This window comes from Erpetoichthys calabaricus, chromosome 10 (assembly GCF_900747795.2).
Source record: "Erpetoichthys calabaricus chromosome 10, fErpCal1.3, whole genome shotgun sequence".
NCBI classification, from domain to species: domain Eukaryota; kingdom Metazoa; phylum Chordata; class Cladistia; order Polypteriformes; family Polypteridae; genus Erpetoichthys; species Erpetoichthys calabaricus.
In genome coordinates, this window is record NC_041403.2 from 81,704,747 (window position 1) to 81,776,835 (window position 72,089).

Below are 72,089 nucleotides of genomic sequence, written 5' to 3' on the forward strand. Positions count from 1 at the left end.
CCAATCTCCTAGTATTTAGCATGGGATGCTTAGCCCCTCCTAAGCCCATCTTCTGGTTTTTTTCTTATAGATGTTGTAATTAAGTTGGTTGCCAGCTCTCAAACCCATCCTTGAGAAGGTGTGATAAGATCGACATTCTGATACACCTTTTGGGCAAGTTTGACACCCTTCATCCAGGGTATCATCCTACTTTCCTTTGCTCATATAGGCTCTAAATGTTTTTTGCATTAATACTTTGTTATATTTTATATGCAATATTTCTCTGACAGCAAGTTCAACTTTTCAGTTGATTTAAACTGCAATGGCAATTGAAAAATGACTTTTTAAACAGCTGGAGTGCCAGATGTTGCTGAAGGTGACAAAGTCACTTATTGCTTTAGAGGTATAATGGTATTCTGTATATAAAATTAATTGAAAATAAGTCTTATTTATGGTAAATGTATGCCTATTTATCATCTTATTGCACTACCCCATAGACTGGAAGGTGACCTAGGGAAATGCAATATATACAGGATATTTGCATTTTTGTTTTCAAAAGTTTAGCATCTAAAAAAGATATTAAATAAAAATCAAGTGTTTTCCTTTATTTTATGCTTTAAAGAAGTAAATCACAATGATTCAATCTCTTATTAACACACATACTGCCAGACCTTTTAAGTGTAATCCTTCTTTCCCTTTCTTGACACAGTGTAAGCAAGGAAGGACTACACAAAAGTAAAATAAAAAGATCTCCCTCATAAATCCCAAATAAAAACTGTTAAAGCTGTCCAATCACTTTCCTAGACCAGCTACATGTGCGAATAAAAAGTCTCTCTCACCGTTATACAACGTTATACAAATGAAGGCGTTCAAGTAGTAACCATTTCCAAGAAATAAACAGGGTACATTTTGAATGAATGGTACCTGGTATCCATCGCAGTTAGGAGACCCGGGTTCACTTCCTGGGTCCACCCTGTGTGGAGTTTGCATGTTCTCCCCATGTTTGTGTGAGTTTCCTCCGGGTGCTCCAGTTTTCTCCCACAGTCCAAAGACATGCAGGTTAGGTGCATTGGCGATCCTAAATTGTCCCTAGTGTGTGCTTGGTGTATGTGTGTGTGTGTATATGTGTGTGTGCGCCCTGCCCAGGGTTTGTTTCCTGCCTTGCGCCCCGTGATGGCTAGGATTGGCTCCAGCAGACCCCCGTGACCCTGTAGTTAGGATATAGCGGGTTGGATAATGGATGGATGGTACCTGGTGTTGATTATTTATTTAATTTTGGCCTTTTTAATTCTAACACTACTGTTCTTTTTGTAATCTTCAAACCATTTTGCATTTCATTAACATTGATATGAACTGCCGTGAGGTTTCTATCTTCATGACAGAAGACTTCAAAAAATTTCTGTTGGACAAATTTGCTATTTCCTTTTCTGTATATTTTATTTCCTTTTCCTTTCCATTCTCTAATACACCTGGACTCTTCTTTAACAGTTTTCTTACTGATAAAATACTAAAAATCTCATGAGATTGATTTTTAAATTTTCAGTATTATTCTTCTCTATTTGTATTTCTAATCTCTTTTTTATCTTATTTTTTATTACTCTCAAGTGCTCTTATGTCTGTAGTTAGAATTAGAGTTGTTAGTCTGATGCAGTTACAGTATATACCAGTTATATACCTGCAACACGTATACAGAAATAAGCCTGCAAATCAACCCCACCGGTCCTCGACAATTTCCATTCATAAAAGTTCACCCCTTGTTGTTTTTTTAAAGTTTAAAGAATATGCCTTATATTTGTCTTACTCAAAATAAATCTAAGTTTTATATTTTGGTATGTGCTCTGCCACAATAAAGTGAAACGTTTATATTCTGATTACTACATCCTAATGATTTGATCACCTTTTCATCTTAAATACTCTCTTAGTTGTAAGAGATTAATAAATCTAGACAGTCATCTGATCTAGTTGGTGTTTTTGACACACTAGAAAAATATAATAATTTATTACATATGCTAACTCCTGTTATTTTGTTCTGTAATTCATATGATTTTTCTGTCTTATATTCAAGTAATTCAATCCATTCCTCCATTTTTATGACACCTCCTTCTATAACAGTGCTGTATTTTTATTTTTGATTTTAAGTCTGAATACCCTCACTTAAATAAGGCTTATTTCTCATTTAAAGAAGACTAATACTGAAATTATGTTTTATTTAGCTAGGTATCAGACTTAATGTGCTGTTGCTGGACTGAATAAGAAAAGCAATAAGTTGTAGGGTTATTTCTATGAGCTTGCTACTTTTACTTTATAAACTTAATTTCCTTTTACATTAGTGCATGTTTTACTTGATTTACGTACGCCAACAAGGTTAGAATGGTGGTGCTCTGAGTAACATTACTACATCCAGTGAAATGGAGTTTACCTGTTCTCCCAGTGTTTGTGTAGGTCGGTTTTGGGTAGCTTGTTTACTTCCTACATCCTGTATTGATTAGTAACTTTCACTTGTCCCGGTATAACTGAATATGGTTGTGTTCCAATGCTTGTTCCTGTCTTATCCTCAATGCTGCCAGCCTTGTCTCTGGTTTGCTATGACAATGGACTAAGTGGGGAGAGTTTGGAGAATGTATGTAAGTGATTAAAATTTGGAAGTCTCCACCATGACAGTCCTGTTTTAATCTACAGAAGTAAAAACTCTGGTTTAACTGAGAGTTAAAACACCTTTTTTAGTAGGCATAAGACGTAAAATACAGAGTGTATCTTCAATATTGCAAAGGGTTAGTTGTAACAGCAGGTTGGACAGCAGCAGGCAGCTTCTAGTCCACATCTGTGCATGAACATGCCTGTAGTAATTCTGACAGCTTGGAATATCAAGAAGCCAACAGGCTAGGCTCAAGGAGACATGGTGTGTCTGGTAACTGTTTAAGCTGATTTTGACACCAGTGGTCTTGACAGACTTCAGGGAGACTGCTTGTCTGCATCAGTACATCAGAATCGCTTCATTTTTTTGAAAGTGCATTGCATCTGAAAAAACTTTAATATGAACATAAAAGTAATTAATTATATTAAAAAATATATATGTTAAACACAACTATTGAGTGTATTTGAAAAGCTGTAGTTTGTTTTTTTTAATATCATTTCATCCAATAAGTCAGAAAGTAAACATCTTGATGACAGTGTATTATGTTCCTCTTTTGATGGTTGTCTGAGATAAATCCACTGCAGATATACACTGCCCACTTCTATCTATCTATCTATCTATCTATCTATCTATCTATCTATCTATCTATCTATCTATCTATCTATCTTCTAAAGAACATATCCAACTTAGGGGAATAGACCTTAACAGGAACACTGAGAACAACGTGAAAATTAGTAGCCTACTGGACAGGTCAACTTAAAATAGGTAATTAACTTAATTTGTACATCTTTGGGATGCTGGAGAAATACACAGATTCCTGAGGAATATTCATAGTAACACTCTGAAAACATGCAAACTTACATTCAATACCACATCTCCAAAAATGTGATTCAGTATTGCTAAGCATTGCATTGCTGTGCTGCCCCCAATTTATACATGTTGAGAGTATTGCATAAAACATCTTGGAAATAGGGATGATTATACTGATACACTTTCTAACACGTTAAAGGAAAAAAAAAAACTTAGATTTAATTTGTAAAGATCATGGCTCCCACTCTTAAAATGACTGTATTGACAAATTTGTGCAGGTCCTTACACACTTTTACAGACTTAACACTATGAAGAACTTGCTATGAAATAAGAATGTCCTCTTGCCTTGCCCTGTATTGCCAGCTAGGCTTCAGCCACACCATGAACTTGATCTGGAATGGGAGTTTAAAAAAAACATAAATGGATGGAAAGGCTTATTGATTTGTCATTATGAACATAACTGTATGTTGAGATTAAACCTGATGAAAACTCCTGACTTCACGTGTTCACCTTTGTACTGGAGGAAAAGTAGTAATGCATCTATACTTATTATGATTTTCACACAGTAGCACCCATAGCAGAATAAACACCAGCCATTCAGTTTGGGTTTCAATTTCAATTTATTTTAACATTAAACTAATAACTTTTTATTTGATAACATGTTGCCAAAAATGGTACAAAAGATGTCAGGATGAGTATGTTTCAGATAGGGTCATAATTTTAAAACAAATTGCATTGGGTGTGTGTCAAACAGGTGAAACCAGACCAAGAAAGTCAAAACTTATATGAAACTGTAATGCCTTAATTGTAGGTGGTTGTAACATGTAGGGTGAATGCTGGATATCAGGCTATGTTATAAGGAGATCTTAATTCCCTGGAACATTCCTCTGAATGGGGTGCAAACCTCCCACCTGGATCACTTCTTTAATAGGGAGTTGCCAATCTGGGGTTTGGTCCTTAAAGAGGTTGGGGCTGCCAGTGGGAGCTCCTGGCATGGAGTTGCACTCCATCAGAGAGTGTTTGAATGACCCAAAAGTGCTGCTTGGGAGGATGAGTTAAGTATCAGACGTGCTCCCTGGATGGCAAACTTGAAGTCGGGAGGAGTGTAAAAGCAAGGGCTCATCATCAAACCATGTTGCTACTTCATTTTTATGGCTTCTGAGTGTCACTCTGAACTCAAAGTCTGCTCAAGAGCTCTCTTAATAGAACTGAAATGGAATTAGTGATCAATCAGTCAAGTAACCTGTGCATAGCAAATTTGTTAAAGTTGGACTAATGGAGCAAAAAAAGAAAACAAAAACCATTCCAGGTCGATGACAAACTCTGACAGTTCAAAGGAATTGGTTAACTCTAATTGAGAACTCAGCATCAAATTTAAAATGTAAGCTTTTTGATAAATTAGTACCCATGCAGGATCATTTACTGCCTCATTCCCAATGCTGCTACAAAAAGGTCCAACTCCTTAGGACCTTAACCTGGATTAATGAGATTTTTCCTGATTGCATGGATGGTTGCTCTGCAAAAAACAGTTTTTGCACTAGTCTAACTGGATGAGTTTTCCAACGAGAACAATTACCATTTCTTCATGCTGTCTTCCCAGGAAGATTAAGTGACTTTCTTTAGAAGTCTCACACTGAGTTTAAAGTGCCAGTGCCCACTCCACTCTGACTGTATTTGTAGTCCTTCCAGCTCCAAAAGATTTGTCTGTTTAATATTTTTTATGCTGCGGTTGGCTGGCACCCTGCCTGGGGTTTGTTTCCTGCCTTGCGCCCTGTGTTGGCTGGGATTGGCTCCAGCAGACCCCTGTGACCCTGTAGTTAGGATATAGCGGGGTGGATAATGGATGGATGGAATATTTTTTATGATGTCTCTCATAAAAAATTACAGTAATTTACAAGTAATTTTATGAATGTATTATCGGTAAAAAAATTATGAGCACTTGCACCAGACTGGACAAGTGATTATGCTGACTTATAAACTCCAATTGACCAAAAAAGTTATCACAGTCAGCACTGATACTACTGTAGGAAAGAGAACAGTTAATCTCTCAGTTAATTAATCATCAGTTTTGTCTTGCTAGTAATTAATTAAAACAATCAACAAGACGCCCATAAAGGGGATGCCAAATTAATGCAGGTTGAGTGAGGGATCTCTGTTTCACTTTCCAGCGGGGATGCCAGAATATGATGAGATCTGTACAATTTATGAATGAAGTTAATAAATCAGCAAAAGTCTGCATTAAACACTTTACCTTTCTCTGTTGTGATTCAAATGTTCATTAGACATACTTTCATAAATTAAGTAAACACGTTTGTTGAAATAAACAATCGGGAGTGGTCTCCCCTAGACTTTCTCGTATACTCAGATATGGGGATGGATATTTGAGGAGTAAACCACAAGACAATGATTATATTTTTATATTATGTACATTAAAGAACCATCAACAACAAATCAAATCAAATTAATAATATATTGAACAAGTAAAGTTGAATAAATCGGACTTCAGCTGCATGAATAAAAAAGTACCACTTCCAGTTAGCGGAAATAGCTCAAAAGTTGATAGAAATCTACGTTTTGAACCTAATACTTGTGTGCAAAATTTGGTTGATCTAAGTAAAAGCGTATTCAAGTTATCATGTTTACATACACACACACACACACACACACACACACACACACACACACACACACACAAACAGACAGACACACAGACATACAGTTAGGTCCATAAATATTTGGACAGAGACAACTTTTTTCTAATTTTGGTTCTGTACATTACCACAATGAATTTTAAATTAAACAAATCAGATGCAGTTGAAGTGCAGACTTTAATTCAGTGGGGTAAACAAAACGATTGCATAAAAATGTGAGGCAACTAAAGCATTTTTTTAACACAATCCCTTCATTTCAGGGGCTCAAAAGTAATTGGACAAATTAAATAACTGGAAATAAAATGTTCATTTCTAATACTTGGTTGAAAACCCTTTGCTGGCAATGACAGCCTGAAGTCTTGAACTCATGGACATCACCAGATGCTGGGTTTCCTCCTTTTTAATGCTCTGCCAGGCCTTTACTGCAGCGGCTTTCAGTTGCTGTTTGTTTGTGGGCCTTTCTGTTCGAAGTTTAGTCTTCAACGAGTGAAATGCATGCTCAATTGGGTTAAGATCAGGTGACTGACTTGGCCATTCAAGAATTTTCCACTTCTTTGCTTTAATAAACTCCTGGGTTGCTTTGGCTGTATGTTTTGGGTCATTGTCCATCTGTATCATGAAACGCCACCCAATCAATTTGACTGCATTTAGCTGGATTTGAGCAGACAGTATGTCTCTGAACACCTCAGAATTCATTCGGCTGCTTCTGTCCTGTGTCACATCATCAATAAACACTAGTGTCCCAGTGCCACTGGCAGCCATGCACGCCCAAGCCATCACACTGCCTCCACCGTGTTTTACAGATGATTTGGTATGCTTTGGATAATGAGCTGTTCCACACCTTCTCCACATACTTTTTTCTTGCCATCATTCTGGTAGAGGTTGATCTTGGTTTCATCTGTCCAAAGAATGTTTTTCCAGAACTGTGCTGGCTTTTTTAGATGTTCTTTAGCAAAGTCCAATCTAGCCTTTCTATTCTTGAGGCTTATGAGTGGCTTGCACCTTGCAGTGCACCCTCTGTATTTACTTTCATGCAGCCTTCTCTTTATGGTAGAATTGAATATCGATACGCCTACCCCCTGGAGAGTGTTGTTCACTTGGTTGGCTGTTGCGAAGGGGTTTCTCTTCACTATGGAAATGATTCTGCGATCATCCACCACTGTTGTCTTCCGTGGACGTCCAGGTCTTTTTGCGTTGCTGAGTTCACCAGTGTTTGCTTTCTTTTTCAGGATGTACCAAACTGTAGATTTTGCAACTCATAATATTGTAGCAATTTCTCGGATGGGTTTTTTCTGTTTTCACAGCTTAAGGATGGCTTTCTTCACCTGCATGGAGAGCTCCTTTTACCGCATGTTGTCTGTTCACAGCAAAATCTTCCACATGCAAGCACCACACCTCAAATCAACTTTTATCTGCTTATTGATAATGACATAATGATGGACTTGCCCACACCTGCCCATGAAATAGCCTTTGAGTCAATTGTCCAATTACTTATGAGCACCTGAAATGAAGGGATTGTGTTAAAAAAATGCTTTAGTTGCCTGACATTTTTATGCAATCGTTTTGTTCACCCCACTGAATTAAAGCTGAAAGTCTGCACTTCAACTGCATCTGAGTCGTTTCATTTAAAATTCATTGTGGTGATGTACAGAACCAAAATTAGAAAAAAAAGTTGTCTCTGTCCAAATATTTATGGACCTAACTGTAATTCCAAAAATGGTATTTTCAGACACAGGGAGGTCTAAAATGCCGAGATTCATCAAAATTTTGAAATCAAATTTTTGGAAAATTACAATACTTTCCCTATGAGAAAGTAAATCAGATTCAGGTAGGTCTAAAATATAGAGATTCATCAAAATCTCGAGGTCAAATTTTTGGACGATTACAATACTTCCCAATACTTTGTATACAAGAAAGTAAAAAGAAATACAATTTATTTATAGTATAAGGATAATAGAAGATGGATTTTGAGTGTATATATACAGTATATATATATATATTTATTGTCACACACGTGCACATGGGAGGCAGCTAAAGGGCGTGAGTAAGGGCAATTCCGAGTCATACTGGGATGTGGCAGAGTGCGCTGACTTTTTTTGTCCCTTTCCTGTAGACCATTCATGGGAGATCCCACCTGGCCCTCTTAACGTCACTTCCAGGACCAAGCCTATGGAAGGAGACCTTGCCAGCTCCGGCCCCTGTGATGTCACATCCAGGCTCGAACCTATGGCTGAAGACCTTCATGAGCCCAACCCCTTTGACCTCACTTCCTGTCTTCCCCTTTAAAAGCCTCCACCTTTTCCCTATTCCCTCAGTTCTGTTTTGGACTCGGCTGTGTGCACATCAGTGCTGTATTCACTAGAATTACTTTTGCAGCCAGGAAATCAATTATACGGGCGGCTGCCCCAAACCTTTCTATGACTCTGAGTCGAGTTTCTGACTCTCTCTCTCTCAAGTTATGGCCAGGTTGAGCATAGTAAGCTTGATGAGAAAAGAGACAATCAGTCTTCTAAAAGGGTTTTTAATAGATATCATGCTAATGGTTTCTTTGGTTCACATAAGCCTATCCTTTTCGTTGATCATTGGTGCAAAGACTACTCATCCATATAGTCCTTTGGTTCGACTTGGGTGTCCAGCTGGTTTTTCTGGGTGAAATTTCTGTGATGTTACTTAATCTTACAGTATATCAATGATCTTATCAGATAAGGCATGGAGGATACATTCTGATGAGGGCCCTGCCATGGAAACTGTCACTTTGTAGGCAGGAATAAAAGGTGTCAATCTGTCCTACACTCTCTAAAAGATTTTAAATTAAACCAAATGAGGAACTGTAATAGAATTATCTTAAATAAAATGTAAGTATATATAAATATAACATTTTAAAATATAAAACATTTTCACATGAAAATAATCAATGTAAAATGTTCAAAAACAGTGTTTTGGAACAGGGTGAGTAAGAAGAACTATGAATATTTTTTAATTCCTAGTTTGTTTGTTTCAGTTGCTGACCAAATCTACTAAAGTTGTAGCCTCCTATGGCAGTAAACAACATGCCTAGAGTTTGGAGTCTAAAATTAATAACTGCAAAACTGAAAATGTTCCTTGGTGTCCATCATTATCATTGTTGATTATGAGTGAAGACAGTGGTAATGATAATGAACTTGATGTTAATGCAAATTTAAAAGCAATTGAGAATGTGGAGGCAGTTAGCCATGTCAGACTTCTCAGTTCAGCAGCCACAGTCCATCAACCGCCAGGCCCTAAAAAATCACAGTAAGCTGAAAAAATATGCTCCTGCACAGCCCAAGCTAGTAAAAGGTAGAGGACTTCATAGATGAATTCTAATAGAATTCATTCAATCAATAAAATTCCCAGTTCAATAACTAAGAATTTCTAAGAAACCTCAGTTTAATTTCCACATTAATTTCTCTCTTCTAGTTTGTGATTTAAACTTAGTTAAGGCAAATTAAAGTTAAAAAACCAATCCCCTCTTCCACAAACAGAATTATATTAAAAATGTTTGGCATCCTTATCAGGTATTGAAACTTTATTTACTGTAACCCATATCAGAGAAAACTTTCTAGCATCACCCCTGCTGCTGTAGCCCTTACCAATTATTAAACAAAAGTACAGTAGACAAATTACTAGTTATGAATATCCATTCAACAAAAAATAAGCTGGTTTCTGAAAAGTATTTTATTGGATTGGATAAGTTCAAGATCATGTAAAGAATGGCATGCATGGGCTAACGACCCAACCAGAATGGTTCGAGGACCCTTACCTGGCTGGGAAGCCAAATCAATTCTGGGTCAAGAATGAAGGCAGGATGTCCCCCACCTCAATCAAGAGATGGGAAGAAGGTGCCAATGATGCAGCGAAGATGTTGACATCCAAGAAGGGCTCAGATTGAGGACCCTTGTACAGCTGGGAGGTCATTATACCAGAAGGACAGAGAGAGATAAAACATATGTCCCCCGAGACACAAGATGGCAGCATCCCTGGTCTAAAGCACCCGTTTGGACACCTGTAGAGCATGCTGGGAACTTTAGTCTGGAATGGTGGCCCTGTTTAATTTTGTGGGTGCCACCAGGGCGTGCTACAGGGATCTGTGAACATTACTTTCAGGGACTTCCGTATGACCCCAGAAGTGCTTCCAACAGACCATGACTTAACATGAAAAGTACTCCTGGGACCTAGATAAAAGGAGACACTCCACCTCACCTCAGTGAGTCAGAGTTGGAAGACAGTGCATACTTTGAGGAAGAGGAACAGGACAGATAGGAGGAAGACTTTTATTATACTGTTGTGGCGCACTGTGTAAGATGATTCTAGAAGGACCTGTAAAGGTACTGGAAAGAATATAAATTATTGTTTTTGAACCCATGGCTGCTGTTGTTGTTTCAGTTGTATTGAGAGTATGGGGTGCAGCTATGCCCCCTGGAGGTCACAATCACCTATCTAGCTCATAATTATAAACGGATACAGTTAAAATGATACCAAATATTACCTGAAAATGTACTAGAATTTATGAAGATTGTACATACTGTGACTTACTTATCTATAGATTCTGCTAAAAGGTACTACTTTATTTTATGGTCATGGCGAAGGGATGGAGTATCCCAAAACACATATGCTATGTGAGATTGTAATCTAATGAATTTATTCATGAAAGCTGCTGCTCTTCATGTATGTCATAAGCTTTGTAAACAATTGGCTTTCATTATACTTTTGAATGACCTGACCAATGTAATTTAATAATTTTAAGGATTATTACTGGATCACAGACCCTCATGCTTTCCTCCTGCGTTACAGTTTTTTGGTACACAGTACTATTTATGCCATACCTATTTGTGTAATTGTTGATTTTTTGTTAGTTTATGGAGTCTACAAGGGGCAATGGATTCTAAATAATGCTGACCAACAGGGCATGTAAAAAAGGGGGGGTTTATAATGGAATTCTAATGGGATGAGAAATGAAAATTTTAGTGAGTAATTCAGTGCCACACAAAAATGTGATCCACGTATGATAACTACATTTAGCTTCCACTTTTGCGACATGTTTTAGAAATTTTGTGAAAGAAAAAAAAGCAAAAATCAAGAGAGGTGAGATCTTATGCTATAAGCCTGGTGAGCTCTTTTTCTCCCAACATCTCACACATGTTCAAACATCTATCCCAGTATGTAAATTGAAAACTTATATAGGATGCAGACTTTTATATTGAGAAATGGTAGTGTACACTGGAAGTACATCCACTTTAGATCTGGGTGAATGAAGGAAAAGGGTCAAGTCTCTTTCCTTCATGAGTAATTTTTTTTGTAATGAAATATTTCAAAAAATCTACTCTATATATATAAAATCCTAAGCATAAAAGTGCAACGAGAAGGTAAAAAAAAACTGTATATGTTTCCCATTGTATCACTGTTTAAGAGGGGGTTTCGGAGAAGCGACTGCATCTCCTTGTTGTGCATTCAGCCCGCCTCTTCACAATGCAAGTGGCAGAAATGCAAAGTGGCTGGTGAGCAAAGTGAGCAGGGGGAACCCCCTAGTACAGTATTAAAAGTGAAAAGAATGAAGTTTTTTTTTAATAAAAAGTTAAAAGGATCAACTCCTGCATGTTACAAAATTCATCCCACACCAGGGTAGTAGCCTATAAGAAAAAATGGAAACTAACGAAAGTGCCTGCGTAGAAGCGGCACCATTGAACTTCAAACTAAAAAGATGTAAAGGGAAAGGCCATATCACACATCACTGGCTGTCAGGCTCATTCATAGTGTTAGAATTGACCGAGCCATTAATCCTCAACACAGAAAGTTTTAAAAGGGTCAGGTTGTAGAAAAAAGATTTCCAAAAACTAGAAGACAGGGACTCAGTGGATTTCCAGCAATAGGCCATTGCCAGCTTTGCCACATGTGTAAAATTACTATTGGGTATCTGCAATTATAATCAAGTATAGTCAACCTGCTTCTTAAAATTAATTATGCAAATTTCAAACAAATTTTTTATTAAAATTGTGTCCAAATCATAGTGTTTGTTTTTCCTTCATATATAATATATTTGAAGAGTCACTTTCTGTGAGGTGAAACCAGGGGTTTTATGAGTCAGACCAACAAAGGGGTTATGAAATCTGCTTTTGTCATGTCCCACCTTGACTTTGAACATTTTTCTGAACTTCATCATATTTTACTTTTACAAATGTATTTAGTAAATAAAATGTTAGCACAATTTTCTTCATTATTTCAATTTCTGATACTTCACTTCCAAGGATTGCTTAACATGCAATGATAAGCCTAATTATGAAACATCAAGCAGCTCTATTTGATTTACTTTGAGATGACTCCTCTAACTAAATGATTCATTGTAAAGCAGAAATATTTTCAAATAAGTGTTTTAAATTATAAATGGCACCCCAGCTGTGGGAAATGTTTTACAGTTTCAGATCAGCTGTGGCCGTGATCTTCCAGAGGTATTCTGTTAGATCAGTTTATTTTTATAAAGAATTCTGAGTGAATTTGCATACTGAGACTCAGACTATTTCATTATGGTTAAAATGACATTAATATATTTCCATATTTAACAAAAAGAAATGCTCTATTTAAATGTAATTTTAAAAGATTATATAAATTATATAGCAATGTCAGTACCTCATAGGAAACAAGTGCCCATTAAACTGAAAAAAAACCCGACTTTTCTGCTTCAGGCATTATAAACCTCTACAGAAGTCTTTCAGTAAACAGGAAAATTGCAGCACATTGTGAGCTTTTACCTTTAAAGCGCATTTTAATATGAAAAACATGTCATTCTTTGACCCAAACATTGAAATAGTGTTATTATTGACAGTAAATAGTATTTGAAAGACTCATTCTAATGCTAAAATATTAGTGTGTGGTTTATTTGTGTCCTTTTAAAAGCAATTTTAAAAGAGCACCAACTGTACTGGATTACACTACATACTGTGCATCTTAATTTTAAACCATCCATTCATCCTTCCATTGTCATCGACTGCGCAAGGCAAGAACCAAACCGGAATGGGATAAAAGCTCATCACAGGGCAGAACCATGAAACCCAACCCTACCCACTTGTGAGGGGCCAGTCTGCAGTCAAACCTAACATCTGAGTCTTTGAAATGTGGGGAGAAAAACCAGAAGATCAGAAAAAAAAATCCACATGGACACAAACAGAATAACCACTTTTCAAACAGACAGCAAACAATTTAGGATTCAAACCTCAATAGGACGGACCTATGAGGCAGCAATGTTTTTTTTTATTGTCAATTATATTAGAAAAAGATTATTACATTGGCATATAGTGGACCTTTTCATACCCTACAATGTACACCACTTTTTATATAAAAATGCATATACTTCTTACATAGGATTTAGTAATAATACGTAATTTGGACTTTTTTCTGTCTAAACTATGGATCATACTACTTGCCATTAAAATGCTGGTGCTGGACAAAAGACTTTTCCATTCAGATGTGTTCAGTCAGGCATAAGCAAGAAAATCCCTGCTAAAGTGTAATTATGAATTAATATTCTGAAAGTGAAGGAGTAATATAGTATGTGCTGGCCACGCTCCAAGAAATGGAGAGGCTTTGCATGTATTAACTCTGAGGAAAGATAATCTGTTTTATGACTTTAATAAAATTTTATAAAGATGTAGCAAAATTTTTTAAAGCATGTCGCTCACTTTAATGGCGTAGGATGAAAAAGAAAGTTGCTTAAGAAGAGTTTACTTGAAGCATTGCATATTTGTAGAATGTACAACATTCAGTCCTAATAAACGTGCAATTGGTGTCTTTTAAACTGCCATGATGCATAACTCTCCACCACTCAGCTGCCCACTGCTTATGATAAATGATTTTCTTTCTGGATGTTTTTTTATTTCAAGGCCTCTTTACATCAAAACATAAAAACAAACAGAAGCAAAAAATGTTTTGGTGCTATTTGATTTCAGTCTAGTAGAAATTTCATTAGAAAACCTACTACAATAGTTGTCTGTAAATGCACTTATATGTTTATTTTTCTGGTTTGGAAAGAGAAGGTCCGTTATCTTTCACCCTCCGGCCTGCAAGCAGGCTAGCTGTGGCATTTCAGTATAATTCAAAAGTCACTGGCGGTGACCATCCAGTGTTTTTTTGCCCGGCAGTCCTTCTTCTCTCACTATATTTAGTCGATTATGAATATGCAGTAGCAGTGAAAGTAATTCAGCCAGACATCCCACTGTCCAGCCTAATAACATCAAAGTCATTAATAGAAAATACATAAAGTTCATTGTGACACTGGTCTTTGAACATCCCTCTGGTCTGATGACTTCTTTACCGATTATGGGTTTGAATGCAAAACAAAAGATTGTATCTGCAACCTGCGTTCAGACACTGGACTGGCGCAAATGCATTTTGTTTACATGTCGTCAAAACATATTGACGTAGCTAGATAACTCAGCGCAGGTAGGCAATGAAATACTTGCCATGTAGGAAAGGATGTAGCACAATATAGCCATTTTTCACTATTCTTGATTATTATTATTAGGAGTAAATTATAACTACCATGAAGAAGAAATCTAACACTTCCAAATTTTGGAAGAAGATATTGTAAACAATAAAAATATTTAAATATAAAAAAATCACTGAACTTTGTATTACATTTATGTTGGTATTTTAAAATAAATTTGCAGTTGTCAGTGGAAAAATAATTAAGCCAGGCTTTTTATTTCACAAATATTTAAAAAAAATAGAACATTTTCTTTGTAGTGCACCTGAAACAAGCTGTAAAAAAGATAAGAATGAAAGGTTAAAGCAGTCATTCACTGCAAGGGTCACGCATTTTCCATTAGTAACCTCTTTGCACTTGCTGCACTCAGTGTCCTCGCCAAAGGACTTATTGATTTATTTCTGTCTTATCGCTACACATACTTGACTTTTTGTACAGCATGCTATCTAATTTATATTTCCACTATGCACCTCTTATTTTTTAAATGCTTAGAATTTTTTACTTTACATTACAATCTTGCAATGAGAGATGAAAATAAGTCTTACATTTGAAATCACAAGACTATCATTATTCATTGAAACATATACCCAGCATTGTGGTGTGCTGGTTAACACTGCTGCTGCAGGGATCCATTTTCCTAAAGTTTAATCCTGAGCTCAATCACCACAAGAGGATATATGTTTTTAGGTTAGGCTGCAATTCTAAAATGAACCAATGTGAGTGAGTAAGTGGGCAGTGTGATGGACTGGCACCCTGTCTGGGGCTGGTTTCAGCCTTATGCACAATGATGTAGAGAGAAACACCAGCCCTCTATAACTCTCAGGTTTGATTAAGCAGATTTAGAATGATGTAATTTTGTTTCTTCCTCATTCTGTGACTTTCCTTTTTTGTGCTTCAGTTTTTTATATATATATATATATATATATATATATATATATATATATATATATATATATATATGGTTGAAATAGTTGTACTGTCAAATAATGCAGAGTACATGAGACGTGTTTCGCCCTAATTCTGGGCTCATCAGGTGCACACACTGACTGCACCCCCTCTCAGGAATCGAACCTCGGATGTCAGTGGCGAAACCTCTTACGTTGCGCCACGGCGTGTAGTTGGTTTATTTGACAGTATGTAGATCGGGGTAATTACATTCATGGCATTTGTAGTCTGAATCACAATCTGATTGTATGGATGGTTACCTACCAGGTAACGCTTGTGGTTGATTCCCGAGAGGGGGTGCAGTGGCACCGTGGCGGATGTTAGCCGACTTGCTGACCAACCACAAGCGTTACCTGGTAGGTAACCACCCATACAATCAGATTGTGATTCAGATTACGAATGCCATGAATATATATAGTGTACTAGCAAAATACCCGCGCTTCGCAGCGGAGAAGTAGTGTGTTAAAGAGGTTATGAAAAAGTAAAGGAAACATTTTAAAAATAACGTAACATGATTGTCAATGTAATTGTGTTGTCAGTTATGAGTGTTGCTGTCTTTTATATATATAATATACACACACACACATATAAACATATATATACATATACATATATACATATATATACATATCTACATATATATATATACACATACATACACACACACATACACATACATACACACACACATATCAACATATATATATATACACATACATACATACACACACACACACACACACACACACACACATATATATATATATATATATATATATATATATACAGTGGTGTGAAAAACTATTTGCCCCCTTCCTGATTTCTTATTCTTTTGCATGTTTGTCACACAAAATGTTTCTGATCATCAAACACATTTAACCATTAGTCAAATATAACACAAGTAAACACAAAATGCAGTTTGTAAATGGTGGTTTTTATTATTTAGGGAGAAAAAAAATCCAAACCTACATGGCCCTGTGTGAAAAAGTAATTGCCCCCCGAACCTAATAACTGGTTGGGCCACCCTTAGCAGCAATAACTGCAATCAAGCATTTGCGATAACTTGCAATGAGTCTTTTACAGCGCTCTGGAGGAATTTTGGCCCACTCATCTTCGCAAAATTGTTGTAATTCAGCTTTATTTGAGGGTTTTCTAGCATGAACCGCCTTTTTAAGGTCATGCCATAGCATCTCAATTGGATTCAGGTCAGGACTTTGACTAGGCCACTCCAAAGTCTTCATTTTGTTTTTCTTCAGCCATTTAGAGGTGGATTTGCTGGTGTGTTTTGGGTCATTGTCCTGTTGCAGCACCCAAGATCGCTTCAGCTTGAGTTGACGAACAGATGGCCGGACATTCTCCTTCAGGATTTTTTGGTAGACAGTAGAATTCATGGTTCCATCTATCACAGCAAGCCTTCCAGGTCCTGAAGCAGCAAAACAACCCCAGACCATCACACTACCACCACCATATTTTACTGTTGGTATGATGTTCTTTTTCTGAAATGCTGTGTTCCTTTTACGCCAGATGTAACGGGACATTTGCCTTCCAAAAAGTTCAACTTTTGACTCATCAGTCAACAAGGTATTTTCCCAAAAGTCTTGGCAATCATTGAGATGTTTCTTAGCAAAATTGAGACGAGCCCTAATGTTCTTTTTGCTTAACGTGGTTTGCGTCTTGGAAATCTGCCATGCAGGTCGTTTTTGCCCAGTCTCTTTCTTATGGTGGAGTCGTGAACACTGACCTTAATTGAGGCAAGTGAGGCCTGCAGTTCTTTAGACGTTGTCCTGGGGTCTTTTGTGACCTCTCGGATGAGTCGTCTCTGTGCTCTTGGGGTAATTTTGGTCGGCCGGCCACTCCTGGGAAGGTTCACCACTGTTCCATGTTTTTGCCATTTGTGGATAATGGCTCTCACTGTGGTTCGCTGGAGTCCCAAAGCTTTAGAAATGGCTTTATAACCTTTACCAGACTGATAGATCTCAATTACTTCTGTTCTCATTTGTTCCTGAATTTCTTTGGATATTGGCATGATGTCTAGCTTTTGAGGTGCTTTTGGTCTACTTCTCTGTGTCAGGCAGCTCCTATTTAAGTGATTTCTTGATTGAAACAGGTGTGGCAGTAATCAGGCCTGGGGGTGGCTACGGAAATTGAACTCAGGTGTGATACACCACAGTTAGGTTATTTTTTAACAAGGGGGCAATTACTTTTTCACACAGGGCCATGTAGGTTTGGATTTTTTTTCTTCCTAAATAATAAAAACCATCATTTAAAAACTGCATTTTGTGTTTACTTGTGTTATATTTGACTAATGGTTAAATGTGTTTGATGATCAGAAACATTTTGTGTGACAAACATGCAAAAGAATAAGAAATCAGGAAGGGGGCAAATAGTTTTTCACACCACTGTATATATATATATATATATGAATGGAAGAGAAGGTCTGTGATACGGTTTGCATATTTGCAGTTGGAGATCCACAAAGGGAGAAAAAACGAATCACGTGTCATAAAATAGTTTTATTCCTAAGCTTTCAACTCCTGTCAGGGGTCTTCATCAGAGGATAATGCTTAGACTTACAAGAATCAAAGGCAATATATAGCAACACATTCAGTGGGGGGTGGGTGGAGGTGACTAAGTCAGTATGATCAAAGGGGGGGGGGGTGTATCGTTTAATTAAAGTGCATATGTCCTTCTTAAGTTGGCATATGCTGGGTTTATGTCCAAGTGTCTGTTGATGGCATTTTCATCTGATAGCCAAGACTCGGCCAACTCTCTGGCGCTTTTTGTACTGGCCTTAAATTTTACTTTTACGTTGTCCCAGTTGAATGTGTGTCCTGTCGATTCAGTATGTGCATATATCAAAGATAGTGCGTCCTTTCATATATATATATATATATATATATATATATATATATATATATATATATATACACACACATATATATATACAGATACAGATATAGATATAGATATACAGATACAGATATAGATATAGATATATATATATATATATATATATATATATATATATATATATATATATATATATATATATACACACACACATATATATATATATACACACATATATATATATATACAGATATAGATATATATATATATATATATATATATATATATATATATATATATATATATATATATATATATATATAGATATATATATATATATATATATATATATATATATATATATATATATATATATATATATATATATATATATATACACGCACATATATATATGTGTGTGTATATATATAATATATATCTGTATATGAATGGAAGAGAATATATATATATATATATATATATATATATATATATATATATATATATATCAAAATACCCGCGCTTCGCAGGGGAGAAGAAGTGTGTTATAATATATGTGTATGTGTATATGTATATATATATGACAGCAACACTTATAACAATGACAACACAATTACATTGACAATCATGTTACGTTATTTTTAAAATGTTTCCTTTACTTTTTCATAACCTCTTTAACACAGTACTTCTCCGCTGCGAAGCGCGGGTATTTTGCTAGTATACATATATATATATATATATATATATATATATATATATATATATACACATACATATACACACATACATGCAGTTTCAATAACATAGAAATCAATATAAACAACATTAACATCATTATCATATGAGAATATGAAGTAATATATAAGAAGCACATTTCATATAAATATAAATTATTAAACAGTAAAATCTTCTTCTGTAATGTGCTACCGTGGCTATTCGTTTGTCTGTCCAGGATTTTAAATCACCTGTAGCTCGCAAACCGTTTCACCTATTGACTTGAAATCTGGTACACATATAGAACGTCACGTCTACTATCCGCTTTATGGGTGATGATTGTATTACTCTTTTTATCCATCCATCCATCCATTTTCCAACCCGCTGAATCCGAACACAGGGTCACAGGGGTCTGCTGGAGCCAATCCCAGCCAACACAGGGCACAAGGCAGGAAACAATCCTGGGTTTTTATCTTTATTTTATTTTATTGTAGAATCAACTCCTATCTGCGTACACCAGGGCGGCCGTGGGCGGATGCGTATGGTGTATTCACTCCACGTTATCGTGCATTGCGCTGTCACTGGTATTTTGATAAAAGAATTTGAACAACATATAAGAAGCGTATAAATTATTAAACAGTAAAACATTAACATTTAAGAAGTAAAGTTACATTAAGTACTACTGCAGTGCCTTCGGGTATACCTCATTTTTTATTTGCTCATTACATGCTTAAATGTATACATTTTTTGGTGCACCTACCCGAGAACACGCGACATATAACCGAGCGTGGGAGAAGCATGGATTTTAAACACGCGTTGAGTTCATCTGCTGGTCTCCCTCGTGAAATAACTGGTAATGTTTGACTAAAATCTACAGCGAGTAAAACGACATTACCTCCTATTTTTTTTTTTTACAATCTCTGAGATCTTGCTTTTTTCGGTTCAAGGCTTCATAAGCTCTTTTATGTTCTATGGTGTACTTATCCCAAGCCATCATCTTTGAATGTTGAGGAGGGCGGGTCTTTTAAGTAGAGTCTGCAAACTGTTGGCACTGGGATGTGGCACCCGCTGCAGTATGCGTCCCTTATTTTTTTGTATTAAAAGTGGTAACCCTACCTGGGAGGTAACACTTATGTTTGGTCATGAAGTCGTCTAAAATCAGCCACGTGCCCTCTTTTAATTGTGAGAAGCAGATATATATAGCCAAATTCTCGCGCTTCGTTGCGGCGAAGTACTGCTTTAAATTTTTTAAGAAGAAAGTAAAACCTTTTTAAACGGATCGAAAATATACCAATAACAATTTGTTAAGGATCTGTTTTTTTGTGAACCTCGCTTTTCACAGCTGTCCCGCTAAGGCGTGTGTTTCGTTTATTTGACAGTATGTAGATCGTGGTAATTAAATTCATGGCATTCGTTTTCTGAATCACAATCTGACTGTATGGATGGTTACCTGCCAGGTTACGCTTGTGGTTGGTCAGGAAGTCGCCTTACATCCGCCACGTGCCCTCTTTCTGTTCCCAGAAGCTGATCATAGAATGGTTTTAATAGTTTACTTTCAAATAATGCAAAGAGTATGCGACACGTGTTTCTCCTTAATTCTGGGCTCATCAGGCATTCACACTCACTGCATCCCCTCTCGAGAATCGAATATCGTCCTCGCCAGAGTTGAAGCCCCTAACGTTGCGGTCAGCAAGTGGGCTAACATCCGCCATGTGCCGTCTTTCAGTTGCGAGAGGCAGATCATAGAATGGTTAAAACTGTTGCCCCTAACGTTGCGCTACGGCGTGTGGTTCGTTTATACCTCGTGTCTTCTCATTAAACTTTTACCTCGCAAATATGTTATTGCAATCCGCAGCGGGAGCGTTTCTATAAACTTAATTTAAACTTACGTTTTACACCTTATGAACATGCTTGTATGCTTCACTCGCTCCCTTCTCAATTGTTTAATGAATTTTTTGTTCTTCGCTGTTTGCAGCTCCTCCTTCATTTGTCCCTACTGCATTCACAGTCTTCTCACGTTATTGCAATCCGCAGCGGGAGCGTTTCTATAAACTTAATTTAAACTTACGTTTTACACCGTGCTTTGTTTCCCTTATGAACATGCTTGTATGCTTCACTCGCTCCCTTCTCAATTGTTTAATGAATGTTTTGTTCTTAGCTGTTTGCGGCTCCTCCTTCATTTGTCCCTACTGCGTTCACAGTATTTTCACGTGATTACGTGGGAGGCGTGATGACGTGACACTCAACTCCTCCTCCCACGGCCATCGAGCTGCCGTCCATTACAGTATATTGTGAAAAAAGAGGTTCCAGTTATGACCATTACGCGTTGAATTTCGAAATGAAACCTGCCTAACTTTTATAAGTAAGCTGTAAGGAATCAGCCTGCCAAATTTCAGCCTTCCACCTACACGGGAAGTTGCAGAATTAGTGATGAGTCAGTCAGTCAGTCAGTCAATCAGTCAGTCAGTCAGTCAGTCAGTGAGTCAGTGAGGGCTTTGCCTTTTATTAGTATAGATATATACTGTATGTATATATATATATATATATATATATATATATATATATACACACAGTGGAACCTTAGTTCACACTTATAATTCGTTCCAATATTCCGGTCGGAACCCGATTTGGTCGTGAACCGAAGTAATTTCCCCCATAGGATTGTATGTAAATACTATTAATCCATTCCAGACCATACGAACTGTATGTAAATATATATTTTTTTAAAGTTTTTAAGCACAAATATAGTTAATTAAACCATAGAATGCACAGTGTAATAGTAAACTAAATGTAAAAACATTGAATAACACTGACGCTGCCTGTGTGTGTGTCTCTCTCGCGCTGCCTGTGTGTGTGTCTCTCTCTCTCGCGCTGCCTGTGTGTGTGTGTGTCTCTCTCTCTCGAACTGCCTGTGTGTGTGTGTGTCTCTCTCTCTCGTGTGTGTGTCACGCTCTCTCTCTCTTGCTCGCTGCACAGGAAATGCACAGGGAGAGACTGAACACGTACAAACCGAAAGGGAAACTGGCTTGTTCGTATACCGAGTGTGTGGTCATAAACAGATGCAAAAGTTTGGCAAACTTTTTGGTCGTAAACCGATTTGTACGTGTTCCGAGACGTTTGTGAACCAAGGTTCCACTGTATATATATATATATATATATATATATATATATATATACTGTACATATAACTTTGTGAGTAATTGCTCTGTATTTTCTGAGCCCCTTAAGATAATGACAAGTACAGAAAAATGCTGCTATAAGTGTATCTTGTTTTCTGCAACTAAAGCGTATAAATTAATTAGAAATATTTATTAATAATAATAATAATAATAATGCATTTCATTTATATAGTGCAAGGTAGTTAAATATTTCCATAAGAATGTGCATGCTTTTTAAATTAGAATCTGTTGATCTATGGGTTCATTACAGAGCCTTCTTTTTTACTCTTATTTTTTAACATACCATACTATCATAATGGATGCATTGCCCAATACCACACATGCATAGCGTGTTATTTCCCCAGATCGCTAGGTGGCAGCCCCCAGGGGTTGCTCTAGCACCCCGGATTCCCATAGGGCACTCTGGGACTTGAAGTCTGTGGGCCCAGCCCTGTTGGGTTCCAGGGGTGCCACCAGGGAGTGCTGCAGGTACTATGTAGCCCTACTTTGTTGGGCTCCTGCCTCACCCAGACGTATTTCTGAACCATGCTAAAATTTCACTGGAAGTAGTCCCAGATGTCACATAAAAGAAGAGTCAGGAGGAAGGAGATGAAGCTTGCTGGGAGGTGTGGAGGCAGAGAGAGAAAGAGAAAAAGAACAAAAACAGAGAATAAAAAGGGCATTGCTATGCTTGTACTGTGTTTTGGTGGTGGGAAATGATTGGGAAGAGTTTCCCACAGCAAAATAAAAAGCCTTTGTTTGCAGAGACTTGTGCCTGTGTCTGTCTGTGACCGGTGTAGGGGAGCTGGAGTGCCCCCTTCAGGTCATACAGTATGCATGTGTAAGTTATATACATATATAAATAAACACTGTAAGAGACAATCCCTGCGATGGAAGGATGGGGGAAGGAAGATTTTGTTTATTTAATTGTTTATGGTGGCTGTGGTGCTTGAAAGGCACTATTTAAAGAAGAAAACTATTAAAAGTCTTCTGGGTGCTTTTACTTTGTGTCCTGAGTGTCTGTCTGTTAGGATTAAAGGAGCAACAGTGACCCCTAGCGTTCACAATACATAATATGTGTGTGTATTTTATACAATATTACTGGTTCTTAGGAAATTCTGAAAATACCAAAATCAAAAAAATTACTTCCCAGGTCAGATGCAGTTTTGAAAATCCAGTACCATGAAATTAAGAAGTAGCAGGAATTTTAGATATTGTCCTGTTACATTTTAACATTCAGCTTTCATTAAGTCATAAACAAGAGAAACAGGACTAAGCAGCTACTCGCATATTGCCCAAATTAAATAAACAATGTCTTTCAAATCTGAGCAAATTGTAGTTGGCTAAATAAATAACATAACAAAGGGAAAGGTATCTGTTTCGTATTTATTTGTTGTACATATAAGAAGAAGTAACAGTGCTTTTACTACACATCAAAATTAGTATGTTGCATGTTTTAAATAGATCAATGTGATGTCCATGAATTTTTAATTTTCTTTACTTTACAATTTCTTCCTTCAGATTTCTATTTTTCAGCATTTCCTGTGTATGGGTTGTTTTTTTTTCTTTCATAAATGCAGCTGTCAAGCGTAAATGCTTTTTGCTTACAGTAGTTATTATTTTGTCGATGTTCTACCTTTAGAGGCACTAACAAGTTAGCAGTACTTATGCAACTACTTTAAATAAAAAAATACATGAATTCACAGATTCTGGAAGTGTTCCTGCTGTAATAAATTGTGACAGGGTGACTCGCCCCTGCCAAATGACAAGATACAGCATGGGCAAAAACAAGCTTTAGCAGACAAGATTAATAGTTCATTCATGTGAAAAGGCTAATTGCTTGTCATCAGCACAGTCCAAAACCAGCCAGTTATTTAAGCATCACGAACAAAAGAAAGAAGCCAGTCATTAGAAGAAGTGTTAAGCTCAACACAACAACCTGACAAGATATAAGTATATATAGCCTAAGACCTTAGTGCAGGAAGAAACTCAACTGTTTCAGAAAATTAGAAAGAAAAGAGCTATATGATTCATTACACAGACCTCAGGCCATTAAATAACCTACTCACCATAACAGCCATAGCTCACATGTTGTTTTATACAGTATGTGCTATGAATGAGCTGCAGTTTAACAGTACTGTATTCATCAAACCCTGCATATTCAAAGGCACCTGTCCTGGACAGGGTAGTGAAGTAACACAACACTCATGAATTCATAACCAGAAATGCTTCGTACTATCACACGGAGAGTCCAGGGATGGAACTTTTTACTAGCAAAAAGATACATATATTAAATTTCACATCCTTGGTAGATTGTTTTTGTCTTTCAATAATCTCCACCCTATCACTAAGCTGTTGGTTGACGCTAAAGCTTGAATTAAGGTCAGTCCTTTATTTATGTACCCTTTATTGGGAGGTTTAAATATTTGACCTCAGTAATAATTTGAGTAGATTTAAAGTTAAAAAAAATATGATAACATTTTTAAAGATTGGTTGTTTTTTATTCTTTATATAAACAAATTCAACCATATTCTTCATTACGATAATAAAAAAATAATATCAATCTTGCAGACATTGGTGCTTGCATTACATCCTACTGTCATGAGTTTGAACTAATGCTGCTATAAAATCATGAAACAATTAAGTTGGTTTTTTTTTCAGTTTGATTAGATTTGAAACAATTTTAGGATAAGTTTTTTTTTTTCTAGTTTGATTAAATTTTCTCTAAAGGGACCCAACTATAGCATATGACCTGAGAGGGAAATTTATAATAAACAGCCATTTTCCTTATGTGTTTTCTTGTAATGCTTACAGGAGAGCATCTCAAGTAAATGCATTGTTTCAAAAAGAACTGAAGCTGCCACACTTTGTTTTGTTATTTGTGGTGGTGCTTCAACTACTACTAAGTTACAATAAAAATCAGCTGTTTTTTTATGAACCCTGTATGGCCACTCCAAGGTATGTTTTGCCACATTGGAAAAAGGCAGCACAGAACAACATTACAGCCAAGATTAGGAGGTAAAACTGAAATGAAGTCTGGGACTGTCCATTGTCAAGAGACAAAACAGGGACAAACCAAAATTACCAAAAAATACTCAAACTAAAATCAAATTGAGGAAAAAACACACACGGTCCTAACCCCCTAAACAGATCTAAATTAGTTAAAGGCCTGGCAATATTTTGCAATTTGTCCAGAAACCTTGACGTCACTAATATCATGCGGTGATCGTAAATACTGCAGCATGATGACGTCCCATGTTACACTTCTGGCAGATACACGACGTTACATGATTGTTAACAACAATATGGCAACAGTCATTGAAACATATAAAATGCCAGTATCTACCTTTAAAAAAACAAACAAAATGTTGGCAATATAAAAATAATAATATTTTCAAAATAATATTATGTAAAAAAATTAAGTACAGAACTGGATTCTGCATGTTCAAAACCCTCAAATAATAACACAGAATTTAACTTCATGCTGGCTTTTGATTTTCACTTTTGCATTCTAAAATGCAGGTTTGTTCAAAACATTGACTTTTGATTACAGCAAGAATTGTATTTGCAACTTTGGAGGATTATTGAAGTCTGACCCAGTCCATGTGATCCCCTGGTTTAGAATTACAGGAAGAGACTGATGTCAAAAACAAGACTTTTCATTCATCCCTGTCACAATTCTGATGTGTTGTAATTTTTTTCTTAAACTTCAGACATTTTTCCTTATGGTCTGGTAATTTTTTATTATGAATATTAACAACAGAGAATGCAAATATATTTTTGATTTGAATAATATTTTGTTTGAGCTTTGTTATTTTTTATTACTATATTGTGAATTTTACTTTGACACCATGTTGTAATTTATTGAACATCAACATTTTGTCAAAGCTGCTGTTATGATGCAGTGATGGGTTGGTAGGAGGTGTGGCGGACAGCCAGGGCCCTTACCTGTCCGGCATGTCTTTGTAACGGAAGGACAGGGGGTGAGAGAATGCGGAGGGCATTATCTTCCCCAGAGCATTAGATGGCAGTGTCCCTGGTGGCAGCAATGCCTTGGATTCCCATGGGGCTTCATTGGAATTGGAGTTCAGCACAGCCCTCTTGAGTTCTGTGGGCGCCACCAGGGGGTGCTACAGGGACTGGGAGCCCTATTTCATTGGGCTTCCGCCTCACTTGGTGTGCTTCTGGACCATGCTAATGAGCCACCAGGTGCTTCATTAAAGAAGCCTGCTGCCTTCATTCTAGGAGCCAGTGTCGGGAGGGAGAAGATGAACCTTGCTGTAGGAGGAGTGAAGGTGGAGAGAAAGAGAGACACAGACAGAAAGAAAGATAGAGAGGGGAAGAAAGGGCTGTGTGCATAATTGAGCTTGTTGTACATCGTATTTGGGTACTGTGTACTGTGTTTTGAAGTGGGAAACATTTAGGAAGCGTTTCCACCAACAAAATAAAAGCTGTGTGTTGCTGGACTTGTGTCTTGTGTCTGTCTGTGTTAGATTTGGGGAGCTGGTGTGCCCCCTGCAGGCCACAGAGGCATAACCACCTGAAGTGACACATGGTGATGTCATTGGTGCAATGATATTGAGGTTGACATTGCATATGGTACATTTTACAGGATTGTAGATAAAACCTTAAATATTAGAAAACAATTTAGCGACTGTTTCTATCATCAATCTGGATGCAGCTTTGAACTTTTCTCAAGCCACAAATTATAGTTAGCATTTTAGAGATGACATTTGATTAGGATAAGATCTTTTTGCTTTCGACCCCTGCTTGCTCTTTGGCATTTGTTTAACATACATCTTCCAGTCCCTAATAAAAATAATCTCACTTTGAATGCACTTTAAATATCCATCCATTTGTACATTATTCCACCCTTCCTTTACAAAGATATTGGGATTTCAGTTTTTTCACTGGACACATATGTTATACCACAGAGTCACAAACATAACCAAAAGGGTTTGTGAGGTGTCCAAAATGCTATCTGCAAAATAGGCCAGGGCCCTCACTGACCAGCCAATATAAGGCTCAACCCAAGTTATGCAGCCCCCAACTGTTACCTGTAGTCTAAGGCTTACACAAGCCAAAATTCATAAAAATGCTGTGATGGAAACCGGCATCAGCAAGCCCGAAAATCCCGACACGAACACATACAGAGTCCCGGGTTCAATTAATGGATGGTTTATTCATCTAAAATACACAACACCTCCACAATTTAACAAAAGCACAGGTTTCTCTCTCAAAAATCCGATACTTCTCAACAATTCCTCTCACCACTGCACTGCCCTCCACGAGTTGAGAGTAGCTTCACGTCCTCCCAGGTCTGACTCATCTGGACAAAGGAGTGCAGTCCCTTTTATTAAGGACCAGGGAGTACTTCCGGTGCTAGGGCCACTGCCCGTAGGAAGTACTTCCAGGTCATACGGAAGTCCCATTTTAGGAAGCGTATCTCCCAACAGTTCCTCCTTGTGGCACCCATGGTCCCCAGCAGGGCTATATTGCTAGACTGCATCTCCCAGCATTCCTACTGGTTCCCAAATGGGTGCCAATAAATAGAGATGCTACCATCTCCTGTTCTGGGGAAATAAAAAGTCCACAGCAATATCTCCCACTTCCGGTGGGCTGTCTGTCCATCTCCTCCAGCTGTCACTTCCGTGTCCGGCTTCTTCTTTCCTCTTGGTCAGGATGCCCATATATCTGCTTGGAACCTCCTGTCCAGATAAAGAGCCACCCCCTTCTCTGGTCGGGATGCCCGTCCAGCCCATGTGGCATTTACAATGCCTACAGGGGAGGCTATAACTGACAACCTCTGGCTTGTTTTGACAACTCAGAATGAGAATCTTTATAAATGAAGATTTTAATTAACAAAGCTGTAACAAGTGCAAAAAATTGGAAAACATGAGAAAAAGACAAAAAGCATTTGATAAAAAGGGTAATCCAAAGCAAACAAGTCTCAATTAATAATCCAAGGCAGAAATACAAATAAAAAAGAAATAATATCCAATACCTAGAGAAAACAAATGAAAAAAGAACACTTACAAACACCTAGAACAAACTCAATGATCTGCTGCTGAGATTCTCACTCTGACTCTGTATAAATCCAAAAGGAGGAGCCAGCAGGAGTCACATCAGAGTAGCTCCGCCTCCAGGGGGGTTCCACCCACAAAATACAAGGAACATCAGGAAATGTAAAGAGACAGCACATAATTATTAAATAACAGACATACTAAATTAACACAGAAACATTCAGAATAATAAACTAAAATTAACAAATAAAAAAAATTGAGAATATGCATAAGCTCACAAAACAACATCAATGCACACAGTCCTCTTCAATCATACAGCTCAAATCCAAAGATGTTAATTAAAGTGACAGACACATTTACAGGAGTAAATGGGAGTGAAAATGGAGTACTAAGCACAGACAATGGCTGGGCTGGGATTTGGACCCCGTTTCCTGGAGTTGTGCAGTAACCATGCAGAACACATTGGTAATACACAGTTTCTTTTGGCTAGATTATTCTGCTCACATTTTCTATATGGGTTACATTTGGGAAACTGTAAGAAAATCTAAATTTTGGATTTCTAAATATGACACAAAATTGGAGTCATTATTCTTTAAGGAAATCTTTTTAATTCCATTAATTAATTTAATACATTTATTCGGAGAACATATTTTTCAGTAAGAATCAAACCTAAGCTATAATAAAATATTTCCATCTTATTTCATTATTTGCAAATCTGAAATCTTTCAATTGTAAAGTGATTTTTTTATATGTATTCCCTATTCCAAGAATTTTGTTAAGTCGCTGAAGTAAGAAATATTTTCTCCCACACTTCATGAGAAGTCGACACACCCACTAATCATGTAAATTAGATGATAAAATAAGACATTTATATTCAGTGAGAAGCAAAATGGCCTAATGACTTGCCCAGATATGCCAAGAAGTGTGTTAATGTATCAGGCTAGGCCACATTATGGATTTCTGGATTAATTTCAATCTACCTTCCCATTTGAAGATTGCTCATGTACAGTATACCTTTAATGGCACATTGAATAATGCTTCCTTCTTTAAGTCTGCGATGACATGCTCTCACTGTCATGATGAATTGTCCTAGGTTTTGAATCCATCCTGAGTCTGACGCTACCTTTCTCATCAGGTTAGCAGAGCAGACTGTGTTTATATTAATGAATCAACCAGAATCATCATTATTATTTATTACTGAAAATGTATGGTAAAAGTTGAAGGTCCTGATAAATGAAATAGTGGAAGAATTAAATTTGTAGCTAAAGGAGAGAAACATAAAACAATTAAAATAACACAACAAGATATCCAAAAAGGGGAAAAAAATAACAGCAAACAGGCAACTATTACAACCACCATTGTTAAACTGAAATTACTGGTCAATTAATTGCTGGAAAAAATACATTTGTAGCAAAAAGATTTCTAAGGGCAAAAAATATGATAAGAAATGCCAAAAGAGTAATAAAATAAGCATTTCTGTGTCTGAAATGTGGTTTTAAGTTTTGTCACTTGCAAACACATATCATGAGCTAATAGCTGCTATTACTGAATTATTGATTATGCTCTAATAGTTTCAGCAGCAGATAAGATAAGGTTAATGTCTGACCTGGATTGTGACAAGCAAAAAAAAAAAAAAAAGCAAAGCATGGCAAGCATGAACTATGAACAAAGACAGACAGTTGGGTTTCAGGAGCTGTTTCTGAAATTTGCTGAATTGCAGAAGACAGCATGAATGTCATATCATATTTTGGGTATCAAAAAGTAGCATGTGAAACAAAGATAGAATGTAAAAAAGATACTACAGCCAATAGGAAAAAGAAGTCAGTGTAGTTAAGCTTATGAAGCACTGAAATGGAGAACAACCATTTATTAAAACATCAGGACAGATTTATTTACTTCTTAGTACTTTGTAGCTGTTTACAAAAGGAATCACACAAAGAAATGGCCACTACTGCATAAGTAGAGTAAAAAAAAGTCATAAAATCTCTTATACAAGTTTTAACCTCTTAAGGCAGTGCCAAACCCCACTTAGAGTATTACGTTCATTAGAATTATTTATGAATACTTTGAAATCACCTGACTGATCTTGATGTCTAGTTCTGCAAGGTGCTGTGCTTTTTGGAGTTCCCACCTATTTTTCACCTTCTGGACCTGAAAGCCTCTCATTTTTAGGCCATTTGTGACCATATTTCACGCAGGAAATTACATCCTTGTGATAAAGAGTAAACCAACAGGTGTCTTCAGCAGAAAGGTTCGGAAGGACTTGCAGTTGTGAATGCCTCTTCAATCGACCCCAGGGGATCATCCTCTAATGGGATACATGGTGTCAAAGCTACTTCTTTTCACAAAACTTTGAAAAATAAATGGGGATTTGTAATATAGGCATGTGGAATGTTGTTTAACACTGTTTTGAGGTTGCTGATCATAAATACCACAACATTTTTTATGTTTTTCTTTACCCACTTTTAACCCACTTTTTTTTTTAACTTTGTGTTTTCATAGCTACATTTTAGTTCTACTCCTAATATACAGTACATGAATAGAATTGTCATATTCATCAGGGACCTGAAATCATTACTAACCTCTACTTTTCTTTGCATTCTTTTCCAGTTTCCCTGTGATTGAGTTTTGTGCTGTCATCACTACTTGATCAAGGCCCTGTACAGCCACCTATGATGCTCAAATGAAGGCCGGTGCCCCCTGCTGTCCAAGAGACCTACTGCAGCAAATCCTCTGAGACCAACCCTGGAAACAGTGAGGAAGGACTTAAGGACATCTATGTTAGGAAGAATACTCACACTCTTAAAAACAGAGTGCCAGAGTGGTTCTTCAGGGTGAACCATTTTTTGGTTCCCAAAAGACCCATTCACATGAAGGTTCCGGACAGAGCATTTATTTATTTAGATCTATAACAATACAGATAGCTCCTGATTTTAAAAGGGACGATTCTGCTCACGGTAACACAGGCTAAGTCTATAAAACAAATCAAAGTCTCATATCGTACTACAAAATGTCATGATCTTATTGGCTTATAAAACTGAGTGTTGTGGTAGAAATTTAACATCTTATTAAAGAAAGAAACATCCTCTAACAGGACAAATCAGTTATCAGGCAGGAAAAAAGTTGTTTATGGTATCTCTTAATTACTCAAAATGTCTTAGAGGGAGCATTCATTAAAAGCAGTGTGTTACAGCATGGTCAGCTATTGAATTTACATACAGTGTCAATCAATGCATACATTTTATTCTGGTTGGTTCGTTGGTTTACACCCAAATGACTTGTATAAAATAAAAGTCTCTTATATTATATTCTGGTTCTTCTTATACCTTTGAGTTGAGCCACCACCCTTGAAATTTCTGCACATATAACAAGTCTCCATTCTGGCTGTTTTACAGGACATCTGCGGATTTCTTAGTCATTTCTTACTCATCTTTCAGTACATTTTGTTGTTCACTTGACTTTTATCTGGTTTTCTGATATGTCTGCAAAGGTTTTTGACATGTATTAACGCTTTATTCTATTTCTTTAAGATGAATGCTATGTTACCCTAAAAGTATTCTTCCACAGAGTAAAACACTTATTTTAAAAAATTATTTTTGCCAAGGTACATGATATATTTTGAAATTCAATGTCTCTAAAAGTGTAACAACAAAATATTTATGTAAAATAAATTCATTTTCAAGAGGGAATTATATAGGCAAAAGGCCAGTTCGTCTCAAGGTTTTTGGAAATACATTCACACCTCGACAATTCTGCATTGCCACTCAAACTGACAGCCTGTGTTTAGGCAGTAGGAAACTGAAGCAGTCACTGACGAAAACTGTGGGAACTTGCAAATTATACACAGAAGGCATGCTAGCCCAGACTCGGACCTGTTGCGCTAATGGTATGAGGCAGTGATTTTATCAGAGTACATGGTAGAGAAAATATTAAGACTTTTATTGACTTATTCTTCATTTCTCATCTCACATTAGCATAAGATCACATCACTTACTTGGTTGATCTTAAAACAAAGGACTGTCTTTACTTCATGTTTTACCTTATAGTATTGACATGCTTCTAAGTTTTCATAGGTCATGTCTGATCTCAACAGATGTATACTGCTATTCAAAAATCTTTGGAGAACAAATCATTGGTTATATCTGCTTGTAAGACTGATTTACACACTGCATTTACTTTACTTGACCTGATTCAGATAACACTGTCTTCAATGTGTTTTTCATAGCCTAATAAGCCATGCTTGCCAGACATAATTATGCCATAATGGATGGCTGAAACGGAAAAACTGCTGTTCCTCAATTACAGTGCTTGCTGTATGCACACGTTATCATTATTTAAAACCCTATTCCAACCCAATGCACTTCTGCAGAGTTGTCTGAAATTTCCCCAAGTACCTATCATCACCTTCCGTGGCAGATATATGGGGTGGAGATGGATACATGGGGGAAATGTTTTAAACTGTAGCCTAAAAAGCCCTAAGAGAAATTTTGTAATTGTTGCAGGAAAAATTAAAAATTGTGTCTATAACTTAATAAACCTTATTATGAACACCGGTCTATATTGACTGTAGTTCACAGTACAGTACAGTACAGCTACAGACATTGATCAATGTGTAGACAATGTTTTACTTCCAGGCCTCCGTGAACAATCATGTTATGTTGTTTTTCTGGCTGGTGGGTGCATGTAACATACTATAAGTGCCAAATCTGCCACAGAAACCTTCTTCTACTGTCAACATTTCTATTGAGCTTTAACATTTTGAAATTATTTTATTTTTTTAATTGCTGGTAGCTGCTTTATATAAAAACTTGTATAAGCTAGCAGTGAATGTTTCACACAATAAGCAAAAAAGAGTCTGAAAATATCAGAAAATGTCTCATGTCATTTACGGAGAAATACTTCAAAACTGTTTCCGTTTTAAAATGATTTATATAACATTCTTTGACAGTGAGCTATATAACCTGCATCCATTAACAAATACTTTTATGTCTTGAGTGAGAACAAAGCAAAAAACCTTAAACAAAATTAAGGAAAACAGAAGAATGATCCGCAAAACACAGCAGGCCATGGCTCATCAATAAGCATCACTGGAAAACACATAGACCATGAATAATCTGACCCTCAGATTCAATAACACTGGCTTTCCCAACGCATGTTTCATCAGGGGAATGTTCATGGGAGGAAGCAGCAAAATACAAGTCTCATAATATAAAAGGCTAGAATCAATTTTAGATTCATGAAATAAATTCTGGACTCATTCCAAACAAGAAAAGGAAATTTGGATCTGTGTATGCCTCTTCAGTAGTCATTATAACATGAAGTTCTCTTTTGAAACATCTGTTGACTTCTTAATATGTATCACACATTGCATACACTGAAATCTTGAACTTCTGATCAGAGCTCCAACTTTACCTTGTTTGGCCTTTTTCCACCATGAATTAGATAAATTGACTCAATGGAAAATCATTCTGTTTGCTGGTACTTTGTTCAAGCTTATTCTAATAAACTCCCAGGTCACCATGCCTAGTTTTATATTAACAAACATTCCTGAGTGATCTGATACGAAGAGTCTATGAATATTTTTGCCAAGGTATGCTGGCAGAAGTACAGATGGGGTGCGTCATGTTCAAAGGTTTCCTCACTTTTGCATCTCGATCAAATATTTTTTGTCTTCAGAAACTTCCACAGTCTCTATCGTCTTATTCGTCTATCACAGGGAGAAAGGTAAGACCATCTTTCATAAACCTATATACTGCAGTACAAAGAATTCAAATTAAAACCCAACACCTCCTTATTGACAAAGTAAAATCAAATAACAGTGTGGCAGTGCAGAAGCAGTACTGGGCTGTCAAAATCAAGATTACCATGGGAAGCCTTCAAATAGGGATGTAGCATTCTCTTTACTAATTCTGGCAAGGCATATTTCAGATGTCAACGTATCCCTGGCATTAATGCAGAATTAGCTCCAAGTTACTTTCTACAACTGAAAAATGTAAGAATTGAAGAAACTGAAAGAGTAGATGGACAAAGACAAAGTAAAGCAAACATGTTCCTTGCCCTTCTGTGTGATACTATTACAGGTTATTGAAGTCTATAAATAAATCTGCTCTTTTGCAGTGACTTTGGTTATTTATCAGTTATTAATACAAAGACATAGACATGACCCCAGCACGCGAAGCATATACTGTATATTAACTTAAATGTGTCTGATGGTTCAAAATAGTACTCATAGATTAATGTAGAAGATGATAACAAGTGAAGCAAAAGATGTAAAGATGCTTACATTGGAAATTTAACAAAAGGAAACTTGGGAATCTGTGAGTGCAACAGAAAAACTGCCAATTTTATTAAAAAATCTGACACTTTTACAGCGAGTTATCAGATTATTGAGATTAAGTCAGATTTATCCAATGTAATGATTATTCAAAAATATTTTAATATCTGTTTGATATATAAGATATATAAGACTGTCAAAGATGTCAAATCATATTTTTGAATAAATGTAACATGGGCATAAAAGTGCTTTATGTTAGGTAATACACCAGCAAGTGTTAAATCAAATTTAAGGTGGGTTGTGTCTGTTTCTTTGTTTAATTTATTTTGTGCATTTGTTTATTTTATTAGGGATTAAAATAAAATTTTTACTATAAAACTAAGAGGTCAAAACATCATTAAAAATCTTAATTAGTTATAGATTAAACCAAGAATACATTAAAAAAAACTAAATGTCATCAAATCCTTCAAATATGTGAAGATTCACTATAGATGAAAGATGTAGTTATGTCATTGCAGAAATGTGGACAACAACTGATGGATGCATACTAGAAAAGTGAGACAGCAAAACTAAAAGAAGAGCAAGAAATTGGCTCCAGGAATTGAAAATTATTAACTTGATATGAATATCTTTTCGGTTGTGTGATGAAAACTAGAACACCTTGAAGAAAACAAAGGGGGGCATCAAGAAAACAAGCAAACTACACAAAATTTAAACACTGGATGTTGAATCCGTGAAGCATCAGCACTAACCACTGCACTTTAATGAATGGATTTTACAAATGTCAGTTAGTATCTCATACAAAAAACAAGAGTTAGTGTTATTTTACTTAATTGCACTACTTTGCTTAATTTCTTAACATATCACAAATCTTTACATATAATAAGCTACTGTGGGTGTCCATTTGTCTGTCCAGGATTTTAAATCACCTGTAGCTCGCAAACCATTTGACCTATTGACCTGAAATTTGACATACACACACATACATTGACTAGTGAGTGAATGCTGGCGTGACTTTTTATCTTTTTTAACTTTTTTTACGATTAAATCAATCTAATGGACTAAGCAGCTGTTTTCATTTTGGGCAGATTTATTCGTTGAGTTTTATTTTTCAGTCATTTAAAGCTAGACTGCTGATTTGGCTGTGTATGGACTATTTTTCAGCCTATCCCCACTTTGAAACTTACCTGGCTTTGTTCTCCGGACATCTGAGTTGTCTGTGTCTTTGCTTAACATGTGGACTGGTAGGATATTTATTTGGTTCATGTTTGTTTGGTCCCTCCTGTCGCTCGCTATCCTACCTGCGACAGGCCTGCTTCAGTACTCAGCTGCTGAGCTCCTCCGACTGCACTTCCACCTGTCCAAGTCTCTGCTGACTGGACTGTATCTCCACTCAGACATTGTATTCCTCACCCGTCAGAGATACATCCACCGTGGGACCCGCCGGTGTATCCAAGCTGACAGTTCGAAAATTATAAACTCCATCTGGTCCAGTTCTCGGCGTCCTCCATGTAATTTAGACAGAGTCGCTGACCACAGTGTGTTAGCCAGCCTAGCCCGGTCAGCTAACACCGTTGCTAAATGCGATAACGCCATTGTAAACTTCGGTCTGCTGAACATCCTCTCGCTTATGAGCAAGGGGCCTCTCATCCACGATCTCCTCACTGATCGTAAGTTTGACTTTTTCTTTCTAACCGAGACATGGCAACAACCTCATGACTCCCCCGGGGTTTGGCTACATTTCTCAACCCTGTGGCTCTGGCCGGGGAGGAGGTCTCGCGTTAATGTATCGTGAGAAGTGGAAAGTCCTGCCGTTGTCTGTTCCTGTCTTCAGTTCTTTTGAATCTCTTGTATGTCAATTAAATGGACCTATTCCTACTATTATTGCATCTGTTTACCGGCTCCCTAAACCAAACAATGACTTTCTGAACGACTTTGCTGTTTTCCTTACACACTTATCTACTGTTTCATCAAACATAACACTTCTGGGAGATTTCAATATACATATGGATAATATCAATGTCCCTGTTACTAGAGACTTTACATCCTGCCTTGAGAGTTTTGGATTCCAGCAGCATACTGATGTTCCCACTCATTCCAAAGGACATACTGTATCTTGGACTTGATTTGATGTTCTGGAGTTACCCCACTTGATTGTACTGCGGATGAACTCCCCATAACTGATCACTTTCTTATTTTATTCAATGTTAAACTTGCACTTTCCAATACTAAGCTCTTCCGTCTCATGTCTTTCCGTAATATTAAGAATATTAACTGAGACTCTCTTTCCTCTATTATTGATTATCTTATGGACATTCAGAATTTATCCACTCCTGAAGAACTGGTTTCACACTATAACAGTGGACTTAATGGTATTCTTAACTCTGTCGCTCCATTAAAAACTAGATCTGTTTCTTTCTCCTTTTTTGCTCCCTGGTTCACGCCTTAATTTCGGCTTTTGAAAGCCAAATGCCGGCAACTTGAATGGTTGTATAAAAAAATGAACTCTTTGTTCACAAAGAGATGTACAAAATTCATATACTCTATTACAAGGACTGTATTGCCCAAACTAAATCTAACTATTATACTCACATTATTTCTTCCAATGAAGGCAACACCAAGTCATTGTTTTCACTACTTAACAATATCACACAACCCCCGGATTCTTTACCTTCTCACCTTTACTCAATTGATTTTTGAAATTCCCTTATGTCCTTTTTTAATAAAGAAATCCAGAAGATTCATCAGTCTCTTGGTATGGATTCCTCCAGTACTTCATTTGAATTTCACCCACCAACTCACTCATTTTCCTCTTTTCAGCTTCCTGCTTTCTCAGAAATCTCAGATCTTGTCTGTAAGTCTAAGCCATCCACCTGTCAACTGGACCCCCTCCCTACAGTTCTAGTCAAAGCCTGCCTCCCCTCTCTGGTCCCCCTTATCTCTGCTATAATCCACTCTTCTCTCACTACTGGTACTGTTCTTTCATCTTTCAAAACTGCTGCAATAACCCCAATACTGAAAAAACCTGGTGCCGATCCAACCACTTTCAGTAATTTTTGTCCTATTTCTAATCTACCTTCAGTTCCAAAATTCTAGAAAAAATAGTGGCTATTCAACTTCATCCTCATGTATCTCAAAATAATCTGTATGAACAGTTCCAGTCTGGTTTTCGTCCCCTCCACAGTACAGAAACAGCACTTATAAAAATTACTAATGACCTCCTTATGGCAGCTGATTCTGGTTTAATTACTATTCTCACCCTCCTTGATCTGAGTGCAGCCTTTGACACTATTTGTCACACTACTCTTCTCAATAGATTATCTTCGATTGGCATTACTCACACTCCACTAGATTGGTTCAGATCCTACCTCTCAGGCTGCACTCAGTTTGTTCAGCTTAAAACTTTCACATCCCAACCCACTGCTGTTACTTCAGGTGTGCCCCAGGGCTCTGTCCTGGGGCTCCTCCTTTTCATTATTTACCTCCTTCCCCTTGGTAATATCTTTCGTAAATTTAACATTAGCTTCCACTGTTATGCTGATGACACCCAGCTCTATCTCACTAGCAAACCTACTGCTTCCTTTCCACCCTCCTCACTTATTGATTGCATATCAGAAATCAAATCCTGGATTTCTTCAAATTTTCTTAAATTAAATAGTGACAAAACTGAGGTTCTCCTCATTGGTACAAAATCAACATTACCCAAAACTGATCATTTTTCATTTGTTATTGATAATTCCTCTGTCTCCCCTTCCCCACAGGTTAAGAGTCTGGGTGTCATCCTTGACAGTACTTTATCCTTTCAGTCCCACATCAATAACATCTCCTGGTCTGCATATGTAAACTTGCATAACATTAATCGTATTCGCCCCTCCCTCACTCCCCACACCACTGCTATCCTTGTTCATAGCCTTGTCACTTCTCGTCTGGATTATTGCAATTCCCTTTTCTTTGGTCTTTCTCGCAAATCTCTTTATAAGCTTCAACTGGTCCAGAACTCAGCTGCCCGCATCATTACTAGAACCCCCTCTATTCATCATATCACTCCCGTTTTGCAGCAGCTTCATTGGCTTCCAGGTAAGTTCCACATTCAATTCAAAATTCTTCTGTTAACTTTTAAGGCTATCCACAACCTTTCCATTCCATATCTGTCTGACCTCCTCCATGTTGCCATTCCCTCCCGTACCCTCAGATCCTCTTCCTCCATCCACTTAACTGTCCCCTTTATCCGTCTTACCACTATAGGAGAGAAGAGGAAGGGGAAAGGAAAGGAGATTTTTTCACATTCACGACCACGAGCCATCTGTACTTGTTGTATTCCACATCGCGCATTTCCATCCAGTTTGTTTTTCTATCCGCCGGACTTACTTCAATAACCTCATCACGAGAGACCCTGGGGTCGGAATTCATCATCCACCACGCGCCGAGGATTCACGGCGGAAGCACGAGCATAGCAGCGAGCAGAAGCACCGAGCAGAAGCACAGAGCAGCGGCCTCTCCCACAGGCACGTAACCCTTCGCAAACACCCGAGCAAGTTCATCGGAAGTAAAGCCGGCAGCTGACCAGAAGAAATAACCGGTAGTGAGAAACTTGAAGCCTACGGTCTCTGAAGCAGAAAGCACTTAAGTAAACTACAGAAAACGGAGAAGATGACATCAATACTAAACGTAAGTTCTATCTGCTCTCTGCCCGTTGAGGGCACGTTTATATGTTGTGTGTCCTGCAGCATGTACAGTTCAGGTTTTCCGGCCGACATTGTAGACAGCTTCACCTGCCAAAAGTGTTTAGTTAATTTAGAGTTGGTCGGGAAAATACGCGAATTGGAGGACCGCGTTAGGAATCTGATAGCGATTAGGCAAACCGAAAATTGGATCGACTCGGTTTGTTTAGACAATTCGGCTACTTCTGATTCGGCTTCAGTCTCTCCTGGTCCCACTGTAGTCAGTGCACGGCCAAAGTCAGCAGCACCAATTCAGCCACAGGGCGAGTGGGTAACAGTAAGACGGGGGTCTAAGAATCCAAAATGTAGTCCCCTGGCACCCAGGTCACCAATTCGGACCCAGAACAGATTCTCAGCACTCCGCAGCGTGCCTGTGGAAACTAAGAATAAGAAAGTGCTCATAATTGGCGATTCCATAGTGCGGAATGTTAGAATTCCAAACTATGTTAAACCAGCAGTTCATGTTAAGTGCCTCGCAGGGGCCAAGATTTCTGGCATAGAGGCCGCATTGGACCGTGTCGCCGACGATGAAGTATCTACCTTATTGCTGCATGTCGGCACTAATGATATTTATTCACAGCAATCTGAGGTATTAAAGAGGAACTTCATCTCTCTTTGCATCAAAGCTAAAAGAAAATGTCGGAATTTAGTTCTATCTTGCCCCTTACCCAGATTATATAGAGGGGATGTGATTTATAGCAGATTGCATTCCCTTCACTGCTGGCTAGAAACCTGGTGTGCAAACAAAAGCATAGCGTTTGTGAACAATTGGGATGATTTTTGGGAAAGGCCTGGATTTTTCAGAAGAGATGGTCTTCATCCTAACTGGAGGGGATCTTATGTATTATCCCAAAATATGGCAGCAAAACTGCCTGGTTGACTGATTAGAGCACCATCCAGGCCGCAGTCATGTGATCTTAAATCACAGGCTGTTGTTTATCCCACCTGTTACTTTCCTGAAGCTGTTACCCATAATCCTTGTCTTGGGGCATCCAGTAAATTTAGTCTTGATATAAACCTTAAATTAATTGATAACCAAAAAATAAGGTGTATAATTAGACCAAGGGATAAAACCAGACCCTCCACCAGGGGCACCTGTAATAGAAATTTACTACAAATTAAAACAAAAAGTATATCACCAATTCAGAAAGAAACATACAGTTTTAAATGCTGCTTATTGAACATTCGCTCTCTTGGCACTAAAGCTGTTTTGGTAAATGATATTATATTAAGTACAAAATCTGATCTGTGTCTTCTCACCGAAACCTGGCTTAGTAAATGTGACACTGTACCCCTAGCTGAGGCGTCACCAGATGGCTACTCGTTCCTTCATATGTCTAGAGATTCAGGTCGAGGAGGAGGCCTTGGAATAATTCATTGTAACAAAATGCAAATCACTTCTAAAAATTTAGGCAACTTTACATCCTTTGAGGCATTCATTTTAAATATTAAAACAGATTCCAACACAATTATAGTGCTAGTCTATAGACCACCAGGGCCATATTCATTGTTCATGTCTGAATTTAGCAACCTTTTATCTGACTTGGCTATAAATTATGATCACGTAGTACTGATGGGAGATTTTAATGTACACATTGATGTGGAAACTGACACTTTTAGCAAATGTTTTACTTATTTGTTAAATTCAGTAGGATTTTGTCAGAATGTCAAAGGTCCAACTCATAATCATAACCACACATTAGATTTAATTATAACTTACAAAGTTGAAATTCAAAATGTAATTATTACTCCATTAAATGAAGTTATTTCCGATCACTACTTAACTACATTTGATTTAGTCCTGCCCTTGCCAACACACTCCCAGATTAAAACAAAGACAGTGCGACATCTAGATTGTAATTCTGCTTCAAAATTTATAGATACTTTGAGTAAGTCGAGTGTAATTGTGGAAAACCATTTAGATCAGTTAACATCAAATGTAAACACGGAAAACAATTTAGATCAGCTAACATCACATTATAATGTGACCTTGAGAGATGCTCTGGACACAGTGGCTCCCCTTAAAACAAAAGTGATCAAAGCACACAGAAACTCTCCCTGGTTTAATGAAAACACTCGAGCTCTTAAATTAGAGTGTCGAAAAATGGAGCGCAGATGGAGAACAACAAAGCTACATGTCTTTCAAATTGCATGGACAGAGAGTGTTAATAAATATAAAAAAGCCCTCTTTAAAGCTCGGTCAGAATATTATTCTAGATTAATAGATAGCAATAATAAAAATCCTCGGGTACTGTTTAGGGCAGTTGCTAAATTAACAAATGGAAATTCAGATCAACAGTGCAAAATACCAACAGACATTAGCAGTACAGACTTTATGAACTTCTTCAATGAGAAAATTAAATATATAAGATCCCAGATCTCTGCATCACAGTACAAACCAAATACTAGCTTAGCAGACTCTGTCTCACATTGCACTCAGCACTTTAGTAATTTTAATCCTGTAACTGAGCAGGAAGTATTAAGTTTAATTTCTAAAATGAAGCCCACTTCTTGTTCCCTACATCCAGTGCCAACAAAACTAGTAAAAAGTGCAATGGATGTTCTTGCAGCGCCTATCCTAAACATTATCAATAGTTCATTATTGCATGGCACAGTACCTGATACACTAAAAGTGTCAGTCATTAAACCATTACTTAAAAAGTCAGACCTTGACCCACATATACTAAATAATTATAGGCCTATTTCAAATTTACCATTTCTCTCTAAAATACTAGAAAAAGTAGTCGCCAGTCAGCTTCAGACACACCTTACGCATTACAATTTATTTGAGAAATTCCAGTCTGGTTTTCGCACTGGCCATAGTACAGAAACGGCACTAACGCGGGTTGTAAATGACATTCTGATATCCTCTTATGAAGGAAACTCCACTGTAATTATGTTGTTGGACTTAAGTGCAGCATTTGACACCATTGACCATTCTATTTCACTGCACAGGCTAGAAAATGATGTTGGGCTTACAGGCACCGTGCTCGCTTGGTTAGTTCTTACTTATCAAATCAATTCCAATATGTACAGAAATGTGCTGACAGTACTCCATCATTATACACAGAAGTTCAATATGGTGTCCCGCAGGGCTCAGTACTGGGACCTTTACTGTTTTCACTGTACATGCTTCCACTGGGATCTCTCATTAGGAAACATAATGTTAATTTTCACTCGTATGCAGATGACACCCAGTTATACCTTTCATTTAAATCAGATGAAGTTTCTCCAATGCTGTCTTTAATTAGTTGTGTTAGTGAATTAAAGTAGTGGATGAATAAGAACTACTTGTCTTTAAATACAGATAAAACAGAGATGTTAATTGTTGGAGGGAATGATGCTGATCACAACAATATTTTGTCATCATTTAACTCAGTGGGAATCCCAGTCAATTTTACTGAATCAGCCCGCAATCTAGGAGTTATCTTTGACTCTAGCATGTCATTTAAAGCGCATATTACAAAGTTGTCCAAAACATGTTTCTTCCATCTTAAAAATGTTAGGAAATTAAGGCGCTTTTTAAATAAACAGGATTCTGAGAAACTAATTCATGCATTTATCTCTAGTAGGATTGACTACTGAAATGCGGTGTTCACTGGATGTTCAAACTGTTCTTTATACAGCCTCCAGTTAATCCAAAATGCGGCTGCGAGAATTATTACAAGAACAAGAAAATACGAACACATAACTCCAGTTCTTAAATCCTTACACTGGCTCCCGGTTAAGTTTAGGGCAGATTTCAAAATCCTTCTTTTAACATATACAGTGATCCCTCGCTATATCGCGCTTCGCCTTTCGCGGCTTCACTCCATCGCGGATTTTATATGTAAGCATATTTAAATATATATCGCGGATTTTTCGCTGCTTCGCGGGTTTCTGCGGACAATAGGTCTTTTAATTTCTGGTACATGCTTCCTCAGTTGGTTTGCCCAGTTGATTTCATACAAGGAACGCTATTGGCAGATGGCTGAGAAGCTATCCAGCTTACTTTCTCTCTCTCTCTCTCTCTCTCTTGCGCTGACGTAGGGGGGTGTGAGCAGGGGGGCTGTGTGCAGCTGCTTCCTGAAGGACAGGCTGCACGGAGCTTCGCATACTTAAAAGCTCAAAGGGCACGTATTGATTTTTTTTATCTGTCTCTCGCTATCTCTCTCTCTCTCTCTCTCTCTCTCTTCCTGCTCCTGACAGAGGGGGTGTGAGCTGCCGCCTTCAACAGCTTTGTACCGGCGGTGCTTCGCATACTTAAAAGCCAAAAAGCCGTATTGATTTTTTTTTTGACTGCTTGCTTTGCACTCCTTTGAAAAGGAAGATATGTTTACATTCTTTTAATTGTGAGACAGAACTGTCATCTCTGTCTTGTCATGGAGCACAGTTTAAACTTTTGAAAAAGAGACAAATGTTTGTTTGCAGTGTTTGAATAACGTTCCTGTCTCTCTACAACCTCCTGTGTTTCTGCGCAAATCTGTGACCCAAGCATGACATTCTAAAAATAACCATATAAACATATGGTTTCTACTTCGCGGATTTTCCTATTTCGCGGGTGGCTCTGGAACGCAACCCCCGCGATGGAGGAGGGATTACTGTAAAGCATTAAATGGTCGAGGTCCGGCTTACTTGTCTGAACTTATCATGACTTACAAACCTGAGCGCACATTAAGATCTCAAGATGCCGGTCTGCTTATGATTCCAAGGATTAATAAAATAACAGTGGGAGGTCGAGCTTTTAGTTACAGGGCCACTAAACTGTGGAATGGTCTGACTGCTACTATAAGAGATGCCCCTCGGTCTCAGCTTTTAAATCCCGGCTGAAGACTCACTACTTCAATTTAGCATATCCTGACTAGAGCTGCTGATTAACTGTACAGACTGCATCTCTGTTGTTAGTCATTAGCACTTAAACATAAGTAACATGATAGTTATAATTGTATACTAACTCTCACTTATTCTGTTTTTCTTCTCGGTACTCAAATGTGGCACTTGGTGCCATGGCCCACCTACCAAGTTGTTTTGCCTGCCTAAGGAAAAGCCATCCCAGATGGAGGATCGCAGGAATCGTGGGAGAGAGGGGTCCTTTCATCGGATTGGCTGGCCCAGCACTGTTTCAGCCGTGGAATGGCCAAATGGGGGAGGCAGCATGAAGGATGAGGTCTCCAGGACTCTACACAAATCCAAATCTTATTATGGGATATATCATCTACTGTTAAATTCTGCTATGTAATTCTAAAATTTATATTTTTTTATTTTTTAGTATATTGAGGAATTGTTCTGTTCTTTGAACTGCATGGTATTGTATTGACCCCCTTCTTTTGACACCCACTGCACGCCCAACCTACCTGGAAAGGGGTCTCTCTTTGAACTGCCTTTCCCAAGGTTTCTTCCATTTTTCCCTACAAGGTTGTAGCGCTGCCACATAAAGAATAATGTTTTCTGCTGTCGATCGGTTGTTGGGGGGGGGGGGCGAACAGTCTTCCGACAGAGATTGACAGCGGTGCCCCAGAGGTGGAACTTCCGGTTTGTTCGAGGAGTGATTTGCATAAAGCGCGCCGTTTTAAAGAGTAAAGGAGAAGGGAGAGAGAAAGGAAAAGAAGAGCATCGTATATCAGAAAAGGCAGATCAGATTCTGCTCTGGCCATGGGAAAAGCCTAGGAGCTCCTATTCAGTCCTGTCAGAAGGTGGATGGTCTTCTCCTTTTACCTGGGAATCGATCGTTCTGCTAGTACCTACGGACTTGGGTGAGCTATCGAAACGGACTTACTTTCATTTAATCATGGCGCAAGTCTGACTGTACATCTTGTATGACGAAGAGGATATTGGATATATATAGTCCGCTATTTTCAGGACTCCGCATCAGCTTGACGGCCGTTACAGGAATATTATTGTGGACTATCAGCGGATCTATTTATTATCACTAGTACGGGAATTGGGGGAATGAATACTTTTGATGTATAGATACATGTATATGTTGGTGGCGCTGCAAAACTAAGGGTTACTTAGGTTCGGGCGGGCGATCCATGTGTAAGGGATTAATTTTCTATTTGTTGTTTATTTGATGGTCAAAGGTGGGCTGTGACATATACCTGCATTGATATTGAGGGATTGTTTTATTAGAATAAAGACTATACGGGCAACTTATTAAGGTGTGATATTGGCCTATCCTTTTAACATCTGCCTTTAGCTAGGTCAGAATAGTGGTAGCAATTCTCTCAGGCTAGTGCTCAAGACGAATCGTTACAGTTGGTGCCCTCTCTGAGGACTAGGTACATATACGTCTTTTTATTCCCCGTATTTTGTCTAAATTTACTTAGAGGCATTATGAGTGTGTCTTCGGTGCCACTAGAACAGGAGGATGCCAGTCCGAATGTATCGCTGTGGGAGGATCCGGTAGCCCGAAGCCGACACGTCACCGTCAGGACTCCTGCAGGAACCCATGATCTATCTAGTCTATTACAGTCCATGTATCTGGAAGATCCTCCCGCACCGGACGAGGAGGACGGTGATGGCAACCCGATGTTACTCGCAGCGGTTTCCGAACGTCTTGATGCTTTGGACGAAAGAATCACCTCTGTTGCAGAAAGTACAATATCTCGGGAAGAGGGGCTCCGCGTCTATGTGGATACAGCGATTGCAGAGCTTAAAGACAACTTCACTGCCCAGCTAGCGGCTATGGAGAGAGAGATTGTGCAGTGTTTACAGCGGCGGGATCGCCAGTGGAAGGATGACCTGCGTAAGGCGATACGGAAAAGTATTTCCGCGATTAAAATGCCGGCTGCCCAGTCAACGCCGGGGGGGGGGCATCGCGCGTTTATCAATCTCATGCGCTTCCTCATGTGCCGGCGCTTCGCTTGGAATTTCCCAAGTTTAAAACGGACTATACTTCAGAGGATGTAATTGACTTTTTGGAGCGCGGGGAAGCTTTTGTGGCTGCTACACCGCTGGGCAATGAAGAGCTTATGGGGGTAATAAACACCTCTTTACAAGGTCCAGGTAGGAGCTGGTGACAGGCTGCCCGACACAAAATTACTGACTGGATTTCTTTTAAACAGGAATTCCTTAATGCTTTCCTTCCCTCCGGGTATAAGATGGAACTTGAAGAGCGTCTCCGGTCGATGGTGCAAGCCCCCACTCAGTCCATAAGGGATTTTGCTTACGATTATCGGGCTCTATGTCTGAAGTGGCAACCTGACATGGTAGAGGAAGAGCTGTTATGCCGTATATTGAACGCCTGCAATCCACGCTTGGCTGGAGGATTGAGGGGAGTAGTGACCTCGGTGGAACAGCTGGTGAAGGTGGGTTCTCTTGTGGAACGAGACTGGGCTGCTTCCAAAGAATACTGGAATAAAGTGCAGACTACAAAAAAAGAAGTTCAGTCCACCAAAGCACCTAAAAAACAAAGCAGCCTAACTGAAGTGGGGGTCTCAGTGGTCCAGGTACAGACTTCTCTTCTGGTGGTCTCAACACAGGTGAGGGAATTACACATAGATGCAGTCGTGGATACTGGGAGCCACTTCACCTTAATGAAGAAAAGCTTGTGGAAAAGAATGGCACTACCAGGGGAAAACCTTGAAACGGCAACCTCCGTCAAATTTATTTTGGCTGACGGCACCAAGCATGTGGCCGTGGGTAGGGTTTCGTTACCGTTCTAAATAGATTTGACCCTCTGGAATGCTGAAGCCTATGTTCTGGAGGACAAGCACTTGACCATTCCATTGCTCCTTGGTCTGGATTTTACTACCTCCATCCGGATGTCTATACATATGCATTTGAGGAGCTACTCTATAGATGGGGGTGAAATGAGGCCTTTCTTATCCAAGGCTCGCGAAGATTTGGGATGGTTCAGTCTCAATTTTTACGCTGCTGAGGTAATGTCCTCCAAGTCCAACTCACTGGCAAGCGTTCTGGAACAACCCATGGAGGTGCAGCCTCTATTATGTCGATGGTCAGAGGTGTGGACGAAAAAACTGGGTTTGACGCGTGCAATAACTCATATTATAAGGACTAAAGATGAGATCCCAGTTCGTCATCGGGCATACAGGGTATCCCACCAGAAGAGGGAAATTATAAGAGCGCATCTGGACAAGATGTTGCAGGATGGCGTCCTAGAACCATCAACTTCTCCATGGGCCTCTCCTGTAGTCCTTATCAAAAAACGGGATGGGTCATATCGTTTCTGTGTAGACTACAGGGGATTAAATGCAAAAACCCATCATGATGCTTATCCGATGCCCCTAGTTCAAGAAATCTTGGAAAGTCTGCATGGTGCAAACATCTTTAGCACCCTGGACCTCCGCTGTGGGTATTGGCAGGTGCAGATGGAGGAATATAGTAAACCAAAGACAGCTGTAATTACCCCTGAGGGATTATTCCAATTCAGAGCCATGCCGTTTGGGCTGAAGAATGCTGGGGCTAGTTTCCAGCGTCTGATGGAGCAAGTTCTCAAGGGGTTAATTGGGAAAATATGCTATGTATATGTTGATGATATAGTGGTGTTCTCCCCAGCACTGCATCCACATCTGCAACATCTAGAAGTAGTCTTCCAGAGGCTGCAACAGGCACATCTGACACTAAATGTGGAGAAGTGTTTTTTCCTTCATCCCTAGATTAAATTCTTGGGCCATGTGGTATCGGGAAAAGGGGTTGAAGTAGACCCTGAAAAGGTGGCAGCAATTCAGAACTATCCTAACCCCACTGATATTAAAAGTCTGCAGAGGTTTCTTGGTCTTGTAGGGTGGTACCACAAATTTATCCCTCGATTGGCTGACATCGCTGCACCCTTGCATCACTTGCAGAAAAAGGATGTTCCATGGGAATGGACAGTGCAATGTCAGGATGCAGTTGAACAATTAAAGGGGGCCCTCCAATCTCCACCCATCCTGGCTCAACCTGATGTTCAACTCACATTTCAAGTTCATACAGATGCCAGCAACATCGGGCTTGGAGCAGTTCTGACCCAAACGAGCGAGGGGGATCAGAAAGTAATTGCTTATGCATCAAGGGCTCTGCATGGGGCCGAGCTAAATTACTCCACCTCGGAAAAAGAATGTTTGGCGGTGGTCTGGGCTGTGGAAAAATGGCGCCACTTCCTAGAAGGGGTGGAATTCGAGGTCTTCACGTATCATAATGCCCTGACTTGGGCTTTTAATCAACCAAAGACGTCATCTCGACTGACCAGATGGGTTTTGCGCCTCCAAGCTTTCAACTTCAAGGTATTTTATCAGAAGGGCTGCAATAACATTGTCCCGGATGCGCTGTCCCAGAGTTATTGGATGTCTGGGGATATACAGTATGTATGGTAACTACTCATACTCAATGGACAAATCTACCTTTAAGTATGCAGGACCTAGCTGGAGCACAAACCAACTGTCCTGTGTGCCAGAAGGTTGGTGAAGATTCTAATGAGAAGGGACGGGATCGCATACATTTCAAGGACATCCAGGGTGTCCTTTTTCGTGTGGTGCCGGCCAGTCTCTGAGGATCCAAATGCCAGATAGTGGTCCCGGAAGAATATGTATCCAACTTCCTTAATTATTATCATGACAGTCCTTTTGGTGGGCATCTTGGGCGAATGAAGACTTTGATGAAGGTTCTGGAAGTAGCTTGGTGGCCCTCCATTCGAAGGGATGTTTGGAGCCATGTGAAATCCTGTAAAATCTGCCAACAATTGAAGAACCCCCCTGGTAAGCCAGTAGGATTTCTCCAATCCACTATTACATCTGAACCCGGCGAAATGCTGGGAGTTGATTTGATGGGGCCTTTACCTTCATCCAAAGCCCAAAAGACAGTGCTAATGGTGGTGGTGGACTATTTTTCAAAATGGGTAGAACTCTTCGCTCTCCGGGACGCCAAGGTTCCAAAGATCTGTTCTACTCTCAAAGATGAGATTTTCACACGCTGGGGGGTCCCAAAGTATATTGTGTCTGACAGGGGCCCGCAATTTACTAGCTCTATGCTTCAGGAACTGTATATAGCGTGGGGGATCAAACAGAAACTTACCACGGCTTACCATCCGCAGACGAATTTAACGGAAAGAGTGAATAGGACTTTGAAGACTATGGTAGCCTCCTATGTGGGCGAACGACATCAAGACTGGGATAAGTGGCTGCCGGAACTCCGATTTGCCATCAACACAGCGGTACATGAGGCCACTGGTGAAACCCCTGCTCGGGTGGCTATCGGACGACAACTCAAAAGTCCCCTGGATCGACTTATCACCCCAACACCTCTCCCTGATTCAAAAACATACAATACAATTCAGATCCTCGAAAAATTAAAGCAGCAAGTACAACGGAGGTTAGTGAGTGCAACATCCAGACAGGCTAAGTATTATAATGCACGACGGCGAGCGGTACCCTTTGCTGTCGGGGACTTGGTGTGGACTAGGACTCACCCACTCTCCAGTGCTGTCAACAGATTTGCTGCTAAGCTAGCGCCCAAGTGGGGGGGTCCAGTAAGAATAATAAAACGATTAGGACCGGTTAATTTCCGCGTACAAAGGGGTAGTGGTGTAGATGCCATAGTGGAAACAATACATGTGGCCAATATCAAGCCCTACTTTGGACCCGCCGTGCCGCCGACTGGGGGTGGGGATCTATGTAGCGCTGCCACATAAAGAATAATGTTTTCTGCTGTCGATCGGTTGTTGGGGGGGGGGGCGAACAGTCTTCCGACAGAGATTGACAGCGGTGCCCCAGAGGTGGAACTTCCGGTTTGTTCGAGGAGTGATTTGCATAAAGCGCGCCGTTTTAAAGAGTAAAGGAGAAGGGAGAGAGAAAGGAAAAGAAGAGCATCGTATATCAGAAAAGGCAGATCAGATTCTGCTCTGGCCATGGGAAAAGCCTAGGAGCTCCTATTCAATCCTGTCAGAAGGTGGATGGTCTTCTCCTTTTACCTGGGAATCGATCGTTCTGCTAGTACCTACGGACTTGGGTGAGCTATCGAAACGGACTTACTTTCATTTAATCATGGCGCAAGTCTGACTGTACATCTTGTATGACGAAGAGGATATTGGATATATATAGTCCGCTATTTTCAGGACTCCGCATCAGCTTGACGGCCGTTACAGGAATATTATTGTGGACTATCAGCGGATCTATTTATTATCACTAGTACGGGAATTGGGGGAATGAATACTTTTGATGTATAGATACATGTATATGTTGGTGGCGCTGCAAAACTAAGGGTTACTTAGGTTCGGGCGGGTGATCCATGTGTAAGGGATTAATTTTCTATTTGTTGTTTATTTGATGGTCTAAGGTGGGCTGTGACATATACCTGCATTGATATTGAGGGATTGTTTTATTAGAATAAAGACTATTCGGGCAACTTATTAAGGTGTGATATTGGCCTATCCTTTTAACATCTGCCTTTAGCTAGGTCAGAATAGTGGTAGCAATTCTCTCAGGCTAGTGCTCAAGACGAATCGTTACAAGGTTTTTTTGGGAGTTTTTCCTTGTCTTCTTAGAGAGTCAAGGCTGGGGGGCTGTCAAGAGACAGGGCCTGTTAAAGCCCATTGCGGCACTTCCTGTGTGATTTTGGGCTATACAAAAATAAACTGTATTGTATTGTATTGTATAGGGAGCAGAGCATTCAGTTGCTCTGCTCCCCAGCTCTGGAACTCACTACCATCTGAGCTTAGAAATACTGGATCATTTTCACTTTTCAAATCTAAACTTAAAACTCATTTGTTTAAGACTGCTTTTTCTCTTTGATTACAATTGCTCTGTGTGATTTTAATTTTTGTATTTTAGTTTTGTTTATGATCTGTGTTTTATCTATTGTTTGGTGTCCTTGAGTGTTTAGAAAGGTGCCTACAAATAAATAAAATGTATTATTATTATTAAATTATTATTAAATTTGGTACACATACTACGTGACGTCTACTATCCACTTTCGGGGTGATGATTGACCTCCAAGGTTATTCCTCTTTTTATTTTTATTGTAGAATCAACTTTCAGCAGAGGCCAGCAGGGCGGCCACGCAGCACATGCCTACAGACGCCGTTCTCATTCCCTACCACCTTCGCCATCACTTCCCCTACCTCATCATATCTTAAATCATTCTTGAGGCAGATTGAAGACTTAAATGCCAGCTTAAGTGAAAAATTAAGGAAAACGCACTAAGTAATTGCAACACAAACACTGACTTAATCAGTTTTAACGTGAAAAGATGCCAACAAAAGAAGAGAAGAAGCAGACTGCTAGGGTGGAGAAAAGAATAGCTGCTCAGGGAGCAGCAAGCGCATCAACCTCTGAGCAAACGAATGCTAAATGAGAAAACAATGAGAAACAGTATGAAAACTAGTAATGTTCAAGTCAAGTGTATTCATGCAGTGTGCCGTTACTAGTGGCAGAATATTACCTGCTAGTGAGTTTGATGGACAGATCTCAAAAGCCCTGGAAGTACCAAAAGATAAAAAAGACATATCACCAATAAAAAAAGTCACAAGTTTACATAACCCCAAAATAAACAAAAACAGTAATAAGTAAATCAAAAAAGAATACACACTGAAAAAGGTATAACCTCCATTCAATTCAAAATAATTAAGTTAATGATTCACACTTAATATTTTCAATCTGAACCAATATAATTCTTTTTATCTTATTGAACCCACAATTTTTAAGTTGAGGCAAATCATTTAGAGTGATTGGGTGCAATTCACTTTACTGAAGTAAATCTATTTTTTAAGTTGTTACAATTTAAAATGGTTTATTGGTCCTAACCTGTTTTTATGCTATTAGAAATATTATGAACATAACACATTCCAATGCTGTACTTTTTACATTTATTTAAAAATCTAGTGCAAATACACAAGCATTTTGCAGCGTAAATCTTAAATATACAACAAAAAATTATTAAACATTTCTACAGCTTTCTTGAAAGTGTGGTTTATTATGAGTTCTTATACTTAAAATTAACAGTTGAGAAGCAGGGTTACTTACCAGAAATCTTCCATTATAATAGTCTGCTGCTGAAAATAACCAGACCTGTATAGCCACGTCCACTCCACTCGGGAAAGTGTTCTTCTTTTTTGGCAGTTGGAAAGCCAGCATGCTGGAAAGTTCAACCCGAAGAATACACAAACAGCCCCTCCCACACAGCACACGAACAACCTAAAATATTAGGTTAACCGAAATAGGAGTTTTATGTTTATTCCCTCCACCATAACTTACTTTGGTACAAACAAATGTTTTTACTTTGATTGAGATCCATCCATTATCCAACCCGCTATATCCTAACTACAGGGTCACGGGGGTCTGGTGGAGCCAATCCCAGCCAACACAGGGCGCAAGGCAGGAAACAAACACTGAGCAGGGCGCCAGCCCACCGCAGTGATTGAGATCTGAAACCAAATCTTTCAAACTACAACACTAAATGAACTAATCTTAAGTTGCTTGAGAAAGAGAACATTTACATTGAATGAACAACATTAATATTATACTTTTTTTAGTGCAGAGTAAAACAAACAAATTAATACCACGCATGTACCGATTCCCCAACATTTCTTTCATGGTATGTGTTAGCTGTCAGGCAAAGTGTCGATCTAAATTCTCCTCTGAACAGCACTGATGCTGATAAATAATTAATATAATATCTCACCACACCATTAATTAATACCTGTTACTGAAAATTAGCCTTTTACATTGTTAGTCATGCGGAGATTTTGGATGAACTCCTCGTGACCACAAGAAGAAAATACAAACCCAAACAGGGATGTCATCCTCATCCACACCCAAAACTAGAGCCCACCCATTGCTTACTGCTCAAATGTTAACAGTTCCTTGAACTGTAGCTGCAGTTATATCAAGCTCCACTTTTACAAAGATAAAGACAGTACAGCACTTTAAGACTGAAAGGAGCTAATTCTCATATTAGACAGCCCAGGGAATTTTTGGAAAATTTAACTTCATTGCTCAAGACATGACCTATTATATGATTATAGGACACATGCAATGTTCTAGGGGGTTAGTCAACTTAACATATATACTTTTTCTGAAATTATTTTTCTCTGCATGAACTAGAGCCTTTTAAAAAAAATACTAATTCAATTTCTGTCTTGTTTTGTTCAGTAGAAAGGTGTTTTCACTGTATGTAAATAAAGCTATACACTACTTACAGTGTGAAGTCTTTTTGAGAATAAACACAACTAATAGAAAAATATACAAATAAAGCTTAAAGAATTTTCGGATCCCGCCTGCAAACACACAAAACATGAAATAAAATGGTATTTATATTTTGTAAATTGATAAAACCTCAAACACACATATTTAGAATACTGACTTTACCAGTCTGGGGCCAGAAGCTTAGTGTTTGTGGACTTTGAGGGTGACAAAGTAATGACTTTCTAATTACAGGCACAGGGTGCGTGTATACTGTACTGACATGTGCATGCACTGGGGAGGCAGCTTAAGGCTTATGGTGATAGTAATTACCCACCGAATCAGGGGTTGGTGCTGTGTTCTAATGCCTTCTCTCTCCCTCGCTTTGTAGAACAGAAGACTGATGGCCATTCCACCACAGACATCACTTCCATTGTCCACCCTCCTGGACCTGCCCCTCCTGTCTAGAACTCCTAAGACTGGAAGTTTGGCTATTTGAAATCAGTTTCATATTGGACTCCCGTCTGAAAAGATGTTATTTTCACCTTTGTAAAAAGGATCATTTTGCTTTCATATATTTCCATTATATGGAATCACAAAAGTGCCATAAACATTGACACACTTCAAATTTGCCAAGAAGGCCATTTTGATAGAATTTGAAAAAACGTGTCTTTTCAATGTTTTGCTTTTTATGAAAATTATGCTGTTGGCTCAAAATATATGTCAGATGAGAATCTTCAGAAACTTTTTTGTGATCAAATTATATTCCTCAGTTGAATAAATGCAAAAGATTAAAAAAATCTTCAACTACTGTACATTCAAAGGAAGAACAGATTAAAATACACTGACACTCATTCTCTACCCAATAGAGGAACAAGATAAGGATAGAGAGTCAACATTCCTACATCGCCGATCACTAATCTTCCCACTAACAGACCAACAAGCACCCATTTCTTAATATTGTAGCTGGATAATCCATTAATTGGGATGCATATAATTCTAGAAGTATAAGATTATTAAAAAAACAATTTCCAGAAACTGGAAAAAACAGAGTTTGGACTTTTGCAGCAATGGTACCCAAGGAAAAATCATTTCTGTATAGAAGAAAGAGAATTGAAGTCTAAAAGGAGTAATATATGTAAACGATGGATCAGAGGGGAGAGCGAGGGACAGTTCAAAACATGTTGAGAAATGTGCTGACTGCATGTAATAAAGAAACGATTTCATTCATGAAACAAAAGGAAACATATGTCTATTTAGGTATTCATCAATTCTTTAGTAGCTACAAGAGCATTATACGTTTGCTCATAAATTACAAATACTTCTAAATATCTCTTGTAATTAGTATAAATCAAAATTTGAACTCATATTGTGGTCTATTGTTTTCACAATATTACACAGACATTTTGGAAACCTTATTTTTGACATTGGAAGATATTACAAGTATAATACCTTTTGTAAAGATAGTAATCAATCACAGCAGCTTTAAGGTTAAGAGTAAAAATAATTAAGTCTGTAAAAAAGTATTTTAAATTTTATTTTCGACATGTAGAAACTCAGGCCATACACTGCCTGCTGGAGCACAGGTGTTTACACATATTAACTGCCGATTACATCAATCAATTGATGCATTCAACCCATCCTTAATTACTGAAATTTCCATTTCAAGACCCCTAGCCTTAGGCAAACATAACAAGTTAGAAAATACATGCATGGTGTAACATTCTGATGCATTTAGGGACTTACTTAACTGATTTGAAATTTCATGCATTTTACATTCTTTAGTGACTTCTTCAAAGAGAAGAATATTTTTATATTTTTGCTTATTAGATATTTTTTGTAACAATAAGTCATATTTATATACAGTAATCCCTCCTCCATCGCGGGGGTTGCGTTCCAGAGCCACCCGCGAAATAAGAAAATCCGCGAAGTAGAAACCATATGTTTATATGGTTATTTTTATATTGTCATGCTTGGGTCACAGATTTGCGCAGAAACACAGGAGGTTGTAGAGAGACAGGAACGTTATTCAAACACTGCAAACAAACATTTGTCTCTTTTTCAAAAGTTTAAACTGTGCTCCATGACAAGACAGAGATGACAGTTCTGTCTCACAATTAAAAGAATGCAAACATATCTTCCTCTTCAAAGGAGTGCGTGTCAGGAGCACAGAATGTCACATAGATAGAGAAAACAATCTCTAGCAAACAAATCAATAGGGCTGTTTGGCTTTTAAGTATGCGAAGCACCGCCGGTACAAAGCTGTTGAAGGCGGCAGCTCACACCCCCTCCGTCAGGAGCAGGGAGAGAGAGAGAGAGATAGAGAGAGACAGAGTTTGTTTTTCAGTCAAAAATCAATACGTGCCCTTCGAGCTTTTAAGTATGCGAAGCACCGTGCAGCATGTCGTTTCAGGAAGCAGCTGCACAAAAGATAGCAACGTGAAGATAATCTTTTAGCATTATTAGACGAGCGTCCGTATCGTCTAGGTGTGCGAACAGCCCCCCTGCTCAATCCCCATACGTCAGGATCAGAGAAAGTCAGCGCAAGAGAGAGAGAAGAGTAAGCAATCTAGCTTCTCAGCCATCTGCCAATAGCGTCCCTTGTATGAAATCAACTGGGCAAACCAACTGAGGAAGCATGTACCAGAAATTAAAAGACCCATTGTCCTCAGAAATCCGCGAACCAGCAAAAAATCTATTTAAAAAAAAATATATTTAAATATGCTTACATATAAAATCCGCGATGGAGTGAAGCCGCGAAAGGCGAAGCGCGATATAGCGAGGGATCACTGTAATATATTCAATTACATGAATTAGTAGACTACATTAAATGCATGTTTTTAAACAGCACTTTACAATATAATGTGGTTAAAAACGTTGCCCAAACAGGCTTGTGGGGGCTCAAGAGCTGTCATAGGCAGCATAGGCAGCAGGGTCCAATCCAAGAAATGGCATTGATTGATATGCTACTGTTAGTTGTGGAGGTCTGTGACTAAATGTTGTTCAAATTTCTTAAACATAACATTTTGAAAGAAGAACTCAATACAAAGGTAAAGTCTCTGTTTAAGTCTCAAGGTTAAATTATCAGCTACTTCAGACCAGGATAGAAATCGGGTCTGGTGCTTTTCTGATAAATTTTAGTGTCAGAGAAATATTAAATTATTATGTAATGTAAGAATTTTTATTTTAAAAAAATTTAAGTTTTCCTTTACATAATAAAAGGGATCCCCACAAAATTGAAAAAGAAGTATTTAGTGCAGGAAATACAATCCCATCTTTTTTAACTATAATAAGAATAACACACCACTCAGTTGCCCATTAAATGCCAACATATCAGCAATAAACTGAAATTATCTAAAGAAAATATTGACCAATACTAGCATAAAATAACAATCAATACTACTCGATGAAAGGAGAAAAGCAACTGCACTAAGTAATCCATCAAGCCATTAATATTAATAAAAACACAATATTTTTGTAAAATTATCCATATAACAAAGAACTTGAAAAGGAAGTTATGGACTAATCTCTACAAAAACTAATTCAGGTACGACAAAGTGTTCCATCACTGATGCAAGTGCATAACAGTCAGTGCAGAGGACTTTTGGATGTGTGTTTTGTGGTGATTGCTGGCTAATGAAACTTTCATTTTGCTATTTTTAATGACAAGTTTTGGGTTGACAAAAGAATTTCTGGTTTTCAAAATAGATTTAACTTTTGGTTAGGTTTTGTCTTCTAGTCTTTCTTAGTAAGACAACTAATTTGCATTTTTTGAACCTAGGCCGAATAATAATTTCCTGAAAGCATATGGCGGCAATGAAAACAAGATGCCCTGCACAAAAAGACCACTGACACCAAAATAATAACACAAAATGGCAATGACAGTGTGAAACAAAATGGTGGCCACAATTAATAGCACATAATTCATATGACTAATATAAAGCAACATAATATTATAAATAACCCCGATATGACAAAAAGGAGAAAGTTAACATACTAAATCATAATGCGGTGATGCTTTCTTTTGCATACATAAATAGGAAAAATTATCATCAGCAGAAGTAGTGGCGAGAGAAGGTCAGCTGCAGAGACAGCGTCTCGCCTGCTGCTGGCCCTTAATGCTTTCCCATATGTGGGACTTAAGCATTTCTCCCTTTGCAGGCCTAATTAATGATTCAAAATTGGCTCAGTGTCAGAAAGTGTGTATGTATGAGCAGGCCGTGTGATGGCATGCCAACCATGGTTGGGTCTTGCCGTGCTCCTGCTCTCTGTGATCCAGAATTGGGTGAACATGGTTTGAGTATTTTCTATTATCTTATGTTACTTCTCATTCACGGCTCAGAGTGTTGACTAATAAATGACATCCAGTTAAACATACAAGCACAAAATGTAATGAAGCAAAAATGTTATGTCATACCCAAATAGATCATACCGTATGGCCAGGATGTCAATTGAATGGCACAGGGTAGACTCAATGTCCCTCAAATTACTCCCCGGGGTAGACAGAACCAACATCAGCAAGTACAAAACACTTCTACAAGGACTCTGGGGAGACGGGAGGCCATACAGGGTGGTAGTCTCCATCAAGTACAGTGCCTAAATTAAATGTATTTCTTTTTAGTAGTGGCAATAAACCTAATTTTTATGTTGAAAATGATTATCATAATTTAACAATCTGAAAAAAAATCAGGGATATTTGTAAAATTATTCAAAATTAATATTAAATACAAGTTTGACAGCTTGAAAGAAAGTTTAAAAACTGTTTCCTAAAATTTACTGCATTACTTATTTTCATGTTAAATTTTTGCAGGTCATATTTTGGTTTAGTTCTGTTTATTCTTATAAAGCACACTTCCCCTATAAGACCAGTTTGTTATACACATTTGCAAACACAGTATAACCATCCATTCATTCTCACACACTTATGAGGTTCAGGTTCATGCAGAGATAGTGCCTATCTCACCAGCACTGGGCACTAAATGGGAACTGAAACTGAGAGGATGCCAGCCCATAACAGAGCACTTAAACACACAGACACACACACACAGACACGCACACCAACCAGTATGCTAACACTCCATTTAGAGTGGACAATAAAACTAATTTTCATGTCCTTTGCACATATATACTACTATATATTGCATTAATTGATGTTACTTTAAAGTGCACTGTCTTCAATCACTTGTTCTCACAAAGTTCCTTTATTCTTAAACACCATTATAAATAGATGTAGCACGCTTGCCCTTTGCAATACACAAAAAGTAAAGCTCGGTTGGGTAAGCAGTTAAACACATGAAAAGAATTTGATGAAATAATTAGTAGTGTATGTCTTTGAATGTTTTTGGAAGCCCAGTGGAAATCCTAACTTGACTTGCTATATGTCTTTTGAAGAACTCGATGAATAGGTACGAATACATACTACATCATTTCTAATTTGAGCAGACTTCACTTCCTAGACCTGCACAGGACATGAGAGCACTCAGCATGTTAGACTCTTGCATAATAAGTGGAATGTAACATAAATCCTGACTGTGCTAGGTAACTGTGAATAGTGTGTGTGGATCAGCTTTGGAGTCGATGTCTCATTTTGCAGTATAGCCTTACCCTTTAAGTGCACTGACTGATAAGAGAACTTGAAGATGCTGATCAACCTTGACAGGGTGCGATCTTTGCTGCACCAGAGCAGCTACTGTAGGTCTCAGCCCACACTACTAATGAGATCTGCAGAAGTACAGCAGCCCTGGTCTCTCAGACACTTGGATTGCATCAAATTAAAAGATAGCTACATTTTCTTTATCTTTGATGTGTATTCACCTTCTGTGTTTACAATTACCCTTATTTCGTGTGGTGAGAATTAAGCCTAACTAGTAGTACTTGATCAAGATGCACTTAGAACTTCCACTTCCCAAAATTCAAGATGCATATGGAACCTCCACTTCTGCTTCATTTTGGCGAGTACCTTTAGGAAATTTAAAGATTGAATTCAGTAGTTAAACTCTCCTCCAAAGTGGTAAGAATGAAACTAACCATGAAAAAGTATAAACTGTTGAAAATGTACATAGCTTGTATGCAAAACTTAAGTTTTTATAAATGTAGAATCTGTTCATTTTGTTTTCATTATGTTGGAGTTTTCATATGTGTCAAATTCATTTCTGAAACTAGTTGTTGTTTTTCATCACCATAATATTTTTTTCAATTAGTTAATGACATTTTTTACACTTTGTCACATTTTCATTTGTAGTACCATGAGATGTGGAATTGGTGACATTACAAGTAGTTTTGGTAAAATAAAGTGGTGCATGGTAGCTTCAGTATCACTTAGTGGAGATTACAAAAAACTTCATTCTTTACAGTTAGCTTCTTTTACAAGCAGACCCTAGCATCAGGTTATTGATTTTGGTTTCTGACTTCTGCTCTCTTTCCTGACCTCTGCCTTTACCTTGTCCTTTGGTGGTGTTTTCCTTGTCAGTGTCATTATCTTGCTTTGACCCTTGCTTGTTTCTGACCATATCTTTTGTTTCCTAAATCATCTCCTTAGTTGTTGCTTTTAATTTACAATATTCCCTGGGTGCAATCTTTATTGTGTCAAAACAGTAGTAGATTGTTTTCTTTTTTGGGCATCATTCAGTGATTTGTATTCAGCGTAGTTTGCCAGGCTTTATCTAAAACAGAATCTCTCCATAGCAGAAATAAATCTGAAAAAAGGATTGTTATAGACGACGAGGTCAGTATGTCATTGTGCATCACCTTCTGATATACACTAGGGCTGATTCTGTAACGTAATGCACTACTGTATACCACTGTTGAAGTCTATAATGTGGTCATTTACAGGGAGGGAATTCAAATGAGGGCATTCAGTCTTTGTTTAAATGGTGCCTGCGTAAAGACTTTTAGGAAAAAAGCAAGCAGGAATAATAAAATAAAAACATGAAAGGAGAATATATAGAGTAGTCAATAAAGTGCTTATAGAGAAAGAAAGCAAAGAAAATCCTTATATCCTTATATAAAATCCTTTTACAGCATGTTGTGTAGAGTACAAGTCCAAGGAGCTTATGCTGAGGCTTTATAACACACTAGTAAAGGCTCATCTGGAGTAAAGTGTGCAGTTTTAGTCTCCAGGCTACAAGAAGGACATAGCAGCACTGGAAATAGTCCAGAGAAGGGTGACCAGGCTGATTCCAGGGCTACAGGGGATAAATTATGAAGAAAGATTAAAAGAGCTGCACCTTTTAAGTTTACGCAAAAGATGATTAAGAGAAGACATGATTGGAGTGTTTAAAATTATGAAGAGAATTAGTACAGTGGATCGAGACTGTTACTTTAAAATGAGTTCATAAAGAACACGTGGACACAGTTGGAAACTTGTTAAGAATAAATTTTACACAAACACATAGACACTTGGAATAAACTAACAATTAACGTGGTAGACAGTAGGGCTTTAAGGACCTTCAAAATTAAACTTAATGCTATTATAGAAGAATTAAGCGGATAGGACTGGTGAGCTTTGTTCGGCTGAAACACCTGCTCTCGTCTAGATTGTTCTGATTTTTAATTTTTTCTAATAAATATCTGAAAGACAGATACAGGTGAAAATATTAACAGTCCATGCATCCATCAATCTATTATCAAATCAGGCAATTCAGAGTCTCAATGGCCATAGCATGGACATGGCACCAGTCCATCACAGGGCACACTCACACATACATAGACAATCCAGAGTCATCAAACACATCAATACACTTGAATTTAAGATTTGGACTGAAATCTGAAGGATAGATAGATAGATAGATAGATAGATAGATAGATAGATAGATAGATAGATAGATAGATAGATAGATAGATAGATAGATAGATAGATAGATAGATAGATAGATAGATAGATAGAACTTTATTTGATTTACAGAATCTCTTTAAATAAATAAAAACACAAATAAATAGTTAAATAACATACACACACACTCTATGGTCTGAACACACACCAGAATGGAAGAACATACAAAATTTACAGAGATGTTGAATGTAAATTGTGAGGCAACCAGACTAACCACTGCATTGCCTACTGTATGAAAAGTAATAAGAGGACAATGTTAAAGAGTTACAGTCCTGAGGAAAGACCCTGTTTAACTGTCACAAGGCAAAGTTTTCAAATGACAGTAACTGAAGTTGGCATGAGAAAGTGTGTGCTGTGATATTGATTTACCAATCAAATGACAGCCTCTTTCAGGTTGATGTTGTCTTTTATCCTAATCAAGCAGAAGGGGCAGAGATCAGCAGTCACCTGACAATGATGTCATCAGTCGGTGCCGCTGGCTTGCATCTTCTCTATATATATAAAATCCAACGTCTGGCGGTCTGTCTGTCTGCACGCTTTCCACAAGAGAACTATTTAATGGATTTAGATTGGGTTTTTTTCTATAATTTGCTTGAACATTCTGGTTTATTTTGATCGTGCTAAGTATCATAGTTTGGTTGCAGCACTGATTTATTCGTGCAAATCCGAGAGACAGTGTGCAGGCTGAGGTGAGGGGGAGGCAGCACCTCAAGAGTGGGGAGCTGGGCGGGGCCATCCTCTCTCATGCACCAGCCTCCATTTGAGTCGCTTCACCTCTCACCACATGTTGGAGCAAACTTTGCCTGTGCTTAGCTAACAATACCTGTTTGTTCAGCAGACATTATCATCTAGAGATTGTTACAGAGTAACGTTTGACATTTTTGAGAGAGAAATCGGAGCTACGTGTTTTAGAGGATAGCTGGTCATTGGCAGAGATATCACGGCCACGTGCTCTTCTGCCTACGCAGGGAACGCTCTGCCATCACAGCTGAACACGATCAGATACAGTGTCAACGTTTGACATTGCAGCCAACTTTTTACATTTTTGGCAAAGAGATCACAGCTTCATTCTCGCCCCTGATAGCAAAACCAAAAATATTATACTGTATATCAAGAGGCTCTCAGATATGAAAACTATCAATATAAATTATTCTCAATACAAATTATTACATTTTTTTATTGATTTTTAAAGTTTGTCCTATGTCATTACTACACAGGGCTGCAGGGGACAGCTAGTCATACCATAAAAAGACATTGTGAAAGCAATTGTGTCCTGTCCTTCCCAGTGTCTTCATAGTGATCCCAACAAAGCTGTCTCAAAGCACATGATTGTAGAAAAATTAAACACATGATAAAGGAGAAATTCCAGCCTTAATGGTTTCAAGTCCAAGTTCAAGTGCAAGCATATTGACACATGTAGAGCATGACAATTCTGGTTAACGTTCAATTGACTTTGCTATGTTCCAGTGCCCTAATCAGCAAGTATTACTAGTAAGATGTGCTGCACTGCTCTGCTTGATGTTGACACCAGTTAATGTTTGCAGCTAAGGCATTGTGCCAAAATGAAGGCAACAATACCTTTTAATGTTTATTAACACTTCATTAAAATTAAGTTAATTAAAAAAGCACAAGAAAATTAACTGGCATTTTCTGTTTACTTGTTGCCTATTCACAGTTACACCCAATGAGTAATGAGTGTGATATGAGCTTTCAACCCCACTCCAGTTTCCATACAGCAATTTAAATACTCATTTCTGTTATCAATGTAAATGTTCATGCACCACTTGGTACAACAAAACAGTGCCAGTAGAAAAAGAGGTTGTATACTTACATACGAAAGCAAACACACCTGAACAAAAAAGAGGAAGAAAATAAACAACCATGTCAATAAACAATCTGTTCATATATTTACTTTTAATAAAGCAAACAAAAAAAAACACATGGAATGGCCATTGAATGCTCACGTTAATATGTAACCAAAATATTAATGAAATAGCAACTAGTGAAACAAGATCTGTACATTGTTCAATGAACATATAACTACTGCCAATAATACTTTAACTCGAACAAATTATATTTTTTAATTATTTGCAACATATAGAGAATACAGGTGCATACTTCCTCAATGAATGCTGGGAGAGGCTCACACTGATGACAGAACAAAACCACAGAAGGGGAACACACGACGTATCAGGTAAGCATCAGGGTGCATTGGTGAAGTCCCGATTATTTTAAACACCTGTTAAATGGACCTTAGCCTAAAATCTCTGGATTCTTTTATTTCTGAAAGTGAATTGTCCAAAATCTGTGTTAAAAATGTCAGATGTACTGGCTGATCATCACTTAGGATCACTTCTTATATATGCCATCAGTTTGGAGAGCTTCACAGACTGATAAACAGATGAGCGTCAGCCGGAGAGTTCCAGAAGCACAAGTGTGAATGAGAATGTAAAAAGCTACAATTGGAAAAAATGTACAAAAATCAGGCTGTGAGTCAGTGCTGCTCCAAATGCCTTAATAAACCATTAACACTATTATTTAATAGTGAACGCTTTTTGTGTGTGATTAATTGAAAATATTTCCCTTAAATGTTTGTATTGATGGACTAAAAAACGAAAAGGCTAAATTTGTAAAGTTGTATGTCACCATGCCAGTAGGTGTCAGGTTATCATCAGCCTGACATGATTCTGCAGGGGAAACAGAAACATTAGGCTGCTATGTCAGCATCTTTGGCCTCTGCAACTATTTTTATCTGTCTATTTTTATATTTTACTTCATCTGCTCTATCAGGTATTTACTTCTTTTGCACCAGTTTGTGTATTACTTTTTTCTCACAAAAATAAGTTTCTAATGAAAACATGTGTGGTTCTGTTTATATATAAATTATACCAACTGGCTACAGGTTGCCAGGGAAGAGCCAGCCTTTTATTGGGTAAATGCTCAGTAGTGGCATTGTAATGTGTGAATTTCTCATTGGGATTTTTAAAGTATCTATCTATCTATCTATCTATCTATCTATCTATCTATCTATCTATCTATCTATCTATCTATCTATCTATCTATCTATCTATCTATCTATCTATCTATCTATCTAAACAGGTAGCACTACAAGCATTGTGGTCTCATCAAGTGCAGAAGGCATCACAGATATGACTTCCATGGAGAACTCTGTTCAGGTGAGAGGAACTAGAGGAATGGTTCGGAGATTACAGAAAGATCTGCAAATAAGGTCAATAAAAAAGGTTGTGATCATTGTCAAAAGCAGAGTTACACCCCAAAAAGGTATGAACTTTGAAGTATCATCAGTCCTAAATATACTGTAGAACTTAAAATGCATTTGAAAGCTGATTTTTAAGTGGCCTGTTTCTTTCAAGAAGGAAGGATGCAGCAACAGTTAGACTGACCAGTATTTTGAAAAGAGCACTCCCTTTAAAGTTGGGAATGACCCTGGCATATTTTTAATACTACTACTGTAACCTAAAGATTGAAGATCACTTTTTATTTGTGGCTCACACATTGCTGAATTTCCTTTTCAAGATACTCTACACCTTTTATCCTGCTGCTGAATCCACAATCATCTTTGGCTGTCAGGTGCTTTGGGTACAAGATAGGATTAACAGAGGGAATGAAAAGAAGTGAAGTGCAAAGGGCAGCCTACTGGGGCTATCTGCCAGGGAGTAAGTGTAACGAGAGCATCTGGGCAAAGAGTGCTGCATTGGAGTGTTATGAAAAATTCAAATATTGACAGTCTAGAAACAATATACATTTGGTTCCAGCCTGGTAGGACTAAGAAGAAAAATGTAAAGACAAATGTAGTTGTTAGTATATATCAGAAAAAGAGAGAGAATTAAAAAAAATAAATGTGCAATCACTGAACTAAACCTCTTAATAAAGTGATGATAATTAGCAAACCCATGAATGTTTGAACCTGTCTAAGACTTTAAGGAGGGGCCCAATTCAGAATAACCAACTTTTATGTTGCCCATACTGATGTCTGATTGTGAAACTTCATGTCCTAAAAAGATTATGGACATTTTATGAAATTCTTATTTCTTTGCCTTAACAAACAGATTACTATTGTGTAGTCTTTTAAAAAATTCTTGAACTTGTAATATGTGATTCTCCCATGTTTTTAAAAAAAAAATGTCAGGTGTGAACAACGTTAGTCCTGGAGGGTGCAATGGCTGCAGGTTTTTGTTCCAACCCAGTTGCTTAATTACAAAAACAATCCTTGCCAATAATAAATCTTATTTAATTTCATGGCTTGTTAGTGTTTTAGCTCTGCAGTGTCAGATCATTCTTGTATTGCAGAATCTTTCCTTTCTAAGGGCATAATCTAGATGATCTGATGCATAAAACAGATGAATAATTCTCATTCCTTCACTTTAGTTTCCTTCAGTTCCCTCCTTCATTTTTTGTTAAACCAGAAAGTTCATGATGGACACACGTGGGTGTAAATTGAGACAAGTTAGGTGCAGAACTGCTTGTTCCTTTGTCATGTGCATCTTATTGCTAATGTGGAGCTTGTAAAAACAGTGAATGCAGCTGTTTAAGACTAAAATAAGTAATTAAGGGTTGGAAATCTTAACAAGTCAGACAATTGAAATGAAGCAGAAGAATGCTATTTGAGCAATAAGTCCTTCAACAGTAGTAATTGATTTCTCATGAAGCAAGTGGGTTGGAACAAAAACCAGCAGCCACTGTGGCCCTCCAGGACTGATGTTGCTCACCACTGATGTAAACCGTGACATATGTCCCTAAAAGTCCCGAAATATATCATTCATATCATTTTGGAAGATAGTTATGCATTAGCTGGCCAATACAGCATTACTATTTATTTGTAGTGTCCAGAGATGGCATTAAAGTTGTTTACCATTCATTCTCCTCCTGGATTTGAATAATATTATAGGCACTTCCCAAGTGCAATTTAGAAAATATAATGGATAACATCTTTTATTAGGGTTGAGACCAAGGGTAAAGTACAGCTATTTTTAATTGTTATTTTGTTAAGCTCTTGTAACCATTACATGGTTGCAGTTTTCCATCTTGTTTCTGGAATTAAAAAAATCCAGTATCAATGGGAATATTGGACAGTTTGAATAAACAGCTCTTTTTTAGTTTGTCTTAGTACTTAGTACTCTTCCATAGCTTGTGATTCTAGTTCTGATAGGCCATACACTTTTCTGTTAGGTAAAAGGGGACCAGGAAATAAATCTATTTGTGCAGTCATATTCTCAATGAGGGGGAGTTCTGATGCCTTTTGATTACTTAAGACATCTACAGAATCATTATAGCATTCGGGCAAGGCTTAAACAGGAAAACATGGAACCACCATAGTTGCCATTTCTTTCCATACTTTGAGCGAAACAAAAGTGGCTTCAACTGCTTTTTTCTTTGGTAACCCAGTTAACTGTTGGGTTATGTTTGGCTAACCAGAGATAACTCAGAATCTTCTGGGGAATATCATTGTTTGATAACAATAATGTAAGTTTTTTCAGTATGAATTTAACTCATGTTCCTCTTTATAAGAATTGTGGTATGCCTAGACAGTACTGATAGGTGTAGAATCCACAGAGACCAGATTTTAGGTTTTATACTTAAAGGTATAACTTGGATTTGTAATTATTTAATTAAAGCTGAACTCATAAAGTTTTTGGATGCCATTAGATCCATGAACGTGTGGATTTTTTTTATTATGAGAAAGAGTAACAGGAACATGGACTAAGTTTTTGCATAAAACTAACCCTCAAGTAGAATGGGTGCTTCACATTCCCAGAATGTTCATGCCATTAGCAGTTACATGTCCAGGGTTTCCGCAATAAAAAATCGGGAGCTGTCTCCCTTAGACTGTCTCGTATACTCAGATATGGAGATGGATATTTGAGGTGTAAACAGCAAGACAATCATTATATTTTTATATTATGTACATTAAAGAACCATCAACAACAAATCAAATCAAATTAATAATATACTGAACAATTATTATAAAAGTAAAATTGAATAAATTGGACTCTGCAGCTGCATGAATAAAAGGTAAAGTACCACTTCTGGTTAACGAAAATAGCCCAAAAGTTAATAGAAATCTACGTTTTCTACCTGTTTTGTTTTGGTAGAGTAATATATTGCTCTACTTTCCCCTATTGTATTATTAATATGTAGCCTTTGTCGGAATGCCTAATCTCACAGATTTACCACTGTTTATAAGGTATTATTGTATATAACTTATCTCCACTTTCCCTTCTATATCTATAACCTCAGGCAATGAGATGTAGTAAAAAGACAAGCAGGAGTTAAGTTACAATTTAAACAATATATTATTTGTAATATTCATAAATAATAACAATATGCAAAGTACATTTGAATATTGGCAACCATACAACCTGATTAAATCGTGATGTGTAGTTTCAGGCGGCACGCAAACTTGTTAGTTACCTAATGTGTCTAGTTAAAGCATCATTCATCTCAGCTTTCTTCAGAACAGGCCACAAGCCTGTTCAATATGGCCACTAAGCTGTGCTCTTCATTGTGTTGTCTTCATCATCAGAGGTTAGTAAGAGATGCTTCTTTCAGATGTTAGTAAGAGAGAGAGAATGTGGTTGAACAAGCAGATTTATAGATTCTCTGTCCAACCCCTACAGCCAATAGGACATCATGATACTTAAAAGCTTCTGATCCAAGCCAATTCCAAACTGCCATACTTCAGACCAATGGGGGAATACAACATCTTAATACCTGCCACCCCAAAGACCATATGACTTTATGGCTTTCTTGCAGGGGTTCAAAGACTATAGCAGAGAAATACTCGCCAAACTGGTTTAAGGCACACCCTCCTGTAAAATTCAGAGAGACCCATTCCTAAAACGGGGGGGGGGGGGGGGGGGTTTGGGTTTGTAAACACTAAATTATATTGCTTTGCCTAAGTTACAAATACAGACATACGAAATATTTATCAAGTTATATGCAAAATCTCACATCACAACAATACCTAATATTTGTATGCAAAATTTGGTTGACCTAAGTGAAAGTGTACTCAGGTTATTGTGTTTACATACACATAGACAGACACAGACATAATTCCAAAAATTGTATTTTCAGACTCACGGAGGTCTAAAACGTTGAGATTCATCAAAATCTTGAAATTGGATCTTTGAATGATTACACTACTTTCCCTATACTCCATATACAAGAAAGTAAAAAAGGGTTTCTTGGCCATGTGTCTGACATTTTTTTGGTTGCACTCTTGTTTTGCTTGATACAATTGGCTCAGCAGTTTCTTTTGATGCAGATGGAATAACAGGGTACCTGTACCAAATTCCTGTCTGAAATCACCTTTCATATATTCTTTCATTTAGATGAGCCCCAATCTTTAAGGCTATGTTTATTATGTTATCTAAAGTTGCTCACAAGACTTCAAAACCTTCAAAAGGCTGTACATTCAAATCCAGTTACTGACACAGTGTGACTATGAGCAAGTCACTATACCTGTCTGTGCTTCAAACAGTATAGAACTTTCAGTTAATATACAATAATCTTTTACAATTTATATATGAATCTATAACTGAATGAATTATTAAGCATAAGGAAAAGGATTGACAGTAACTTAAGGTTTAACTAAAATTCAATTAAAGCTTAAGCGAGTGAGGTCTTTGTCTCCTCTTAGAGAAGCTACCAGTGTAATTTTACAAGCTTAAAATGAGGTAAATAAATAAAGAACACCCCTCCAGAAAGCAGGGATAAACTGATAAGAAAGCCCATAAACCCCTCCTATAAAGCGGTGCTAAGATCAATGGGAAAATCCACTAAACACTCCTCTTAAGAAAGCAGTGTTGAGAATAATGGACAATCGACAAGAGTCAGAAATTACTGGTGACGTTAGTTGATTGGATAAGGTGATAAAATTATGCATATTAAGAGTCAGATGATGTAATGTTTTAGATAAGGTGAAAGTATAAAAGGAGATGAACTGTTTGATTGCTCACTACATGGAATGAGACATTTGTGCATAACTGTGCAAATAAAGAAATGTTCTGTATTCTCATCTGGGATCTGTGACTGCCTTCTTTAAAGATAGAGGGATATCTTTTCTACAACAATATAAAAAAGAAACATAACCAATTGTATCTCAAATATTGTAAGCTGCCTTCGATAAAGGCATCAGCTAAATATGTAAGTGTAAGATTCTTTTGAGCAATCCCTGCCATATACAGTAAGTCAGCATTATAAAGAGCTATTGATATGTCCAACTGATGAGCTTTTACTTCACTCCTATTGATATGTCCGACTGATGAGCTTTTACTTCACTCTCAGCAGTTTCACTGAAAAATCTTCTTGCTTGGATGCTAAATTTTAATGGACATCTTTCTCTAGTGAATTTACTGCAATGTCTATATTTTTTTATTGAGCCAGCAGACCACAGAGGAGTTCCAAACACAGTATTAGGACTTTGTAAACATTCTATGTGTAATCTGTGTATTTTATGAAACAAGAATAAAATATTTCATTAAACACTGATAATAAAGAAAACCAAGGAGGAATCACACAGTTAGTCTATTAAATCATTAATTAAGCAACAAAATAACAAATGCCTAACAGCACTTTAGAGGCCTTATAATACAGATGGGATAGCACAATACTATCAGTAAAATGTGTAATGAAAGACTAACATTCCATCCTCAATGTTCTGAACACACTTAATTCATTTATAGCTAATGAGAAGCAGTCTATCCTGCTAGCACTGGGTATAAGACAAGAGACAGCAATGAGCAAAATAGTAATCCATCACAGAGCACATACACATTCAAAGTAGGGAGAACATTTAGACCAGCTGATCCTAGCTGATCCACCTTATTGTCCTAATTATAACTGAAAATGTCTGTTGCCCTAGACAGAATAAAGCATAACTTACCTGCACATTTTTAAATGTACAGTAAACTAGTGAGGCAGGAAATGTGTTCTTCACAATACACACATGGGGAGAAACAAAAAGCAATAGGAGCAATTACTAGTCAAAAAGAAAAGCCTACCTGCTTAATTGAGGTTTCCAATGTGGAACGTCTAGCTCACTCTCCGAGTCGCTTCTGTGGCCTGTTTTCCTTATCTTCACACCTTTGTGCTGAAAAAATGAGATAAGAAAAGAAGAGTTTTTTTTTTCTGCACCATTCAGGTCTCTTAAATGTACTATATATTTAGAAGTTTACTGGACAATTGCCATTAATAATTGATACTGTTTTAAATACTCAAAGATGGGGTTATTAATTTAAAAATCATAAGAAAGATAATAAAACAAGAAGAAAAAAGTATTAAAATAAACAGACTAAAAAGGAAATTTGGCAGCTCCCTTATGTACTTTCCCACCAAATAATATAACTGTACAGTACCCTGCTTTAATTCATCTTCCAATTTCTTTCCCCCTCTATCAAACCTCACCCCTTATTTCTGTCAGTGGAACCCTTGTCCTTTATATCATCAGATTCCAAATTCAATGCGTCTTTGTTTAAAAGAAGTGGTAACACTTAAGTTTAGGTATAAATTACACATTTACCGTTATGTCTTTTAGTCTTCATAACACTTATAAAACATCAGTAGATAGCTTAATCTCTGTGCATTGTGGCATATTGGCATGATGGTAACATCACTTGTTAATATGAAGGATTCACAGATTTTATGCTAAATATGTAAAATCAAGAGAAATGTGTCTAAGTTAAGCTTCCTCTGACCACTCCAAAGTGTTTATTTTAGTAAGCCACAGAGATGAGTAACAGGGATTACTAACACCAACAGGAGCCTTTCTAAAGGTCTTGTTCCAAAAGAGTAAATAAAGTAATAGATGCATTTTTGCGATACCTAAACTAAAGTGTTACCAAAGTGGCTTATAAAGCCCAGCCAGCAACCGCTTCTTCTGAAGACCCAGGGCTGAGCTATTAGAGCTCCACCTAGCAGCCCCAGGTACCATTGTAATTGTCAGCCCTTGCTCTTCTTTAAATGCCAGGCTGCCTGTCCAAGAAACATACAGGAGATCCCTGCAACCACTTTTTGTAATGGGGGAACTCCTGCTCTGGTCAGCAATGCTCCATGGTGTTTCTCTGCTTTTTCTCACCCCATAAGTATCTCTATCCAGGGTTCTCATTATCACCACATTTATACTGATAGAAATATACCAGCTGCTTCTGTTAAGGCACCTTCCATCATGGCATCTTAAAACCTGATTTCTGCACTGTACTTCCTTAAACTGTTCGTCCTGTATATATATAAAAGAGGAGTTCCTCTCATGTCATAATTAGGAAAACACAGTGAAAGACAGATTTCAAAAAGCATAATAATCTGAGACTGATGTTGCAGCTCAGTCATAAGGACACTAGCAGTCAACATGTATTAGGCTCGGGGGAAGCAAAGTGCTACTGAAACTACATTGCTGAGCAATGCAGAAAAGACTTTTATCTCTCTTTTTACATTCTTTTTTTGGCTTTTTATACGCATGAAAACCCAATGGAAAATAATAAAAAAAAACAGAATTGCCCCCTGCATGATGTATAGTTTTCCCCTTTTTTTCAAAGCCATTGGTATTTGAACTTAATAGACTTGGAAACCTTGACATGTGTCTCCAAAGGCTCATATTAAATCTCAAATGTCAAGTGGGAGACCCCAGCTGCCATACTAACATCAATTCTCAGTGTAACAGGAAGTGCTCTTGTCTTCTGCTGTCTATAAAATATGACCTTGCAAAGGGTATTGTGACCTTTAAAGCCATTTCTAAGACTCCCATAAAAAGTAATCAGAAAATCTAGATTAATAAAAATGAATGTAGGAAAGGTATAAGAGAAATAACGGTGTCAACTGAAAAGATTTTTTGTTTGAAATGCAAATCTTTTGCTGCCTCAAAAACTCAGCATGCTTGACAAAAGCCTAAATGAA